This window comes from Chenopodium quinoa, unplaced genomic scaffold (genome assembly GCF_001683475.1).
Source record: "Chenopodium quinoa cultivar QQ74 unplaced genomic scaffold, ASM168347v1, whole genome shotgun sequence".
Classification (NCBI taxonomy): Eukaryota; Viridiplantae; Streptophyta; class Magnoliopsida; order Caryophyllales; family Amaranthaceae; genus Chenopodium; species Chenopodium quinoa.
This window is the reverse complement of record NW_018744092.1, coordinates 1,841,946-1,914,034: the sequence shown is the minus strand read 5'-3', so window position 1 is coordinate 1,914,034 and position 72,089 is coordinate 1,841,946. Positions and strand designations below refer to the sequence as shown.

Sequence of the window (72,089 nt, the reverse complement as noted above, 5' to 3'; positions counted from 1 at the left end):
ACATTGCACCTCATTACTTGGGGGTTATGAAGAATAAAGAGGCGTGAATCAAGGCATTAAAATGGGAGTTACAAAAGCTTGAAGGGCGGCTGTTTTGAGCGTGTGTTTGTGATGCTCTTTGGATGCTATTTTGGCTGGTCATCTTCCCTTGTTTCAAGCCTAGTCTTTAGGTCTTTTAATTAGTTTAATCATGTTTGTAATAGGGTTAAGTGGGACGTGTATTCTCCACTCATTCCCTTAGTTAATTTCCTTTTGTCTATTTCATTTTGTTAATTAAAGTAGGCAAGTGAAAAGGTTGTATTGATGCTATAAATAGCATACTTTGAATGAATGAAAATCATCCAAGATTATTTGCCTAAAACGTGTGTTTTGTTAATTGAAGTGACTTGTTTAGTTCACTTTGTTTTCCAAATTTGAGTATCCGAATTTGAAGAGTGTTAGTTTTGGTGAGAGTTCCAAGATTAGGACTTATAGTTTATGATTTGGTGAGAGTTCCCTCATCTAGACTATCCAAGCAAACGAGTGAGAGTTCCTCTTTGCTATATCCTTAGCTTAGGGTGAGAGTTCCCCTAACTAAACTGATCACTTGATAATTGAATCTTGAAATCCTTTGAATCTTTTAACTTATCATTTTTGTAACAAGGTTTCTCATCTTGTTTACACATCATTTGGCGCGTCAGGTAGGGGGAAATTTTCTTAAATTTTCCAGAGGGGTCGAATACCTACATACCATGGGAGAAAATCAAGATTTGAGGACAGCTTTGGAAGCTCTTAATCGATCCATTGCTAGTCAGGAAAGGTTGGCCGAAACCAATGCCAATCTACAAGGGAACCTTGCTGCCTTGATGGCAAGGCTCATGAACGAGCAAGATAGGAGAGATCAAGGTGAAGACCCTCCACCTAGGAGGGAGGATAGGAGTCTCAAAGTGGACGTTCCTGCCTTTGATGGGACACTTGATCCGGAGAAGTACTTGGAGTGGGAGAAATCCTTGGAAAGGTACTTTGAGTACAAGGACATCCATGAGACGGTTCAACAGTACAAGATAGCCAAAGTCAAACTGAAGGGCTATGGTGACAGTTGGTTGCAAGGAGAACAAAGGGGCGTACCCTTAGGGGTAAGGCTCACATTTCCACTTGGGAAAAGCTGAAGAAAAGAATGAGAGATCGTTTCATTCCTCACAATTACAAGCAAAATCAGTATGTGAAATGGAGTACTCTCCAACAAAATGGTGATTCGGTGGAAGACTATATCAAAGAATTTGATAGGCTTGCCATTGTATGTGAAGTGACTGAAAATGAAGAGCTGAAGTTGGGACGTTTTGTAGCTGGGTTGGAACAAGAGTTACAAGACAAACTTGACGGTTACACTAACCTCACGTTTGTGGAAGCTTGCAAACTTGTGACAAAGTTTGATGCTAAAAGGAAAAGGAAGAAAACGCCTACTACTACTCCAGTGGTACGTAAACCACCCTTCACCTCGAAGGAGGGTTCTTCTTTTAGCAAGCCTAATGAGCCACCTAAGAGGAACACGAAAGACTTCAAACTTAGTGACATTGTATGTTACAAGTGTGGAGGTAGAGGACATTATAAAAAAGATTGTCCTAATTCAAGAGCCTTAACCATGCAAGAGGTTAAACTCATAGCCACCCAAAGCATCAATTGGGAGGAATTTGAGTCTGAAGAAGAGAAGGAGGTGACCCCGCATGAAAAGGATGAGGAGGAGGACCATTGCTATCCTGAAATGGAGGGCAAAACAAACTTGGTGGTTAGGAGAGCTTTGCAAGCTCGTGTGGAGGAACCTTTGGCGCCACAAAGACAACACATTTTCATCACCAAATGTAAAGTTGGTGACGGTATGTGATTTAATTATTGATGGGGGCAGTGAGGCTAATACTGTGTCGAAAACTTTAGTATCTAAACTAGGTCTTACCACCACTAATCATCCACATCCTTACAAATTGAGTTGGTTAGATTCTAATGCTAGCACTGGGGTTAGAAAACAATGTATGGTGAATTTTTCGATTGGTTCATATCATGATAGTCAATTGTGTGATGTTGTTTTAATGGATGCTTGTCATATTCTTCTTGGTAGACCGTGGCAATCTGATAAAAAATCTATCCATGATGGGTACCATAACACCTACACTATCACTCACCAAGGGAAACAAAAGAAATTGCACCCTTTACCACCCCCACGGTTTTCACAACCACAAAAATCACAAAATTTCTTTGTTATCTTGTAAAGAGTTTGAGAGGGAGTTTGAGGGTGAGGAAGAAATATTCATGTTGTACTCTAAAGAAATCCATGAAAAATTTGTGAGTCAAAATCCTAAACTTGCAAAACTGATTAAAGAGTTTGAGGATGTTTTTCCTGATGAGTTACCTAAGGATTACCACCCTTGAGAGGAATTGAGCATCAAATTGATCTCATTCCAGGCGCACCTCTACCAAATAAACCTGCCTATAGATGTAACCCTTTAGAAACTAAGGAGTTGCAAAGACAAATTGAAGAATTGATGGGTATGGGCTATGTGCGTGAATCTATGAGTCCATGTGCGGTTCCTGCTTTGTTGGTTCCTAAAAAGGATGGTACTTGGCGTATGTGCATTGATAGTAGAGCTGTTAACAATATACTATCAAGTACAGGTTCCCAATTCCAAGACTGGATGATATGTTGACGAATTGAGTGGTTCAAATGTATTCTCAAAAAGTTGATTTGAGAAGTGGTTACCATCAAATTCGTATGAGGAAGGTGATGAATGGAAGACTGCGTTCAAGACAAAAGCATGGTTGTATGAATGGCTCGTGATGCCATTTGGATTGACCAATGCACCTAGCACGTTCATGAGATTAATGAACGAGGTGTTGAGGCCATTTCTTGGCAAGTTCGTGGTGGTGTACCTTGATGATATCCTTATTTACTCTAAAAATGAGGATGAGCATTTAGATCATTTGTTTCAAGTTTTTTCTGTTTTAAGAACGCAAAAATTGTATGGAAAACTTGAAAAATGTGATTTTATGTTATATGAGGTCACTTTTCTTGGTTACATAGTTTCAGGTGATGGCGTGAAGGTGGATCCTTGCAAGGTTGAAGCAATTCAATCATGGCCTAGTCCGAAAACACTCACGGAGGTCCGTTCTTTCCATGGCCTAGCTTCTTTCTATAGAAGATTTATCAAGAATTTTAGCACACTCATGGCTCCTATAACTGAGTGTACTAAAAAAGGGGACGTTTGAATGGACTACACAAGCTCAAAGGCCTTTGAAGAAGTCAAGGAGAAAATGTGCAACACTCCTATTCTTGCACTCCCTGATTTTTCCAAGCCATTTGAAGTTGAGTGTGACGCAAGTGGGAAGGGGATTGGAGCAGTTTTGATTCAAGAAGGGCGTCCAATTGCTTATTTCAGTGAAAAGTTGAGTCAAGGCAAGTTGAATTATTCCACCTATGATAAAGAGTTCTATGCTATGGTACGAGCTCTAGATCATTGGTCACACTACTTGAGACCACAACCGTTCATATTACATTCGGACCATGAATCTTTAAGGTTCATCCATGGTCAAAAGAAGTTGAATTCAAGACATGCTAAATGGGTTGAATTCTTGCAAACCTTTAACTTTTCCTCTAAATACAAGAGTGGAAAGGCTAATGTTGTTGCGGATGCCTTATCTAGGAGACACAATTTGCTTGGAGTTGTCGAAGCAAAGGTTCTTGGGTTTGATTTGATCAAAGCATACTACAAGGAGGATGGAGATTTCAATGGAATAATACAGAAATGTGTCCATGGAGTATAATGACTTATTTTCCTTACATGATGGCTTTCTTTTTAAGGGAAATCGGTTATGCATTCCTAAGTGTCCAATTAGAAGCTTGTTGATTCATGAGGCTCATGGAGGAGGTCTAGCTGGTCACGTGGGAATTCAAAAAACAATGGAGCTTCTTCAAGCTCACTTTTATTGGCCGAAAATGTTAGCCACGTTCATCATGTGGTTAGTCGTTGTTCTACTTGTCAAAGGGCCAAGATGGTGTTTCACAAAGGTCTCTACAAGCCTTTGCCAGTTCCGGAAAGACTTGGGAGGATGTGAGCATGGATTTCATTGTGGCTTTACCTAGAACTCAAGGGTAAAGACTCAATCATGGTGGTTGTTGATCGGTTTTTCGAAAATGGCTCATTTCATTCCTTGTCACAAAACCGAAGATGCTATGAAAGTGGCTAAGTTATACTTTGAAGAAGTGGTTCGTTTTCATGGGGTGCCACGCACCATTGTGTCCGATCGTGATACAAATTTCTTAGTCATTTTTGGAAATCAATATGGCGCCTAATGGGAACAAAGCTGCTGTTTCTACTTCACACCATCCACAAACCGATGGGCAAACTGAAGTGGTGAATAGAATTCTGGGTTCGTTGCTTAGGACCTTGGTTAGTAAGAGTGCTAAGGATTGGGATGTCAAGCTAGCTCATGCCGAGTTTGCTTACAATCGGACTCCTAGTGCTACTACAAGTACTCTCCTTTTGAAGTGGTCTATGGTGTCAATCCTTATGTTCCTATTGATTCATAGCTTTGCCACAAGACAAGTTCGTTCATGGTGGAGCTAAGGAACAAGCCGAGTTCATGTTGAAGGTCCACAAGGAAGTTAGGAAGAACATTGAGAAAGCAAATGAAGTCTACAAGAAACAAGCCAACAAGAGGGTGAAAAACGTGAAGCAATTTGAAGTTGGTGACTTAGTGTGGATTTACATGAGGAAAGAGAGGTTTCCTAGCAAAAGAAAGAACAAACTTATGCCAAGAGCCGAAGGACCATTTGAAATCGTGGGAAAGATCAATGACAATGCATACAAGGTTGATTTGGGGGGCCAATTTGGTGTCTCAAGCACATTCAACGTTGGGGACCTTGCTCCATACTTTGATGATGACGAATTGAGGGCAATTCCTTTTGAAGAAGAGGAGGATGACCAATATGGTCCAAGTTTCTAATATTTGTCAAGGTGAGGTCCAAGTTCAAAGCAATGCAAAGGAATTGTTTCTGTCCAAATCATTCCTCAATCCTTTGCACGGTTTTGGTTCGAATGTTTTTTACAAGGGGTTGCACTTCACTTAGTGTAATTAACCTTGTAGAAGGTATCTAGCAAGTGACGGTTTTCCAAGCTCCAAATACATGTTTAAAGGCGTCGGTTACAAGCTGAATTGGAGCAGTTTGGGCGTGTTTCATGCTAGCCGTTTGTAGGTTACTTGGACTGATTGAAGAGGAGTGATTCATGCACTTGATGGCGTGAATTATGGAGTTTGTTGGCTGAACATTGCACCTCATTACTTGGGGGTTATGAAGAATAAAGAGGCGTGAATCAAGGCATTAAAATGGGAGTTACAAAAGCTTGAAGGGCGGCTGTTTTGAGCGTGTGTTTGTGATGCTCTTTGGATGCTATTTTGGCTGGTCATCTTCCTTGTTTCAAGCCTAGTCTTTAGGTCTTTTAATTAGTTTAATCATGTTTGTAATAGGGTTAAGTGGGACGTGTATTCTCCACTCATTCCCTTAGTTAATTTCCTTTGTCTATTTCATTTTGTTAATTAAAGTAGGCAAGTGAAAAGGTTGTATTGATGCTATAAATAGCATACTTTGAATGAATGAAAATCATCCAAGATTATTTGCCTAAAACGTGTGTTTTGTTAATTGAAGTGACTTGAGTTTAGTTCACTTTGTTTTCCAAATTTGAGTATCCGAATTTGAAGAGTGTTAGTTTTGGTGAGAGTTCCCAAGATTAGGACTTATAGTTTATGATTTGGTGAGAGTTCCCTCATCTAGACTATCCCAAGCAAACGAGTGAGAGTTCCTCTTTGCTATATCCTTAGCTTAGGGTGAGAGTTCCCCTAACTAAAACTGATCACTTGATAATTGAATCTTGAAATCCTTTGAATCTTTTAACTTATCATTTTTGTAACAAGGTTTCTCATCTTGTTTACACATCATGTATGAACTCTGTTTCCTTTACTCCCGTTCACCTAGAGAAGCAATCTAGTTATGATTATATATATATATATATATAATTGATTTTGCGTTTTCATGTAGTATACAATAGGGATTAATACTCTTTATATTCATTTTTATATACATATTGTTACATTTTAAATTAGTTTTTGCTCACATCCAATAACTGTCATGTTCTTTTTTATTAGGAAACAATGTTACAATGACCTTGGACAATGAGTAATTTCTGGCAGCAATTACAAACAAGAAAGTTTGCAGAAGAAGAAAATCAAGTTAACGTTCGTTACATCAAGATTTAATCACTAGTTTAGTTGTACTTGGCCGTCAACCAAACTAGACGGCTAGATGAATCAATTTTTATGCATAGAGTTGTTGTAATTAGTTATGAATATAAGCTAAGTGTGACACTTAATGTATAGAATTTATCACTACCACTACATTTTTAATCTTGCACGTTTGGCTGAAAATTAAAATACTCGTTTTCAAAGAGTTTGTGTACTCTAATTAGTGCAAACAATTTCGTGATAACATATTATTAGTTGTATACATCATAAAAACTGTAAATTAAATAATTAATTAATGAATAAATACGATATTTAAACTTGATATTCATGGGAAGATTATTGTGTATATATGTTCATTTAGCAAAGTTACTATGTTCAGAATTATTATAATTATACATAATTGATAATACTTCTTTTCAATTTGATATAATGTTCATATCAAGATTTGATGAGTTCATTTTATGTGAACTTATGCTCATATGTAGAATGTAGAGTTTTCAAATTTACTGAGTAATTTATTTGATCAGAGATAGATGACTTATTATTGATTTGATGTTCATATTTAGATATTATATGTTCATATGCTGGTTATAGATTGTTCAAATATACCAAGTTTGGGTAGGTTAAAAAAAATTGAATCTAGCATCACATTGTCTTAACATCCCTAAATTATCTTCCTATTACAATCTTGATTCTTCATACAAAGTATGCAAGCTGGAATTCTGGAAATTATACCTAACACAAAAATTCAACCTTTGCTCACAGGTTGAACATAAAATTCATACTTGTAGAATGTAGATGATTTGGTCAGGGTCGCCATTGCCCATTAGTGAGAAACTAATAAGCTCGGATTGCTTATTGTTTCACAGCACCTCCCCAACTACGTATTAAAAATTTTACGCTTTTATTTTTAAGTCATGGCAGAAACGTTTAAAATTATTAACAAATTGTGTGAGAAAAAGAGCGAATTGAAAAGTTTAGGATTTTTTTTTATTTTTTATTTATTTGTTTTTTTTAATGCAATTGGGCTCTGAAATAAATTGGGCCCTATAAAAATATGAGGTCCAGCGCTAAGGGTCTGTTTGCACAGGCCCTTAACTAGCCCTGGTTATGAGCTTTAAATAAGGGAAATAGTACAACTTTCTCCTAAAATAACTTTTCAAGTATAGTGTGCTGCAAGGATTGTGACGTTTCCATTTTAGAAACGTGTTGCAATAAAAAAAAATTAAAAAATTAAAAAAGGGAAATATGTTTTAAAATATTTTTTAAAAAATTTAGTCCTTAAATGCTTTCAATTTATTTAGATTAAAGTTAGTTATTCTCTTACAATTAAATCCTTGATTGTTATCACGGTGGTAATAGCATAATAATAGTACTAGTTTTCTTATAAAGAAAAGAGTTAACCAAACGTAAAATAATAGGTAAAAAACTATTGAAAATTTAGCAACAAAATAAGATAAACAAATTTCAAAATATACAATTTAAAAAAGTTATTTCATCAAACGTCAAAATAAATAATACCCTTTTATTAGTGTCCACTTAAACAATTTAGGGGTGTTATGCTTTTTCCAATTTAATTATATGATCAAAACATATCGAAACCTACCAATTTATACGGATTATTTTTAATTAAATTTATAGGCATTAATTAATTGTGTTTATATCATATCTTCGAAGCCTCTTTTGAATTTGTTTGCTTGCAAATCCCATAGTCAATCCTGCATTAAAAAATTTTCACTTCATATTCGCCATTTTTAATTTTTTTTCACTACTTCGTTTCAAAATCTGAACTACTCTTTTTTTTTTTCTTTCTCCAATTACAAAAAAATTTATTTTGTACATAAACTGCATTCTCATGAATAAACGTTATATAGACTTATCTTGAGTTTCCTTTATTAAATAGGATTGGGGTATATTATGCTTTATAATTACATTGACGAGAAATAGAAATATATTGCAAAACCCTTTCAAAATTCACTCTATTTAAAAGTTTGATCTGAGTCGGAAACGACTATTACTATTTGTATAATTACATGAGTTATATTCAAACTAACTACCATTTAAAGTTTTAAATCAAATACTTAATTTTCAAGCAATTACCATTTTTTGTGGATAAATTTGTTTTTGAAACTAATTTTGTTTCTTTTAAAAAAAATGTAAACCAGTCGAGTGAATAAATTGTATTAAAAAAATGTAAAAAGAAATTGGGTGTTCATTCAATCATCTACTCCATATTCTCTATTGGTGAAATCTCTCCCTAGGTTTTTAGTTCTAAATGATAGAAATAAAAAGGATAATGTTTTAATTTTTCATTTCCATTTGATTATGCAGTCAAATTTTATGAGTCAAATTATCAAGATTGGATCCTTGGTATAAGCTATTGGAGAACCGATGAACCTTGACTAAAGGAGTTTTGATGAAGAGAAACAATGCTTGGAAAAGAAGGTTGAGCTTGTAGGAAGAATGTTGGTAGAGAGCATAATTTTTTTTTAGAAATTAAAGATTGCTTGCATTTAACTTTATGGTTTGTACAAATGAGCCTCATGGCTAATTTATAGGATTCTTAGGTCCCTAACCTAGAATCTTAATAATTTTTTACTCCGTAGAATATTCTTACTTTTTAATTAGAGGAGAATTCTACACAACATTCTAAATACTAAATACATATATAGTTTTAAGTATTGGAAGGATATTAATTCAAGCTCTTGATACCCCATAATTGTTTTGGAGCCGGCCCAGGTTAATCTTTGAGAGAAACCCGAGCTGTTTATCTCGTGTTTAAAAGTAAGGGTGATAATGTCCAAAGCAAATGGACGGATTTCTGCAGTTAAATTGCCGCCAATTTCTAATAACTAACCATGGTTAGTTGCTCTGGGTGTATGTTAGTTTCTCTGCAGATGTTTTGTCTTTGTGGGGGCCTAGCTTTTGATTTGTTAATTGTAGTTTCTTTATTAGTAGCAGTAGGACTTTTTTGCTCCTTGGCTCAAACAAACATATACTCTATGGTATGTTGTCTGCTTTTCCAGACTTTGCTTGGAGCATGGTTAGCAGGATGTATTTGAACTTTAATTAATTATTAATGTTATTTCCCTTTTCTATTAAAAAAAAAAAAAAAAAAAAAAGGTTAAATGTCAAACCTTGATACCTGAATATTAATTTTAATACACACTATGACACTTGTGGAAAAAAAGGTCTAGTGTTGTGGTTTTTATGGGCCTTTTGTAGGCGTTGTAGGAGTCAGCCTACTTTTTGTCCTGAAATACATGCTTGGAAGTTGGAACACTTTCACATATAATTTCTTGCTATACGCCTATAATTAATAAAAACAATATTACCCCTTTTTAAAATACCGGTAGCCCTTATCATTGAATTTTATATCTTGTCTTATATGTATATATGTATAGGGTTGGGATCCGGTGAGAAACATGCTTTTTGTGAGAAGGTGAGAAGTAGAGATACATCAAAAGTATATTATAGATACATTAAATGTAGAATATAGATACATAAAAAATACACTATAGATATATTATAGATACTTTGAAAATACATTATTATAGGTACATAAAAAATAATTCATAGATACATTGAATTATATTATAGATACATTCCAAGTTTATTATAGATACATTGAATAAATCAAAGGGAGTTAAAAATCAATTGTATTTATCTTCTGTTGGTTGCGATAAATTGTCATATGAAATTACAACATCATTAGTTGGACTGTAGGAGTCTTTTGCTCCAATCAACATGCTCATCTACTCTCCACTATCCACTTCATCCATAATCTCCACCTCAATACGAACTTCTAATAAATAAACCAAATATTATAAACAAAATCAAAACAATAGGTACATTAATTAATTTCTACAGTTACATTAATAACCAATATCATATACATTACAAAAATGATTATTATAAGTGTGACTAATTAAATCAAATCAAATAATTATACAACCTATATCATAACTGTATATGAAATAATTTGGTGAGTTAGTCTTAGAAAACAATATTAGATACAATATAAATAAACAACATTGATTTGGAGATATATCAAAAATCATAATTAAGCAAATGAGGGAAAATCAAAACCTAGATTGACTACAGCGATTTACAACAATAAATCGATTATCCATACCAAAATTCAGCAATCAAACTAAGTTCATCATGAATTTAACAATCTCAAAATATTACTTGTACTACTCTATCAATTTATCATTATTATAAAATTAATAAAAAAATAAATAAACTGAAATTATGATTTCAAAACTTTTACCTTTAATATAGTCTGTGTAATTCACAATTAACGAAAATATGCAGAATCTTGCATGCAGATTCTTAAGCTAATGTAATTTGATTGAAGATTTGAGAGAAATTTGAAGTACAATTACAGTGATGGAACTTTGAACAAGAGAGAGAAAGGAATGAAGTAGATAGAGAAAGTTATGGATAAAGGCAATAAAAAGGTCGAAGATCGCGCGTTTTTTTCCCCTAATCTCCACCGTCCATACCTTGATCCAATGGTTGAGGTTACTTCTCACCTTTCTCACCTTAAGGGAGCTTCTCACATGAACCTAAATCAATCAATTACATACTACTAAAGGTGAAACTTAGAGGGACAATTGTCAGCATATTATTAAAAATTTTCCCTCCAAAATTACTTGCTTAGTATAATAAAAATTCATTGTTACATAAAAAGAAGATTTGTATAATGGCCTAAATTATGACTTTTATTTTGTACAAAATCTAAAATAAACCTCCTTAAATATCAATAACCCATTATAAATAATACATGCGTTTAATTATATTCTTTTGCATATTTATAATTTTGAAAAATATATTTCATACTTTTTAATATTTGGTGGATCTATTCATAATTTTTATGTAACATTATTTTTGTGTATATATATATATATATATATATATATATATATATATATATATATATATATGTATGTATGTATGTATGTATGTATGTATGTATGTATGTATGTATGTATGTATGTATGTATGTATGTATGTATAGGGTCGGGATCCGGTGAGAACCACCCTCTATGTGAGAACTTATCCCTTATGTGAGGACAAATCTCAGCCATTAGATTATAATAAATCCAACAGCTGAGATTAATGATATAAACCTTCCCTAACAACCACGCTTAACTGTTTCTCAGCTTCAATTTCTGCTCTGCTCTCTCTCCACCACGAAGCTTCAAGGTTTTATCAATGGCGTCTAATTAAAATTTTAAACTCGACAATTTCTCTCTCCTCTTCTTGTACACGAGTATCAATTTCCATAAATTATTGAGGTTTGTAATTCTCTTAGTTTTGTGAATTTTGTAAATTCAATGGTCTTAGTTTAATCTTAGCATCAAAATTTACAAAATATTTTTCAATTGCATGTTAATTTTAGTGTTTGAGAATTTCAAATTGTCCAGTTCTGATTATTACCGAATTACATAAATTATTTTCGTTAAAATTTTGGATAATTTTTGTTAAAATACTCGATTATATTCGTTAAAATTCAATGAGAAATTTTCGATTTGAGTATTTAAGAACTATTAAATTTCCTGTTAATCTTATTATGTTCAGTTGAATGAGCTCAATTTTCGATTTGAGTATTTCAATTGAAGGTATGTAAATTGAGCATATATAATTAAAATGAGCAAAAAGAATTAAAATGAGCAAATACAAAAAAAAAATGAGCAACTATAAAATGAGCAAAATAAGCTGTGTTGCTGTGGTACAATCGTTCTTGTGGTATTATTTAAAATTTGAGTATCATTGTTACGTTCTTGTTGTTGCTGCTAGGATAGTTAGTTTTGTTAGTGGTTGTGCTTCCTAGATTGAGCTCTTGTGTGTGTTCTGATTTCATAAACTGATTTCAGTTCTAATTTTAGATTCTGAAATTACTCTGCGCGCGCGCGCGTGTGTGTGTGTGTTTGTAAGAGAGAGAGAGTGTGTGTGTGTGTGTGTTTGTAAGAGAGAGAGAGAGAGTGTGTGTGTGTGTGTGAGTGACTATAAGAGTGTATGTCATACTTTGTAGATCATAGTCCACCTTCTGCTATTCAACCCCTTATTCTGCCCCCCTACTACTGCTCCCTAACTGCCGCCACCCTTCTACTGCTCCCCCTCTTCTCTTATTATGTTTTCTATTTTACTGTGTTATTGACTTGTTATATGGTTGCCCTTCTCTCTTTGAACTTCATGCCATGGAGCATTGGAGATGGTGTTACGGTACCCTTAGTTCCTTTTGGTGCTAGTTTTCTATTTTGTGAGATTGTAGAGAGGATATCTATCTGTGGCTTTATGTGCTCTTCTATTTGTGTCTTCTAATGTGTTTTGACATTAGATCTGATGCATAGAGCAAATATTAAGATATGTGTAGGCATAAAGTGAAGACTGAGCAAAATAAACTTAAAATGAGCAAATACAAAAAAAAAGAGCAAATATAAAAATGAGCAAATGAGCAAAATAAGTTGTGTTCCATGTTCATGTTTAGTCTTGAATTTACTTTTGATTTATTATCGAATTCCAAAGCTATGTTGTTGTAGTATGATCGTTCTTGTGTTCTTATTTTAAATTTGAGTATCATTGTTGCGTTCTTGTTGTTGTTGCTAGGATAGTTGTTTTACTGGGATTGTGCTTCCTAAATACTTATTTGCTCATTTGTCAAATGAGCATTGAGTTATTTGCTCATTTGACAAATGAGCATTCAATTATTTGCTCATGTGACAAAAAATCAAAGAACTGTTTGCTTATTTCACAAATGAGCATTGAGTTCCTTGGTCTGCTTGCCTACACACAAGCCCCACCCCATTCTTCTTGGTATGTTTCCTGCACACCAACCACACTCCCTTCTTCCACTTCCATGCACAAACTTATCCCCCCTGCCCCCTCATTTTTCTGCTTGTAGTTCTGATTTTTGAAACTGATTTCAGATCTAATTTTAGATTCTGAAATTATTGTGTGAGTGTGTGTGTGTGTGTGTGTGTGTGTGTGTGAGAGAGAGAGAGAGAGAGAGAGAGAGAGAGAGAGAGTGAGTAAGTAAGTGAGTGTAAGAGTGTATGTATAAGTGTGTGTTTGCTTGGCCGTGTACATTCTTATTTAAGAATCTGATTTCAGTTCTAATTATTGAGAGTGTGTGTGTGTAAGTGTGTTTAAGGGGGTGCATATTCACTTGTTACTATTTTGTGGAATTGTTGATGACTTGTTATTTCTATTATGTTTAATGACAGAAATGATGAGGAACAACGAACAACTTGACAGTCATTCTAGTACCATCACAACTGTGCCAACTACTCCTACAATAGTAGTTTCTCCTAAAGTAGCACCTTTGCTCACTCCTAAAGTAACAAAAGAATGGCTTCCAATATGCCCCAATGATTTGAAACCAGCTATAGGGATGAAGTTTAATAATCTTGAAGAGGGCCTTGAATTTTATAAAAGTTACGTTTTTGCTGCTGGATTCAACACAAGAAAGTGTACAACTAAAAGACAAAGAAGAAGCAAAGAATTGAAATCACAGTATATCTTATGCAATAAGGAAGGATACAAAGAGAAAAGAAAGGCTACTGTTGAAAAAGATTTAAAAAATAACAAGGAAGGAGAAATCAATGAAGAAAAAGCTTCAATCAAACGGAAGAGACTCGTTACTCGTGTTGGGTGCAAGACACATATTGTCATAAAGCATTATGATGATAACAAATTCATAGTGTCACAATTTCATGAGGGACATACTCATGCACTTTATACACCTAGTTGCAATCTCTTCCAAAAAGAAGGAAGGAAAATGAACATATTGCACAAAAAAATAATTGTGAATAATTCTAAGGTAACATTTTCAAAGTCTCTTATGTTTCATGAATTCTCTATATGTTCTAATAAAAGCTGTTTGCTCATTTGACAAATGAGCAAATAATTACTTGCTCATTTAAAAAATGAGCATTGAATTGTTTGTTCATTTGAAAAATGAGCATTAAATTGTTTGTTCATTTGAAAAATGAGCATTAATTGTTGAAATGAGCAACCAAATAATTAAATGAGCATTGAATTTTTCGCTCATTTTAAAAATGAGCATTGAATTATTTGCTCATTTGACAAACTGTTTTGTTCTTTAAATAGGTGAATATTGGTCCCGTTACAACTTTTCGCATGATGAAGGAAATTGTTGGAGGATATGATAACATTGGTGCATCTAAGTAAGATTTCAAAAAATTTCATAGAGATTTAAAAGCATACATTCAAGGAAGTGATGCTCAAATGTTCGTGGATAATTTACCAACAAAAAGCTAATGTGGAGCGCTTTTTTCTTTGATTTTGAGATGGATAAAGATTATTGCCTTTGTAGAGCATTTTAGGCAGACCCCCTTTGTAAAAGAGTTATGCTGTATTTGGTGATATGGTATCCTTTGATACCACATACCAAACCAATAGTAATACATAATAATCACAATTCATTTCTATGTTATAACTATGGCTTAACTTAATGACTTTGTTTTAAATGAACTTAGTATAATTGTTTGCTTACTTCAATGTAAAAAGTGAATATCCCCATAAGTCTAATTTTCTTTGATAAGAGTATGTATGTGGGCATTGAATTGCATGTTCATTTGACAAATGAGCATTGAATTATTTGCTCATTTGACAAATGAGCAAAGAATTGTTTGCTTATTTCACAAATGAGCATTGAGTTATTTGCTTATTTGACAAATGAGCAAAGAATTGTTTGCTTATTTCACAAATGAGCATTGAGTTATTTGCTCATTTGACAAATGAGCATTCAATTATTTGCTCATTTGACAAAAGAGCAAAGAATTGTTTGCTTATTTCACAAATGAGCATTGAGTTATTTGCTCATTTGACAAATGAGCAATCAATTATTTGCTCATTTGTCAAATGAGCATTGAATTATTTGCTCATTTAAAATTTAATCTGTATGTGTAAACAAGTACAACATGGTGTTTACTCCATTTACAGGGGTTGACCATCATAGGAGCTGCATTACTTTTGCTGCAAATTTCATAGCAAAGGAAGATATTGTGTCATTTGAGTGGTTGTTCAGATCATTTCTCAAGGCAATGGGTGGGAATGAACCTAATTGTATGATCACGGATCAGGGATCCAGCAATGAAAATTGCTGTTACAAGCGTGTTTAAGAAGACTCAACATCGTTCTGTATGTGGCACATAATGAAAAAGTTGCCAGATAAGGTGGAGAAATCAATCATGCAAGAAGAAACTGGTTTCCTAAAAAAAAAATATGTGCTTGCGTTTGACATCTTGAAATTGAACCCGCTGAGTTTGAAGAAAGGTGGAACAAGGTGATGGTTGAATACCACTTGGAAGAACATGAGTGGTTAGGTTATATGTACAAGATAAGGGACAAGTGGATTTCGGCGTATTTAAGAGATGTGTTCCTTGGAGAAATAATGCGTACAACATCAAGATCCGAAAAAAACAACTTTTTTTGCTCCTTTATTAATCCTTATGTGTCACTTGTTGAGTTTTACTTGAGATATGAAGCTGCAATTGATGCCCAAAGACACACTCAAGGTCAGAATGATAATGATTCAAAGCACAAATATCCTGAGTGCAAAACACCACTAGGGATAGAAAAGTATGCCTCACATTTATATACTAACTCTGTCTTTTATGAATTTCAATATGAGATTGAAATTGCTTGTTTTTCTTGTGGTGTTGATGAATTGAAGAAAGAAAATGGATTGGAAGTTGCAAAAGTAAGTGAAGGAAATCGGACTAGAAAATTTGATGTTGTGTTTAATCCAACTAACTATGACATCACATGTTCTTGCAAGCTATTTTATTGACAAAGAATTCCATGTAGACATATGATTTGGGTTTGGAAAGCAAAAAGGTTTGAAACCATTCCTGAGCAGTATATGCTACACAGATGGACTACTATGGCACTAAAGAAACCAATTTTTGACTTGGGAGGAAATTTGTTGGAGCAATGTGCTAATATAATTGACAAGAAAAAATTGTTAAATGATTTATGGTCAGAGATACACACTTGTGTAAGTTTGGCATAAGGAAAAGATGAGGATATTCAAGACCTTGTGATAAATCTTCAAGGAATAAGAAAGGATTTGGAGGCTAAGAGGATTGCAAGAAATAATGAAACAATAGCTGGAAGTACAAACAACAAAGAACAAGACATTGAGCTATTAATTGGAGCTAGTGTGCCAATTGAATAATTGTCAAACCTCCAAAAATTTCAAAGAATAAAGGGGCTGCAGTTCATGTATCAAATGAAGAGACTTCAAAAAAGAAAGGGGCTGAGATTGATGTGTCAAATGTTGAAATAAGAGCAAGAAGTGCAAAAAGGCTGAAGAGAGAAAAAGAAAAGGCTGTAGAACAAAACCAGAAAAAGAAGAGATTATGTAGAGGTTGTGGTGAATTGAGTCATCATGATATTAGAAATTGTCCAAAAAATGTGTAATGATACTTTTATATAAATATAAGATTGCTTTAGCAGAGGAAGGTAAAATTGCTTTAACTTTATTCAGATCGAACATACTTTGAGCTGTACTTTATTTTTGTTGATTGGGATCTCATCAGATTTTGAAGGGCATATATCATACTCTCTGTATATAGGTCTTAATGAACTTGTATAAACCAGGTAATAAATCATGCTAGTCTGATCATTTTCACTTTCACATTCATATTAGTTCTAGGAACCAGTGACATTGCTCCTCTTTCATTCTTATTGGCAGAGCAACAGAAGTAATAGTCCAACAGTCATATATGAGGATACTTTGTGGAAATATCACCATCCGTAATGGTGACATTGTCTCTAGGGCAATAGTCACTAACGACTGCAGTACTTATTCTCGAAGAAACTTATACTTTTATATAAATATAAGATTTAATATTTTTAGCACTCCCCTCATTAATTATCGAACATTTAGAAATTTTGTGTTTTTAATTTTGTTGAAATGAGCAAATAGTTAGTTGCTCATTTGTCAAATGAGCAAATATTTCTTTAATCATAAATTAAATCAACAAGCATTTCTTTGCTCATTTATGAAATGAGCAAGCATTAGTTTGTTCATTTGTCAAATGAGCAAATAATTAGTTACTCATTTAAGCAAACATTTCTTTGATCATTTAGGAAATGAGCAATCACTTTTTTGCTCATTTAACAAATGAGCAAATAGTTAGCTGCTCATTTGTCAAATCAGCAAGCATGTCTTTGTCCATTAGTGAAATGAGCAATCAATTATTCGCTCACTTGACAAAGAATGTATATAAACGCTAGGTATTAATGACAAAGTATTTCAAGTAAAAAATAAAAAAAGAAAGGTTATAAGAACAAGATTAACACAAACACATTTGTCAAATTTGATCATTTGTCCCATTGAGACCATCATAAAAACTAATAATTCTATTGTTCTATACAAATCCTAAGAACATCATAACAATTGCCTAACCTCTTAATATGCCCTCCTTCCCCTATATACAATAATTACCAAAATGTGATTCTTCCTAAAGTCAACTTGTCTTATCAACTTTAGTCTTCGATTCTCTCCCTTGAATGCTCTTGGATTGCTGCCCCTAGCTTTCTTCAGTTGTAACACTAGCTTCCTCAGCCTTTTTTTTTCTTTTGAACAATTTGTTTAACAGATTTAATAGTATTTACTTCACTTTAAATAATTGAGAAGCTATACTTCAAACGAAGTTTTTCAATGATTATGACCTGCAAAGAGAAAAAAATGAAGCAATAGTTCAGGGTAAGGGTCTATTAAATTATAAATAGATAGGTAAGTATAGGGAAGCAATAGTTCAGATTATTCAGAAGTTGCAGAAGGTCATCTTAGAAAGCAAAATTTGATTCAGCTAGTAGCAAAATAGAATTAAAATGAGCAAAATAGAATTAAAATGAGCAAAAAGCTGGTTTTTATGGTCTCCCTTTGTATAAAATAATCTCTTAGTCTTCCCTTCCTAGAAGATGAGGCTCATTGAGATACTCAGATGAGATGAAAATGACCTGTAAGTTGACAAATGAGCAAATAATTGTTTGATTATTTGACAAATGAGCAAGAATTATTTGCTCATTTGAAAAATGAGCAAAGAATTATTTGTTCATTTGACAAATTAGCAAAGAATTATTGTTCATTTCGAAAGATTTGAAGTACCGACAACAAGCATGAAATGTGAAAGACTTACATTATTTTTCTTGAAACCTGGATTCCACTTTTGCAAACCCATATATGTTTCCATATGCCTCATCATTGCAACTTCACAATGCAAATGATCATCATCTGAACACTTCCAGGGTAAATCAATCACTACATACTCCATATACTTGATCTCTTTCGACAAAACAACACTTGTATAGTTCCTTCACCATCCATGAAATATAAAAATGCGCTTTTCTGAAAATGAACAAATAAATTAAAATAAGAACAAAAACAGGCAGAACAAATATAGGCAGAACAAGACCAAGATAAACAACTAAACTCTAATCATTTTTCTGAAATAATCTGACAAAATCTTAAGCCATACCATATTTTTAAGAAATTTCTTGTTTGCTCTATAATCAATAACCTCCATTGTACCACGCTCTGTGGTGGTGTTAAAACATACTAAAAAATAATGATCTTTTTCAAATACTGGGAAAAAGAAAAGCTCAATATCTTTCTTCGGGATGACTGTTTTGCTGAATTCCGGCTCCACTATATCACAAAACATTTTATTCCTTTGTAGAGCACGATCACTTTCGTATTGAAAAAGGCATTCCTAAAAAATACATAAAGAAAAATACATAAATAAGATGAATATAAATGAAAAGAGTAAATATGAAATGAGAAAAGTGAATATGAAATGAGCAAAGTCATATAAAATGAGTAAATTGAAATTTATTTGACAAATGAGCACTGAAGGTTTTGCTCATATGACAAATGAGCAAAAAATTAACTACTCATTTGACAAATGAGCAAAAAATAAATATTTATTTTCAATGAATGAGCAAGAATAGTTTGACAAATGAGCATTGAATAGTTTGCTCATTTGACAAATGAGCAAAGAACTATATTAGTTTTTGGAAATACAAACTAGATCTACATTTAAATATTAAAAATCATATGAAATGAGCAAAGTGAATATGAACAAAATAAAACAAAATAAAATGAACAAGTTGAACTTACACTTGCAGTAAGACTGAAAAAGAAACGTCCATAAGAATTGATATCTCTATATTGCTCATTATAATTCAGAATAGTAGACCATGCATTAATGATTTTGCAATGAATTTTATTCTGATTTTTTAGCATTTCAAGTTGAAATATCATTACTTCAATATCAGCCTCACCCTTGCTTGAAAACACTGGATCACTACATATAAGATTTAGGGAAGTTAATATAATTTCAATCGAAGGTATGTAAAATGAGAATACATAGCTGGACTCGTTTTAAGAAAGAAACATAAGGTCAACTGCCAATTTCCAGAGGGGTACTTCAAAATGCAAGAGGCTACCGAAATTTCCATCACCCTTTACTCTGAAATGTATTTCTTAAAATAGGTCTAGCGTAGTATTTTTAAAAAAGAAAATATTGCTCATTTTGAAAATGAGCAAAATTTAGATAAGTCAAGATAAACAATTATGTGACTTAAATAAATACTTACAAATGATTTTTCTTCTCATGAAAAACTGAATCCATAACACCTTTCTGAACTGCTGTTAATGGTGTGTAAATGTTGATAATCCGAGATTTAAAAGGAGATCTAATCTGCAACGATGGTTGCACTTTACGCTTCTTCTTCGGAATAGAACTCTCCTTTTCAGTATCTCCTTTTCTCTTAAGCACAATTGCATTCAGAGCATCAGCAATAGCTGATATAGAAGCTATTGCAGAAGCACCAACTTGTGCACTGACAGGAGAAACTACAGGTTCATCAGTAGGTGCACTGCTAGGGGACTTCTCCTGAGAATCAGTTTCTGGAGAAGAGATTCCTAAATTGAATGTAGGAGTTCCAGATCCTTTGGCAAGTGAACTTCTTAAACCATATTTGATACTTGAGTTTCCAAGTTTTTTAAACACATGTTCAGCAGCCCTAGGCTCTATGACAACGGACAGACATTCAATATCAGCGATACCACTTGCTATGTGAACACATTCAGCAACAATCTTAGTAACATCAATGGGTTCTGATTCATTTAGATGAAAAACCCTTGCATTTATTATAGATTCAGCATGCTTGTCGTTGCCTGAAATCTTAGAAAACCTATCCCAAGCTTCAATTACTGCCGGATCTTGCCAATACTGTTCATCTTGGCTAAATGAAAGAGTATTATCTTCAGTGAAAGTTTTGGAGCTCATCTTATGCTCATCACAAATGCTCATGGCATCTTCGTTCAACTTTTGTATCTTCTCGTTGTTTGGAAAATACTTGACGGCAACTTCATGTTTTTGACTGAAATCCATGTATGCCAAGACTAGGTTTGTAGATGCTGTTGTAAGCTCCATAAGGCATTTCTGTAAAATAAAAAAAATAAATAAATAAAAAAAAATAAAAAATAAAAAAAATACATAATAAGATGAATATAAATGAAAAGAGTAAATATGAAATGAGCAAAGTGAATATTAAATGAGCAAAGTCATATTTGGACCTACAATAGTGCACTTTTGTAATTTTTTTTATAACAAATATCACTTATATTTATATAATAGTGCACTTTTGTAATTTTTTTTATTAAATAGGTATCTATGTTATTTTGAATTGAAATTTTTATTATTGAACTAAAATTATTTTTATTGAAGTGAAAATATTTTTATCAAACTAAAACTAGATTAAAACTTATTTTTACTGATTCTCTATTATTTTTTTAAATAAATTAAATATATTATAAATGTATCTTATTTTGAATAAATTTTTGAAACAAATTTTATGATTGAAATAGAAGCGAGTTATAGGATATTTATTAATAATCTTTATTAATTTTGTATATATGAAATATTAGAAGTATGTCGATAATAAAACACTATACAACATTTTTATCTTAAAAAATCTATCCGAAATTCACCTACTTAGCATCCTATGTGTCACAATAATACATATTTGTCGCTTACATGACTTGACACTTGACGTTTTTGTGCCCGGGCGATGCCTAGATGGTTGATAAAAGTTTTGGATAAACCTTTTGGATTGAATGATAAATATACGATCATATAATCCCTTATAATAATGCAGGATATTTAGACATACTGAAATTAAATTATATATTATTGAACTGAAAGTATTTTACCAAAACAAAAATTATTTTTCCTGCTTAAAACTTATTTTCACTGATTCTCTATTAATTTTGTGCCCTGGGCGATGTCTAGATTGTTTATTGAATTTTAGGATAAACCTTTTCTCTTATATGTTAAATACGGTCATATAATCACTTTGATAATGCAGGATATCTAGACATGCGATATCGTACTTAAATTATTTTTACTAAACTAAAAGTATTTTTACCGATTAAAAATTATTTTTACTAATTCTCTATTATTTTAAATATATTATAAATGGATCTCATTTTAAAGAGCTTTTTAAAACAAATTTTATAGTCGAAATAATAATGAGTTACAATATATTTATTAAAAGTTATTATTAATTTTTTATATATGAAATATTAGAAGTATATCGATAATAAAACACTATACAACATTTTTATCTTAAAAAAATCTATCCAAAATTCGCCTACTTAGCATCTTATGTGTCACAATAATACATATTTGTCGCCTACATGGCTCGACACTTGGCGAAAAACTGGAATGTCAAGTGTCGATGTCTCGTGGCTTGGCTGCGAGACCGACTTTATATATTAGTGATATGATATAAGAGTATTCTTATATTGAGGAGGGTCCTTACAAGAGCCTTCCTCTATATATATATACTAGTACGTGTTTCGGGCGTTGCCTCATATACCTATTTAAGAGAGTGTAATTATTTGTTGGCATGTTTTGTATAATAATAATAATTTAAGTATTAAATTTAGTAGTACCTTTTACCATTTACCGCTTCCATTCTTATTAAAATAAGCTGTGAAAAATAATAATATGATTAGCAAAAAAATTAAAAAAATTGAAACTCTTTTTAAGTGAAAACCCGTAAAGTTCTAATTAGACCTTGCTAACATTGATCTAAAGTCACTTCAAGATTCCCTTGTATTGTACAGTTTCTATTGTGTCTTAATTTTAGTAGTTTTAGACGTCAATAATGTCATCAACAAAATCACAAACATACACAAAAAATTATTACAACCGAATATGAAGAAACCTGATTTTAAAGCTTTGATGGTAAATCAATATCAACTGTAGACTAAAAAAAATAAATGATACATGGCCATATTTATAACTATAATTACATGGTTATTCGTATAAGAGTAAAATTCTATTATTAATTGGATATTTATATGTGGTGTGTTGTATAAGTAAAATTCTATTGTAAAATAAAAAGATAATTTTTTTTAAAAAGAATTATAAATTATTTTATATACTTTTTTATCCTAAACAAATCTATCCAACCCAATTAATCTAATGTGGCATCTAATCTAATCACAATAATATTATCTATTTGTCGTCTAGGTGGCTCGACACTTGGCGAAAAAACTGAAATGCCAAGTGTCGTTGTCTCGTGTATATATATATATATATATATATATATATATATATATATATATATATATATATATATATATATATATATATATATATACACACACACATATACATGTGTCTATATACACACACATATATATACATACACATATATATATATATGTATTGTGGAGTCTTCTCAAAAGAACTTCCATACATAAGATAAAAAGATATGGTGATAAGGGATCACCTTGTCTGAGCCATACTCTGGGTCGGTATGAAATCCTATGAAGGTTCTCCATTCACCAGAATAGAGTACGTAGGAGACTGTTGTCATGCATTGAGAAATCCAGTTCACCTATGTTTCTAGGAATCCCATCTTCCTAATCAATCTTAGTATGATAAAGTTCTATTTTACTTTGTCATATGCTTTGTTCAAGTCAATCTTCATTACTATTGCAAAACTTTTTCCCCTTTTTTTGTTTCTTGATCTAGTGTATTAGTTCATGGCCAATTAGGGCATTATCCACCATTACTTTTCCTCGCACAATATTGATGGGTTGTCGTACACCTGTCAAAAATAAAATCCTAACAAAACCTCCTAACGATGTAGTAGGGTCGATCCACAGGGAGATGGTTATTCAATCTAACTTCTAAGGATTTGGAGAAACTAAATTATGTCACGAAATTGAGATAGAAAGGTAGTCTAAATTAAAATAAAAACACAATTAATAAAAAGGCCTGAGTTATGGTTCACAATGTTTATAATTCTAAATCTATAAAAATGGCAATAACAATTCAATTAATCAAGTATTTAGAGCAATTGCTAAGCCTGCGGTCAGGTCTTAACGCTCTCAATTCAACATATGTAGTTTGATCGCTAACATAATTGGAATTGCTAATTGTAGGTAAGCCTCTAATTTTACAATAATCTTTTGATTCAAACTCTTATTAACAATAATTAATTAAACAATTGATCCAGTTGCAAGATTAACAATAAAACACTATCAATTAGAGAACTAATAATCAAAACATCAATAATATCAATAAAGATTTATTGTATAAAACTCTATAAATAAAACTACTCAAGAATTAAGTAAGTAATTAAGATTAAATCTAACAAATAAACGATAGTTAAAAGAGAGAAATAAAATACCGTATTGAATAAAATCAAGAACAATCCATGGAGAATCTTTTGAGATGTCCATGAGAAACTAGGGCTAAGAGAAATTGAAACGAACGTATAAAATAATGAAAATCATAAGGAAAAATAATAATCCCCTGGAGTATTTATAATACGCTAAATTCTAATCTAAAAAATAATTAAATAAATGAAATAAGCATATATAAATTACATAAATTGCAATACTATTGGATGATATACGATGATGTGGCACAAGACTTGTTACGATCGTGGAACGACAAGGTTGCTCCAGGCTTCAAGAGCACATGACCAGCCCTGCAGGTGCAGGCCTAGCTGCAGCCTCGAAGTAGCACTGGCTGGTGTCGAGTGGGCGCAGGATAGGAGCGCAGCTAACCCGGTGTTGTGTACTTCATCGATGATGTCATTGCTCGGATTGAAATGGCAATCTCTTCTGTTCTAGGAGTTTTCTTAGGGTGTATGACCTATAGTTGGAAAGACCTTCAAGTCTAGTTTCCAAAGCAACTTGAATCACTTCAATCCAATCTGTAGAACTCAAGCTATGATCAAAAGAGTGAACAGAGGTCTATTTTGCCAGTTCGTAGATCATTATTTAACTTTGTTTCTAACTAAAATTCAATTCTGAAAGGTGCTTAGCGACCATTATGGATGCTATTTTCATTCTTTGTGTATAAAATCCTCAAATTCAACATCCACAAACATAAACTCTTCGATCAACAAACTGATCGAATAATCGACCTTTGATCCAAATGTCACCCATCATTTCTAAATACACTTCAAAAACATCCAAATGATACTAAAATCACTTGAAACATTAAGAAAACACAAAAGAAGTGTAATAGCGTGATATATGAAAGCTTATGCAAACACGATTCTAAAATTGACCAAAAAGACTAAGAATAAGACATAAAACTAGAGTAAACGTTCCTTACAATCCTATATAATTTATGATTCATCAAGTATCACGTTTTGGAATTCCCACATTATGTCTTTTAGGATGATTTTGAGTCGTTGAGCCATACACTTGAATTGGAAACGATCTTGTAGATTGTGTTACAAAATCCAATAGGCCCGAACTGTTGGACTTTATTAGCATTGTCTTCTTCTAGTATAAGGCATATGAAGGCCCTGTTCCGTTCCTTTAGAAGATGTTCACTGGAGAAAAAGCTTTGGATTGCAGCACATATATCCTTTTTCATCACTTGTTAGTTCTTTTGAATGATAATTGGATTCATTCCTTTCATATCATACACAATCTTGATAATGTCTTCTTCGATTAATTCCTTGCTCAAGATTCTCAATTGATCAGGGGTGTGTTTAGGTAGAACTTCTAGCTATTCATCCAAAAGGTTCCCCTATCTTGGGCTTCCGTGACTTCTGGAGGGCAATAGATGCTTTTAAAGTAGTCCACAAAGCTTCTGCTAATCTCTTTGTGGTCAGCTATCCAAGAATTATCTTCTTGTAGTAATGCTCTGATTTCACATTTGCTCTTTCTTTCTTATGTTGCCCTGAAGAAGAAACTAGAGCTTCAATCCCCCAAAGTTTCCATTTGACTTTCGCTCACTGCTTCTAATAGGTCTTTTTCAATTTTACCTCTTCTTTTAATTTTTCTACTCTTGTTCTTTATTCTTCATTTGAGTTCTTCATTTCCATCAAATCCAGGCCATCCGAAGGCTCTAGAGAGTGTGCTAGATCTTGTCTCATTAAATAAAGTGTTTATCCTTGTAGTCCATGTACCTCTTCTTCAGTTGTAATTTGATCAATTTTATCTTCTCTTATAACCTGGTACAACATACTCAACCCTTTTACTATGCGCTTCCATGTCTTTTCAATTAAATCCAGGGCCTCCTGAAAGTGGAGACCCGTGCTTCCATTCTATATGGTTAATTTTTATGTTGTTAAGTGGAGGGGAGAAGGTCTAGGAAGATTGTGACATGATCAAAAATGAAAATTAGGAGGTTCCAAAGGGCACCAGGGAACAATGATGTAATACCCCGTATTTTTATATGGTTTATAAACTAATTATTATTTTATAAACATATTTAAGTAATTTGAAATGAATTATTCATTGTATTTTAATATTTTAAAAGGTGCATTTAAATAAAAAAAAAACCATCAATTATTTATTAATATGGTTTTTGGAAATATTTTATTTCTATATTTACAAACTTTGGGGTATATTTAATTTATAAAGGAGTTTTATAGTCAAAAGGATTTAAAAATAGAGACAACACCTACTTTGAGTGGGAGTAGAATTCATAAATAGCCTTTAAGAACCTTCAGAAGAAACATCCAATTTACGTGGTCATAGGCCTTTGACATATCAATTTTTAAGGCTGCAAGCATAGTTGTTCTTTGAATGTTTATAGAATGCAGTAGCTCATGACATAATTGTACATTATCTTCCATATACCTTCCTGGTATAAAGGCGTGTTGATAGTATGATATCAAAGTAGGAAGTGTCATCTTTATTCTATTTACCAAACACTTTGAAATGCATTTGTATACTGTGTTACACAGGCTTATTGGCCTAAATTGAGTAGCATACTCCGGTGAGCTCAACTTTGGGATCATAACCAGAAGGGATTGATTCCAATTTCTTAAAAGGAACCTTGTTTCAAAAAAATCCTTCACACTCTTCACCATACTATCCCATACCTTATCCCAATGTCCTTGAAAAAATTCTGCAATAAAGTCATCCGGTCCCAACGACTTAGAAGCCTTGATTGAAAACATTGCACTACCACAATGTTGTCAATAGACTACGATCCAAAATAGCAATAGACAACGGTCAACAACCGTTATAGATGAAATCGTTAATGTAGAGGGGGGTATCATATAACAACGGTTACTCTAACCACAAGTTTTACAGAAACGAAAAACTCCATACCACAGATAAACCCATATTACCCTATCCCCTTCAATTGGGATAAAACATCCCGGGATTAGGGGGAAGGAAATATAAATGAGCAATTATGCTCTCAATCCTGAAGAGAATGGTAAACCATTCCAATCATGATCTATACGAATCATATAACCCACGCGCTGAAAAATTTGACGCCTCCACGCAGGGGTTAACATGGCTAGTGGTAAGCCAAAAATCCTAACCCACAGCCTTGTGACAGGCTAAAGTCGTATCATATAATCAAAAGTAATTCCTAAAACCACTAACTAAAATAGATAGGGAAGTAGGGTCGAATCCACAGGGAAACAACGATCTTCTATTCCTAATTAATTATTATAATCTAAATTATTAGGGAACAAGTAAGATTGTGGGAATTATACTATGACAATATTTAAATAAGGGAACAATCAAAATAAAAGGCCTAGGGTCACAGGTTCACCAATAATTAAAACTCCAGGATAAAACATAATAATCAAGATTAATAATGCAAACATAACATGATTAACTGGCTCTTGAAATTTATTAATTAACGTAGATCTAACAGGCTCTCGCAATTTACTAGATCTAAGTTCCTCTTGAAAATAGCCTTTAATATCAAATTAACATCTGCTCGATTCATCAATTCAATATTGCTATATTTTTACAATCAAATCAAATCTGCTCGATTCATAATCCAATTGTAAAGAATTAAAACAATCCAATAAGAAATTATTATGCAATATGAATAATCAACCAACACAATTTATCCCTTCATATTAATTATGGATCCCCCAAGAACCCTAGAAATTAACTACTCACGCATAATTAAATTTAAACTAATCAAAGCATATATAAAAGGCGTGATTGAAATCAAAGCACAAAAATAGCAAAGTAGTAAAAATCAAAGCGATAAACAAAGCAATAAAAGAGACGAGAAATAATTTCGAATGAAGGAAACATGAAATTGCACTAAAAGGGGAAAAGTTGAGTTCAACAATAACCTCTTACTAAAATCTGTCTTAAAAGCTTAAGAATGAAAATTGTAATCTAAAAACGTAGCTAATAAAGCTTACAAAAGAGTTTAAATACTCAACCCAAAATTAACTCAAAACATGATTCTTAAACGCCCCTGGAAAAACACGCGCCCGATCAGGCGAAGGGCCGCCTGATCGGGCTTACCTTTTTCTTCACACTGCCTTTCTAGGCATCCGCCCGATCGGGCCCGGTCTTTTTCTTAGGCAGAGTATTTTTTTCTTTTCTTCTTTTAGGCTTCAATTACTTGTGGCCCAAATCCTCTTCCTTGGACCATTACTTGGACCAATTCCACGAACCAAGCCCTTAGTCACAGAAATAATCGATCTTGGGCTACAAACGACGGTCATGAATGTGATCATAGATTCGATATCTCGTAGTGGCCGGAAAACCATAGAAATCACCAATAAATCAGGGAAATTCCTATAAAACAAATGCCAACTCTACAAAACACTCGAAACCACACATTAGTACTAAAAATAGCCCCGAAGAGCTCAAATATGCATAAAAATGACCGTGGAACGGAGGATAAAATAGTATATAAAACACATATATCACCTCGTTGTAGTGAAGCTGATTTAGTTTGGAATATACGAGACATGATATGTAACACTCTAGAAATTCCTTCCCTTTAAAATACCTGTTTTGCCCTTTTTAAAATACAAAATAGGAAATTATAAGATATTACCGCCACCGTGACAACGGCTAAGGCAACTATCAAATACACACAGCAGAAGACTTATTTCAAAAACCATTCTAAACAAACCAACTTACAAAGTCAAACCAAACAAAAGTAAATTCAAACCAAAGTCAAACGAAGTTAACCTACAATTTGGAACCATTGTAGGCCTTTTCAAAACCCAAATCAAATATTTAAAACATTGCGTTAGTCTCACAAGCAAATATATAATAATTAAAGCAAATAAAACATATCATATCCTTATAGAAACTAATTAAGATTCGCTCTTCACTCATGCCCCAACATGAATATGATTCATCACCTGAAAAAATTCTCTTTACTTTGTCCCCACTATTCGCCATTAGAAATGGGTCATAGTAGGGCCAAGATAAAGACAAGGCCAAACAAATATACAAACACACAATCAGTAATGCTGAGTACATAAGCGTAAATGAAACACACTAGCATGCTTACGTCCTATCATCACACAACTTACCTTGTTGCACTTGTTTACATGCATACAACATACAACTCAACAATATAATTAAATTGCTTATTTATTGATTATGCATCGAACGAGTTTCCCACCAAATCCCTTCCCCAATGAATTGGGGTAAACTACTCTGGGAACTAACCGGGTAGGCATAGATGTCACATGAAAGTGACAGACGTCCTGCGCATAATAAAAGGAAAATACATCGTCCTTTACTCTCAGTAGAAGCTATGGTTAAGCATAAAACCCCATAAACTCCCCCCATATGTTCATACTCGAGGTATATACGTTCCTAGAGTTTTGGTGCGTAATCTCTTTCACCTTACGTTGATTACATATTTTAGACTTGGTGATGACTCTCAATCCACAATACAATCAATCAACATAAATCATTCGAATAATCAAACATTCCAATTCAATTCTTGAATACTTAGTGATCACATATAATTTAATGCTGAACCCTTTTTAAAATTACCTCGGTGTTGAAACACCTTAAGCACATAAAGCACCGTAAATCCTATCCCTGGGTGTTTAGTACACCTTAAGTGCACCTAGGCACCGCATTCCACTTTATTCTTGTGTACTTTAAGACACTTATTAATAGCTCCAATCCCATGCTTAGAGGTGGGCATGGGTCGTGCTGGCACGCGAGCGGCATGAGCACGACACGGTGGTGGCACGGCCCGGCACGAGCTCGCCAGAGGCACAGCACGACACAGTGACCGAGGAGTGGGCCGTGGGCTGTGCCGTGAACACAATTTTGGAAAATCGGCACGAGCACGGCACGGGCACAGTGGGCGGCACGGTTATTTGGCCCGTAGGTCGGCCCGCGAGCACGGCACGCGGCACGGCCAGGCACTGCCCAGCATGGAACGCGGCCCGCAAGGTACGACACGACCCGTGCAAACGGCTAGTTTCTGCTGCTTCAAACAACCATAAACGGCTATATTCCAATAGCCATTAACGACTATAATTTTAGATTTCTCTAACGGCTAATTCATCAATTTTCCTATAAATACTTCACTTCTTCATCCATTTTTTTCCACAATTCATCAACTCATCAATTCTCATATCTCTTATTCTGTAATTCTCTTATTCTCTAATTCCTACTCTCTTATAATCTCTACTTCTCAAAAAAAAAAAAAAAAATCTCATATAATCTTTAATTCTCTCAATTATAAAATTAATAAAAAAATAATAATAAGTTCGGGAAATTAATTAGTGGAAAGCAATCGAAGCATCGTTGTAAGATCTAACTCATCTTTAATGTTGTTATTATTAATTTATTATTATTATTATTATTTATTATTATTATTATTGTTGATGTTGATGTTGATGTTGTTGTTGTTGTTGTTGTTGTTGTTGTTGTTCGTTGTTATAATTTTGTTATTGTCACTATTATTATTGTTACTATTGTTGTTATTAATATTGTTATTATTATTATTTGTATTATTATTATTATTTATTGATGTTATTATTATTTGTATTATTATTATTGTTGATATGATTATTGCTATTATTATTAATCATGGCATCAAACCCGAACCCTTCTTCCTCCTCTAGGAAAGCCAAGTCAAAACGTACTAGTACTAGTAGGGAATCACCAAATCCAAACACTTCAATGCTCCCCCTAACATGCCCATTCTGAACACTTCCACCCCCTTCTTCCATCCCCAAACCATGGGAGGATTCGAACAATTTGACAATATGTCTCCTTGGAATATGTCTAGTTCGGGATTTCAATTAAACCAACTCTCACCTCATTTATAAAGCTCACAACATGAATTTTCTTATCAAACTACCCAAGGTAGCCAAACAAATGCCACCGGGTCAAGTGAACTATCCACCCAAATTCCAAACACATTAGAATGGTGTACCGAAGAGGAACTTGCCAATACCAACCAAAAGAGTAATGTTTGGGGATATTTTCAATTAAGTAGAGATGGAACCAAAGACAAGTGTAAGGCAAGTAACAAAATTTACTCGGCCGAAACCAAGGGAAAGACGGGACACCTTAGTAGACATGTAAAAATATGTGGCGGTCCATCTAGTGATCCAACTCAACCCAAAATTTCTCAATTCCATCCACATGGCTTCACTTACAATTACGAGAGAGATAGAGATGAACTTGGGAGAATGTTAGTACATGCCGAACAACCTTTTCTTTTTCCAAAAATGATCCCTTTAACAATTACATTAACCGAGCACTACGACCCCAACACAAAAAATCTCTAGAAAAATTGTCCGTTCAGCTGCCATGAAATCTTTTCTAGAGTACAAATTGAAGTTATATGATGAATTAAGTAATCTTACTTGTAGAGTTTCTTTGACTGTTGATGCATGGGATAGTGGTTACGGATATCACTATTTGTGTGTGACTTGTCATTGGTTGGATACTGATTGGTTATAACAAAAACGCATTATCCATTTCAAAATGCTTGAATACCCTCACACCGATCTTAATATTGCTCATCATTTAATGCAAGCTATTGATGCATATAATCTTAGGCCTAAAATCATGTCTATGACTTTTGATAATGCAACTTCTATGACATTTAGTGCAAATTTAGTTAAAGCACAATTGACCGATGTAATATTAGATGGAGATGCACTTCATATTAAATGCATTTGTCATGTTCTTAACTTGTGTGTGAAGGATGGAATACAAGCATTTGGTCCATTTTATCACAAAATTAGAAATGCTATTATGTCTATTAACAGCTCTAACATGAGATTTCAGGAATGGAAAGCTTTTCGCAGGTAACAAAAGATAAAGGCTATTAAAATATCAACGAATTGTGCAACTAGGTGGAACTCCACCTATGAAATGCTGAGTAGGGCAATCGAGTACAAGGCTCCATTAACAATTTTTTATAATAAAAATTTCCACAATTTGCTTTACTAGATGATAATTAGTCTAATTGTGAAAAATATATGTAATTTTTACAATAATTATATAGTATGACACATTGTTTTTCTTCTGTTTATAATCCTTGTGCTCATTCTTTTCTTAGCAATGAATGTTTATTTGCACAACTTTTCGATGAACACCGATTACAACATGATTATGATGGATATTTTCCATCAGTGGAGGAAAATGGCGTAAATATTACACTACTATTCCTATGATTTATATTTTTGCTTCTATATTAGATCCAAGGAAAAAGTATGATAGCACATTTTTATTAATTGATATTTATTTTCAATGCATGAATTTTGAAGATGATGTTGAATCTTATAAAACTACTGTGACCAATCAATTTTTTGCCTTATATAGAGTTTATGAATCTAAATATGGAACCGTGACTCGATTTGCTCCTTCTCAATCATCCAAAAATGTAAGTAAAAGGGCCAAAGGTTTATTTGCACAAGCTGCTAACATGATGTCTAAGTTTTCAGGTAGTGAATCATTGTCTAGGAGAACACAAAGCGATGTTTCGGAGTTACAAATGTACTTAAGTTACGACTTCATGAAAGGCATGGATGACGAAGAGAAGTTGGCCTCGACATCCTTGATTGGTGGAAAGCACAAAGCACGAAACATCCAATTTTGGCGGCAATGGCTCGTGATATTTTTGTTATTCAAGTCTCCTTCGTTGCCTCCAAAAGAGCTTTTAGTGCGTCAGGAAGGGTTTTAGACGATAGAAGAATAAGACTAAAACCCGAAAACACTTGAAATGTGTGTTTGTTTCAAGGATTGGTTGGATACCGAAACTCCCTGCCAAGATCGTACTTATATAGAAAATGACGACGATGAAGGAACGTCAGGTTCTACTAGTTCTCAATCAATTCAATTGGCCGATGAACGTGAACAAGAAGAAGACGAAGATGAAGACGAAGAAGAACAAGAAGAATAATTAGATTATTACATACTATTAATTATAGTTAATTTTTGTATTATTGAACCCCGTATAATAAAATAAGCTACAAAGTTAAGTTATTCATCAATTATTGTACGATTTTTATCATTATAAATTATTGTATTATTGATTTATCGTACCGGCGTATAATAAAATTAAATAACTTATTCATCAATTTTTGTGTTACCGCACTAGTAAATTTTTTAATTATATGCATTGTTGCTTTTTGCTAAATAATAATAAATATGTATAATAATAAAAAAAAATTAATTATAATAAATTAATAATAAAAATAACATAAATAATAAAGAGTAAAAGAACTATAATAATAAAAAGAACAATAATAATATAATAATACAAAAACATAAATATAAGTTAATAAAATTATTTAAATATACTCATTTTAAAAGTTGTACAAAACAAATATATATTAATTTTTAAAAAAAATAATAAAAAAATAAATATGGGGCGGCCCGCTTCCTGGCATGGCACGGCATGCCTGGCGTGCCATGCGGTGGGTTGGGGTGTGCCAAATGGTGGCCCGAAACGGCACGACCCGTGAAGTTGCAGGCACGGCCCGCGGTGGCTCGGCACGGCATGGTGCCCACCTCTACCCATGCTTAAAGCACCAATAAAAATTTATATGAACCATAATAAATTCTCTTTTTATGTTCCAAACCAAATTAAACCTTTAGTTTAATCAAACAAGCCTTTAAACATGGCAATAATAAAAGTGTGGTCCATATACATCATTCCAACATCATAAAATCTAACAATAATTCATTTCAAATCAACCATGCCTCACAAACCAATCCAATCCAACAATTCCAACCAATTCCTAGCATGATATTAACTTGGAATTAATTTTAAAAATCCTAGCATGCTTCTACACGCTTTAATGAATACCGAGTATGCAAACGTTCCTCGAATATGATCTTAAAATCACCACGACTACATGAAATCACTAACTTGGAAGTCTCTTACAACCCACAAATGCCAAGAGACATTAATATCCATTCATATAAAATTTCCAGCAATATAAACACTCTTTAAAACACTATTAAACCTTCTAAAACATGCTAAAAATTATTTAGAACCACTTTTATTCCCAATTAATGGGTGCTTTAAATCCTTTCAAGAAAACTTTGATCAAGCCTCTATATAAAAGTTCCAGCAATACTAAAACACTTAAACTTGCTATAATTTAGTTTGAAAACATTAATTTTAATAGTATTAATCAACCAGCACAATTAATTTCCTTTAATAATCATCAATTTAGAAACCTAGGGTTTAACAATTTGGGGCTTTTCATACAAAAACCAAATTTAAAAATTATATATATTAAACATCATTGAAAGCATCATAAAATCATCACACAACACCCAAATCAATAATTAATCAAAGCTAAATTAATTTAAAACAAGAAGAAGTGTTTTTTAATAACAACCGCACGTACACACGCACGGGGGAGGGGGCTGATGTCGCCATCCACGTCGGCGGCTGCTGCTGCTGCCGGTTGATGCTGGTGGCGGTGGCCAGTCGATGGGTGGCAGTGGTGGTGGTCGTCGGCCATCGTGTGGTGTGTGTGGGTGGCGTCTGTGAGGTGAGGGAGAGGGAATTAAGGAGGAAAATAAGAGAAGGAAAGAGAGAGTTACCTCTTTGGAATTATCACCTTGGGCAAAAATCTGAAATTTACTTTAGGGTGAGTATTTATACTCCTCTCTAAACCCTCTTCCTACATGAATTTCCTTATTTGCCCTTAATGATTCTCACTTCCACTCAAATTGGTCTTTTGACTTTATTTAAAATTATTTTGACTTAATACTCTTTTATAATTAAAAAGTGCCCCAAAGTTTACAAATATAAAAATAAAATATTTCCAAAACCATATAAATAAATGATAAATGGGTTTCTAATTTAAATATACCTAAAATTTATGATACGGCCATCAAAGAAACAAGTATAGAATCTGATTATTCCTTCCATATCAAACTCATTTCTGCATTCGAACAAAAAGTATGCACCCGTTCTGTGCACTTGAATGTGATCCCTTCTCACCCATCTAGCGTTAACCATGTGTTATACATATGTCACTGGAGGAGCGTTGTCCCCCACAAACATTCCAATAACAGATCTATTGAAATTAATTGAGGTTCAACCAAAAGAGTTTGGTGGAGGGTTAATAAGAACTCCCATTCTATAGGGAGGGGCATATCTTTCTGCATCTCTCCTGCTAGGAGAGTCAGAACTATTCTAAGGGCCATTTGGACTAAGAGAATGAGAGTAAATGAAGAAACAAAAGCAAAGAGAATTAGAAAGTGATGGATGAACAAGAATTAGCTGAAGATACCTCTTAAATAGAGGTTGAGCTCTTCTGCATGTAATACACTTGGCACTCAACTTTGCAAGACCTTTTAAATCCTTTCTGAGTTAAGTGGATATGGAAAGATTTTTTATCAAAAGCTAAAACCTAACACCCGCTAGGGATTAAGCTCGGCTAAACAAGTTAATGGTGTTTTTGGGAAGGTAAACCTTGCGCATGCAAGGAAAAAAACAGGGATTAATGTAAAGGTAGTCCCCTTTAAAACTCGAGATAATCAAAGGGCTGCTCAAGACGGGATATTAATGCAATCTTTTCATATTCCGAGGAAAGGTAGAGTAGCTTTTGGAAGAACACACGCTAGATCCTTTAATACAATCTTTACCCTAGAAAAGGTACCAATCCGATGAAGAGAAGCGAAGAACACACCTAGAACATAGGAGCAAGTAGCACCCTAGCTATTTGCATGTAACACTAACCTCCCTTTTTAGGATTTTGACTGCTCACTTAGTGAGAGAAGCTCTCAGATTTTAGAGGGAGAAAAAAAATATTTTGCTGGAAATTTAATAAGAGTGAGTATTAATGTCTTTTGGTGTTTGTGGGTTGTAGGAAACTTCCAAGTGAGAGTATTTTGGTAAGTCGTGGCGATTTTAAGATCGTATTTTGGTAAGTACGCGTACTCGATATTTATTAAAGCGTGTAGAAGCATGCTAGAATTTATTTTAATTAGTTCCAAGTTATTATCATGCTAGGAATTGGTTGGAATTGTTGGATGGAATTGGTTTTATGGAATTGGATTGGATTGGATAATTGGTTTATGAAGCATGATTGATTGAAATGAATTATTGATTGAAATTAATGATGTTGACATGTTGTATATGGACCACACTTTTATTATTGGCATGATTAAGGACATGTTTAACTAAACTAAATGTTTAATTTGGTTTGAGATATTAAAAAGGAATTTTATTATGGTTCATATAATTTTTATTGATGCTATAAGCTTGGAAATTGAGCTATTAAGTGTCTTAGTACACAGGGATAAAATATATTGTGGTGACTAAGTGCACTTAAGGTGTTTCTACACCGAGGGATAGGATTTGCAGCGCTTTATATGCTTAAGGTGTTTTCCACATGCACCAAGGTAGTTTTAAAAAGGGTTCAACATTAAAGTAATGTGATCACTAATTATTCAAGAATTGAAATGGAATGTTTGATTACTTGAATGATTCATGTTGGTTGATTGTGCTGTGGATTGACAGTCATCACCAAGTCTAAAATATGTAAACAACGTAACGTGAAACAGATTACGCACCAAAACTCTTGGAACATATATAACTCGTGTATGGACATATGGGGAAAGTTATTTGGTTTTATATTTAACCATATCTTCTATTGGGAGCACAGGACGCTGTATTTTCCTTTTTATTATTATTATGCGCAGGATGTCCGTCATTCACAAGTGACATATATGCCTACTCGATTAGCTCCCGGAGTAGTTTACCTCAATTCTTGGGGCAAGGATTTGGTTGAAAACCCGTTCAACGAGTAATCAAATGAACAAGCAATTAAATTGTCTATTGTATGAGTTGTTTGTTGTGTGCTAAACAGGTGTAAGAAGTTATGTTGAGTGATCCTAGGTTGAAAGCATGTAGTGTGTTTCATTTACGCTTACGTACTCAGCATTGCTTATTGTGTGTTTGTGTGTTTGTTGGCCTTGTCTTTATCTTGGCCCTACGACGACCCATTTCTTATGGTGAGTAGCGGGGACAAAGTAAAGAAAAGCTTTTCAGGCGATGCAGCATATTCATGTTGGGACATGAGTGAAGAGTGAATCTTGCATTGTTTAGTTCTTATAAGGATAGAATTGTTTAATTAATAACATAATACTAAAACAGACACTAGAAATGACACGTGTCACTTCATGGTGTTGTTTTTTCCCTCCAAATCTCCCCCTCCCTTTTTAGCAAAAATCTTTTATTTTTGGAATATTTGTATAGTACAACTATAACCATATGTTATTCATAATCTTATATATTATCTTTACAATAATTGTGTTCTTTTTTATTTCATATTTTTATTTACTTAAAATAGTTACACAAGATTTGAGACCCTTTTAATTAAGGGAGAATAAGCTATAATTTAGAAGTTACCATTATATAGTTGTACAATAGTGGGGTCTATGGGATAAAAAATATTTCTATTCATGGTGTTGATTTGAAATCTTTTGAAATAATAATAATTGAGTTAGTTTTTTGTTAAATATTTCTCCAATAATTTAACTAACTTCTAAATTATTATTTTTTTCCTTTAAAAAATCTATTAACTATTACTAAAACAGATCATTCTTACATCGATTGTTTCGGACAAATGTAAGCTATCATTAAAAAAAAAAATCCCACCAATATAATATATGATGTCAGCTTATTTAGCTTATTTTTTGGAAGTACATTGTATATATAGTATTTTTTTTTTTACTAAACCCCGTAAAAAAAAAAAAAAAAAAAAAAAAACATATGACAACTACACTGTATAGTTTTATTGGGAATAACATGCATCATTAATGTGATTTTTACCTTATTATTTCATCTTTCTTATATTCATTGCATTTGTTTATTCCACATGAGTTGCCTCATTTTTATATTATATCACAAATTAATTATGGGAAAAAAATTATTACTACCATGTATCGCACGGGCATTAATCTAGTTATTATTTATTTGCTTGATTGGACTAACGCATTGTTTTAAATATTGGTTTGGGTTTTTAAAAGGCCTACAATGATTCCAAGTTGTAGGTTGACTTAGTTTGACTTTGATTTGAATTTACTTTCATTTGGTTTGACTATTGAAGTTAGTTTTATTTTGATTGGTTTTGAAAAGAGTCTTCCGCTGTGTGTCTTTGATAAATGCCTTAACCGTTATCATGGTGACGGTAACATCTTAGATTTTCCTGATTCGTATTTGAAAAAGGACAAAGCAGGTATTTTAAAGGAAAAGAATTTCTAGGGTGTTACAAATGATTATTACATAAATTTTGTGCAAATATTGGTGATAAATCGAGAAACACTACAAGAATTGAGCCAAATACCGATGGTCAAAATTCATCAATAAATATATCAAAAACCATCGGTATCACAATTTACTGATGGCTGCTATCGGTATTTGGCCAACAGTGATTAATTCGTCGGTAAACGTTATACAGACGGATTTACCGATGGCCATAAACCCCCTCGATAAAAGAATTATTGCCGATGGTTTAGGCCATTGGTATACATACTAATGGCCATTGGTAAACTTTTTTTTTTTTAAACAAAAGCACCCCCTTACCATGCCACTGTCCCCTTCCTATCACCACCCTAAACCACCACCGCCATCCAAAAAGAAAATAAAAATCCCCTTACTCAGCCACAGCCCCCCACACCACTAACACCACCACTACCTACATCACTCACACCACGCCACCCACACCACTAATTCACCCACTAACCCAACCCACCCATTAACCGACCACTAACCCACCCATATACCTACTGCCACCCACACCACTAACCACCACCAAAATGAACCACAGTACTAACACACCAAAATTAACCATTAACCCACACCACCAAAATTAACCACTAACCCACCGCCACCCACACCACTAACCACCACCTAAATTATCATTAACCAAAAAAAAAAAAAAAAAAAGAAAAAAAAGAAACACAAAGAAACAAAAATTAACCAAAACATAAAAAAAACTCAACCAAAATAAACATACCTTTCGGATTATTTCTTCAACAATCTGGAGTTTTCATGGTCTAATTTGACCAAGGATATCGTAACACCGTCGGGCGCCGCCTTGCACTGGTCCCAATGACCGTTATTCTCGTATGAGAGAAAGAGAAGAGGGGGAGAGAAAGAAAGGATAGAGGAAAGCCCGGAGGAGAAGGAGGAGAGAGAGAGGAGGCGTGAGAGAAGAGAGAGAGAGAGAAAGAAAGAATAAAGAGAATAAGGGGGCGGCTAGGGTTTGTGGATATTTCCCTATTTTAATATTTTTGTAAAATATTTACTGATAGCCATCGGTAAAAGCCATTGGTATTTAATATTTACCGTATTTTTTTACAAAAAATTTTACCGATGAACGAAAGGAAAAAATATACTGACAACCTAACCATTGGCATTTTTAAAAATATCGATGGCTTTACAAAACCATCAGTAAATTATATTTTTACCGATGGATTTTAGTGGCCTTCGGTATTTCCCATCAGTAAATGCGTGTATTCTTGTCGTGGAAGAACTCTAGAAGAGTAACTATTGCGTATTTTTGACGGATTTTTATAGATTGAAGGATTGTAGTGATTTTAATGGTAGAATATTAAAGGATAGTCTTAGAAGGCAACGACTTCTAAGTTTGATCTTAGGAGCAGCAATCCCAAAACCCTAGTTAACAACACCTTAACAAAATTCTCTTAAGCAAAAGCTCATAAATTTTAACTTAAATTTATAAAAAAATCCTGTACATCAAAATAATTGACAATTTGACATACGAGTAATAAATATAGGAAAAATAGTTTTTTACTGCTTGTTCGACAAGCAAACTAAATTAAAAGCCCTAATAATTAATTAATGAACCAAGATATAGTCTAATACTAACTAATTAGCATAACTTTGGAAGCCCAAGGCCCTATAACTATTACTAAGACAATAATAAAAACATTATTAAAAACTTACTTATTGTAAAACTCCCACTTTAAGAGTAAGGTAAAACCAAGGGAATACCTAAATAAAACTATAAAGGTTGTTGTGAGAGAGGGTTATTTGATTCACATCAATAACATCTAACTAGTTTTTCATTTTGGCAAAAGGAAAAAAAAAATTTGTTTTTTTAGTAAAATAAACCATCCACTTATCAGACACTTATATTAAGCCACATTAGAAACACAATGAAAAAGTATAATATTTTAACACCCAAAAAAAAAAAAAAAAAACCCTATACGAAGTAGTATTTACCAGACAATCTCTTTGGCTTTTGAATTTCGCAATTAATAGGCAAGATAAGATTGTTTGCAAGGCGAAAGGCAGATATGTCACATACGATTCCCACCATATCCATATCTCTGAGTAACAAGTACTGTATCCTTTTTTTTTTTTTTTAAGATTGATGGACTGATGGTCCTTCAAATTATAACTTGAAACACTTTCTGCAACTTAACATAAAATGGCAGCCAAAATTGCTTTGTCTTCCTCTTATATCACTACCAAAATTCGTCTCTTACCGAAATTACCCTCAACTTCAGCTCCCCTTTTTCATTATCTACCAAGAACTAGCAGCAATTTACATTTCAGAATTAATGCAAAATTAGGTACTTTTTCTCATGTTTAATTTTCCCACTTTACAAATAATACATCTGTTTTAGTTTAACACAATCTAAGAAATGATAAATTTGTGTTGTTAGGTGGAGATGATGCAGAAGCAGAACCAAAGAAGAGTGGGAAGAGGAAATTTATCACCAAAGAGCAAGAACCAGAACAGTGAGTCTCTTACCCAATTACAATTATTTACTCCTTCCGTCCAGAATTAATCGTCATTTATTTACATGTTTCAATTTTTGGAAAAAAAGATGTTATGTTTGTTAAAAGAGTACACAGTATGATTAATAAATAGTGATCGTCTTAAACATTACTCGTATGTCATTACTTAAAGAATACTGAGTATTACATTTGTACTCTGTAAATCATTAATTTAGCTCGTATGAAAGCAGATGTAAGCCTTTAATCAATTGATAAACTACAATAGCATTGATATGGATAATTATGGCCTGGATCTATTTGTATTGGTGTAATGCAATTATTCACAACTTCTTTACATTGTTTTGCTAAAGATATTAAGTAGTTTGCTTTGTGATATTAGATTTTAACTTTCAAATAATCATGAATAACATGCAATTTCAGTTCCTTAAAGTAACATATGTAAGCAAAGAAGACTCATATGCTACAAAGTTTTTGATTATTAAGCTATAAATCTAAGATTAAAACTGAATAAGGGAACTAGACCTATGTAGTTAAGATAGAAAATACACTATACAAACTATTGATCAATTATTAATGGTCCATCTATTCAATCCAAATAATAATAAAAGTACTCCCTCCTTCCTATAATGTTATTTCCTTTTCTATTATCACGGTCTTTGAGATGAACCTGACAATATTCCACATGACTATATTTTTTGTATAATCAATGAGCATTATTGGACAAGATTTTCAAAGTTTAACCATAAAAATAAAAATGGGAAAAACATTTTGGGACAGAGGGAGTATATGCTCAATACTCATCAAACCATGAATGAAACGCAGCCAGCGTGGTGAGAAGATATAATTAAGGGTTGCGTGAATGAATTAAACTTGTTGGACAATGGTCCGTGAGATATCATATATGACATACAAAGTATGCACCAATGCACTTGGACATTTGAGCAAGATTGAAAACCTTCTATACATACATGAGGTATGTACCAATGCACTTGGGCATGTGATGAGCCAGATTGAAAACCTTCTAAATCCATTTAACATTGGCACAATACAAATGTATATGAATTTCATAGCTAGTATCCTTGACATATATACCATCATATTACGATCAAGCTAACAAAAATACATGTGTTAACAACAAATGTAGGTATTGGCAAACGGCAGGAGAAAGAGAAGGCGAAAATCCAATGGCATCTCCTCTTCCTTATTTTTTCATATTCGGCATGTCCACACCTTTTATCATTCTAGCCATTGCCTTTGCTAATGGATGGATAAAAGCTCCCATTAGATAAAAATAAATACTGTATCATATTGTTCAAAACTGTAGTATACCAGGCTGTTTAACTAGCACTGAGAGCTTCTATATACAGATACAATGACATACTGTTGGATGTTATACTTACACACCCCTTTTGTATTGTGTATATGCCAAAATCCGAGCTTTGCTTTTCATCTCTAACGCTTTAGACTCGCTAATATATGGATTATTCCAAATTGCTAGCGTGCTGTAATGCTGTATAATCTGTAATATGTGTGTCTCGAATGCTCCACTTTGATGCGTGTTCAGTTTTATAGTGTTAGAGCTTGAAGTTTATGGAGCCACATTAGCCATACAGGTGTGAAATTTGGGTTTTTCCGTTTGAGAATGTTGATGTAGTCTGCCCAAAGAGTATGCACCGATGCACTGAGTCAAATACTGGATGCAACAATGGGAGCTGCCTTTAATAAACTTGTTACACACATATAGTTATTGGAACAATATATACAAGACTTTTCCTATGTCTTTATGTCAAAATCCGAGTTTTCCATACACAATGATTCTACCCTTAATTCTTTTTATAAAGTCCACAAAAACCTTGGCTACATGGAATATATGTTTTATCCACTTAATTCATGTGATGTTGACTATATGGCTATATCGAAGTTGGTTGGATCCACCGGTGACCGGAATTCCAACGGTGGTGGGTGGTGGTGTAGGAGGAGAAGGTTCTGACATGGTGGTTATTCATGTGATGTTGACTATATTTCTATGTGAGTCATTTTACTTAAAAAGTACTTTGTATCTTTTATCAATATAGTCTTACTTTTTACTTATTTATCCACCTTACTGATGCAAGTCTAAGCATGGAGAACTTCGAAGATTTGCTTATCATGCATCAAGATAGCTTGTCTCTAAACATTGATTCAAGTCAAGCATTGCATGGACACTTTCTTGGATATCAAAGCAAAGCTACGGTTTGCTTGGTGGCGTTTCTTGGAGTCTAAGCTAGTTTCTTTAATTTTCTTACTTAGATTTTGCTTACAAGTTTTTACCTTTCACTTGAAAGGGTTTTTCTTGGTTCAAGCATTAGGATCTTTAATCTTTTTATTAGTTTCTTTAATTAGTTAGTGTTAACTGATTTTAGGCGTGTGGTCTTGCTTGGTGAGCAAGCTTGTTCAGGTTGTTGAAATCTTATCCAAGGGTTTGTTAGAGTTCTAGTTGGGTTAGGTAACTAATCAAATTCTATCTTATGTGATTAGTTACCAAAACCGTGTGCTTGCTTGCAACTCCAAGTCGGTTTAGTTGTCTAGTTTGATTAGAATTGAATTAGGGATTTGTCCTAATCTTCCTAGGAGAGTCTAGCTTATAAATAGGCTGGGTAAACACACGAAATAATCAGATTATTATGCATTGTTTTGAGTTTAAACACTTAAGTTTTAATTGATGGAGATCAATTGCTATTTTGCTTGTTTTAGTTAAAACATTCGTTCAGGTTGATTAATTAAGTGGATCTTAGTTAATTAATCTTGTTTCTTGTTTAATTCTTGGTGGATTTCTTGTATAGAATTAGGCTTGATTCAACTATCTTTGTGTGTTTTAATTTTCGAATTAAAATTCACATCACTTACTGAATAACTTAATATACTTGAGCGAGTATAGAGGGGATGCATTTACATTATTCAATCTGTATCAAAAGATATCATTTCCATGAAATTACAACCTTAGTTTAAACTTGCTAAGTTTTCCAAATTAATATCTTAATCAATTTGTACCAACCGGCCACTTTGCTCGAATACGACAAAATCCATGAAATATGGATTAAATTGCATTTCTTACGATTAACATTTTTAAATTGTTGTTTTGAACGGTAACAGTAGTACAAGAAAATGCGAAATCGTAAAAGTAACCTCGAAAACTATCCATTTAAAAAAAAAAACAAAATTACTAAAAAGTATAGTGATTAGTGAAGCAGTCCAACCTTCAAAAGCAGCATCAGATCGTCGCAACAGACAAAATATGGAGTGCCAATTACCAAACTTTGAGGGCAGGTACAAAGTACGTACAATTTCATCCTCATGCTCCCTCCACTTTTAAATTCTTTCAAAATTAAGTTTTTATACTTAAAAAAAATACCTATTTAACAATATTTTGCATGATACAAAGTACTTCGTAGTATATATTTGAGAATAAATGAGTAAAAGTTAGGCCCAAAGTTAATATAATAGTAGTGTACAAAGTTAAATTGTATCAAATATAATAGAAGGTTTAATATTTATTATGTATTTCTAGTTAATGAGGGTAAATATAAATGCAAATAATGAGTAGTAGCATAAATTTACACCTCACTAACTATACTTTATAAAATTACTTCATATAAAGAGTAGCTACATTGTAAAACGCTCTGTTTTACTTGCAACATAGTTTCAGAGTACACAATTTTAGGATGTGATTTAAAGAAGGTAAATGAACAATTTTATTAAAATAATTTTAACTCTATGATAAGAAAGCTATATGTATTAATAATTTTGATTTGTTCGTCTGTTTACATTATTAAATCTCTTCCTTAAAATGTGTGTTATTAAACTATGCTGAAACAAAACAAGTATTACGAAACATAAATATGAAAATGAGGAGTATATTTAAAAAGGCAAGATAATCGATTTAAAAAATGGAAGACTTCCACTCTTCATCAAAAGTCACAAGTCCTAATAGGCAACAAATTACAATGAAACATTCATCAAAAAAGAGGCATGGTCCCCAACCTAGTAAATGAATAGGAAATCACACCCTAAGACATTCCTTAGCCTAATTACTCTCCCCAAAAACATTAGCATAATATTAATAATGGTCACACGTGATCTAATTACATCTACCAAAGTTAGCAACTTTCAACGAAAAATTTCCAAACTTAAAAGGCTAAAACCCTTTTGTTTATTTGCACAAGCTACGTTTTGTAGCTAGAACTCAGGGCAAACACTAAAGACGTCTCTAAATTGCTGGATTTCCATGTGGCATTGCTTCATTGTTACAGCTAGCGTTCGTATCTAGTTGACATTCGACAAGTGGCTGCATCTCTTTCGGCATGTACCTTAGCTACCATTTGCTCCTTGAAGACAGTCGACAAGTGGCTGTATTTGTCTTGCCATAGTTTTCATCAATGTTAGCTATGGGATCCTCACTTGTTTCTTGTAGGAAGACCTTCACTACTGTACTTGATTTGGTATGAAACCTAGCAACCTGCAGTTCTTTTTAAAAATCCATTTGGTAATAATCGACGTTAATAAGGTTGGCAATAAGTTGTGAGGCTTAAACCAGGTTAAGCCTCGGCCTCATACTGTGCCATCGTGTTGCTAGGGCTACTTGGTACAACCAAGCCGCAGTAGCTAGCTTAGTTAATACGAAGTATCACGTAGGAATGATATATATGACAAACTGGCCTTGAACTATTTCACATTCATAATTAATAGCTTGTTTGTTAATGAACAATTCTATTGGCCTTTTCTTGGCTTTTGATTGTTGACATCTTAGGTGTTCAAAATGCTAAACATGTGTAATATAGTATATAACTTTGAAGTTATTAAGTAATATAGTAAGCCAATTTTGTTCATGATTTAAAATGTAATTTTGGAAGGAACGTCTGTTGTAACATAAGAAACTAGCATGAGTTGTGCTGATTATATGCCTTTACATTAGCATGAGTTGTGCTGAGTTGTAATTTAAATTAGCACTAAGTTTTTCATATAGCATATACAAGTATATGATGAATGTCTATGTCTTAACAATAGCTTGAAGATGAAGAGCAATTAAAGTCTTCTAAATAATTTTTGATGTTTGACAGTAACTTACTTAATTCAGGAATGATCCATAGTGTTTTAGATCTAGCTGGCATAATTTTGGCAAGTTGCAAAATCAAAAGTGATCATGCTTTCCTCATTATGTGCAATACATACCCTTTTTAGAAAAAAGGGTTTGGGGTTGTATCCAAAACTAATTTATGAATTTACCAAGCAAAACCACCAACTTGCTCTAATTAATACAAAGTATGAACATCGTTAAAATGCACTTTGCAATAAGAATAAACAATTCAAGCTCTTATTAGTTATTGAGCTTAAAAGCAAGCACATCAAAGGATTATGAGAAATATTTTAAGGTTGTTTTTAATTTGGTTTAGAGAAATCCATTTTGAAATGAATTTTATTTTATGAAAAGAAACTTGAGGGGGGGGGGCATTGAGTCGTGAATATGATAAACGAGTGTGAGGCACACCCGCTACAAATGTTGTCCACTTTATAAGTCCAAAGAGGTTTAACCTCAAAAGCATATTACAATGAGGAGAGTAGCAATTTAGCCAAGTGGACACAATTTTCTTTTTTTCGTTAATGTGAGATACACATTTCAATATTCACTTTTACATTTACAATTTTTTAACTAGCCTTATGCCCACTGCAATGCACAGGTTGTTTATAGGTATACAATACAAAGTATAATTTATTTTATTTTTTTTATAATATGGTTTTATTGGAAAATGAATAGTTTTTAAAGGAGAAGAAGGGGTGAAAATTAAATGTGATTGTAGAAGATATTAAGTTGGGGGAAAGTGAACCAAACAACATTCATACCTTGTATTGAATTAAAGCTTTTTTTTTTTTTAATATGAGAAAGGGGATTTTAAAAAGAAAAAGGTTAAATGAAGTGAAATGTAGTATCGGTGAAAATGAAGTTTACATGTGACATGATGGGCATGATGGTTTGTGTTTTTAAATACTAAGTATAAATGTGAGACGATACTTTCACTCACATGTGAGTTTGTTTATGGGCTCATCGCTCACTCTCACAAGTGAGTTGGCCATAATACTGGTCAAAATCACAACTCAACCCAACATCAGATCTAATACCACGATAGATGATCAGCTCAACCAAAAGCTTAAGGGTGCCCATATGTTGACAACACTGAACCACACTCCCTCGGTAGCTTTATTTTAGAAAAAATAGTAATTCACTATGAACATCCAAATAATAGGTCGTTTGATGGCCTAACCGGGTTCTGAATGGGCTGAAACTTTGGGTTTATCTTATTCGAAAAATAAACACTTTTTTTTTTTAATGTATCTATAACACTTTGGTCTTTGTCTTATGCTATAATTTAGGAAATATAAGCTATAATTTAGGGAAAATATAGTCATGTGAATTTTTGTTAATTAAATTTATCTTAATTCATGATACTCTCATAATGTCATATCCTAGAATTTTTATATATTGGTAATTTAAAATATTAGTGATTGAAATAATGTATACATTGACAAGCTTAATTTGAGAAGATTGCAAGGGAAAAAAAAAGTATATAAATAGAGGATTAAGTTTTCACCTAATCTCTCAAAAATCTTAATGGTGTATTATGTATAATCCCTCCAAGTTACTTTTACTAAACACAAATTATTTTTAATAAATATTTTTTTTTAAAGGTAACGAGAACAGGGTCTAAATGTGACTGAAATTCAAGTAGCTCCTTAACTTAATTAGGCATTAGAACAACATATTTCACGATAATATTTTAATTTTTTAAAAATATGTTACTATAGCTATGGTAAAAGTTAGTATATGTAGTGAAAAAAAGTCAAACATGTCAATTATTTTAGGATAGATGGAGTATTTTCTTTTGGTGTAATAAGTGCATAACTTTTGTCGTTTTTAAGGTTTTACGTGTGAAATTACTATCTTATCCTCAAAATAAGTTGTGACCAACTTTCCGCTTTTTTCTTACATTAAATATCTAAAGTTTATCATATGCGGAAATACAGTGCTTTTTCTGTGTGACTGACCACACCGTGTGGGCGGGGTCACATATTCAGAGTTACTATTTAGAGGCTACTCAGTCAGTCAAGGGTTATTTATTCTAGGGTTACTCAGGTGGTTAGCGCGTTTTCGCCAGGGTTACTTATTTAGGGGTTAATTAGTAAGTCAAGGGTTACTTATTCTGGAGTTACTCAGTCGGTTAGCGTGTTTACTATGTGAGAGTAATCCCTGACCAATCTAGTAACCCTTGAATGAGTAACCCCTGACCGAGTAACCCTGACGGACCGAGTAATCCATGAATAAGTAACCCCGACCACACAGTGTGGCCAGCCACGTAAAAAAATTTATGGCGGAAATATGTAAATCACCCCTCTCTCAGACTTATTGGCTATGTCATTTCTCTGCAATGCAAATTGAAAAACAAAGGAAGTAAAAGATTGTGATGTATGACTTTGCGCTTTACAATTTTGGGAAGTAGTAAAAGAATTTTAATGTTGGACAAAATCTCTATAAACTTTTCTTTAATTATCTTCTATGGAGTATATAATAATACAACATATATGTACTCCATAGAAGATATACTCTTCCCTCTAAAAAACAAAAGATTTACTCCAAGAAAAATCGTAACAGTTACAAACTACACGAGCAATTTAAATAACCCCACTTTTTTATGATTAAGTATGAGACAATAGATAGCGGGGTTTAACTTTCCTGCAGACAAATTGATGGTCCAAATGCTAAAGCATGCTTAAAAGCCATCATTAAAGGACTAAATATACAAGCAAGCATGGCCTAATCTTGCAAGAAATCACCCTTCCTGGTCCCTCTTGATCTTCTCTACAGATTACAGCGATCCAAATTTAGCTTAACAAGATCCATTCAGTAAACAAAGCAACACTAATCAAGCTCAAAAAATTGGTAACTTTTGTAGGAAACATTATATTACTAGCTAACAAAACTAGCCATATTTGATATTTCTAGTCCTGCTCATATTTTTACATTTGCTCATCTGGCCTCTATAGTTGAGTAACTTGAGTGTAAATGCTGAATAGATCTTCTGAGAGCTCGATTCGTGGATTCGTGCTCTTGGACTTCCAAAGAGCCAGAGAAACATTGTTAATCAAGCAAAAGAAGATCAAAGGGGGTGGTTTCGGTGTGACAGCAGAAGTTTGAAGTAGGGAAATTTCTCAGAAAAACAGAAAGTAGCTTAGTTTACATAATTAGTAATAGTACTAAACTACTAATTTTGGTGTGTCAAGAGTTGATTTAAAATGCAAGTTGGAGGGAAAAGTGCCATGTGGTAAGCTCAGAAGACTTCACATGGTTTCTCTTACTCCAAAGTTATCTCTCTATTAAATGCTACAAAAACTAGGTACCTGAAAAACCAGTTTATGGGTTTTTCAAGAGAGAATCCTCTGTTATTTACTCTGAATTTATAGCCTAGTTTATTCTTTAAGTACTTTCTGATAGTGAGTTCAAAGGGTCTCATTTTCTCTCTTCATATATGATACTGATTTTGATTTTCTCTTTTCGGATATAATGTTCGTTTTCGTGTCGAACATATTCCACTTGATATCATTGAAGAAACTATCCAACTCCCAAAGAGCTTAAACTCGAGTGTTTTTGGTAGTACTGTGTTTGTTCTTGGACTAAACATTTCGTTGTTTCGTCGTAGCCAGACATCAGTTTGTTTATCACATTTTTAGATCCAAAACACCATCAACCCAATTGAGTGTTCTTCTATTCAAAGAAGAAGAAATGGCAGCTTGTTCATGTTTAGTCAGAAATCCACTTCCTTGGCTTGCTGCCCTTGGATGTTTATTTGTCTGTTCTCAATCTCTAGGCTTCGGGTTTCTTACTATCTTCCTTACATCATCAGCTATTATTCTATGTCCTGTAATTCTTTGTCGCTTAAAGCTATACGAGCAGAAATCAACACGGAGAGAGTCATGTACGCGTTCCATTGAAGAGTTTGTTTCCGAATCAAGTCATCAACAGACAGTCAGCCCGGTGAATGAGTCTTTGGAAGAAGAAGAAGAAGCAGCTGAGAGTAAAATTCATGAAACAATACAGGAAAATGTTTCTAGATTGGAAGAAGAGGAAGTATCAAAGCACAAAATACAGCAGAATGAAAATCACAGGTCACCAGAAATACTGCTGTCTGACAGTGAAAGTGTTGATCACACAACTTCGAGTGAGGATTCAGAAAACGATTCTATGTTCAGAGAAAATCTGAGTCACAGCACAAACTATTCAGACGGGTCAATCTCAGACGAAGAGAGTCTAATAGAAATTGCGCTTCCAACAGGCCACTATGTTGACTCAAAGATATCACAAGAACCATCCTGGTATGGATTTCAGCATCAGAAATGGTCAGACTGCTCATTAAAATCCCATTTCAGACAGAAAAATTGGATGGAGATGCTAAACGAGATGAATGAAGAAAACTTCATCGAAATCGATCTCTGCATGGGATCCATCAAGTGTTCAAGGTTTGAAATTCAAGCATAATCATCAAAAATTCATACACAAAAATTTTACTCCCAATCGCGGTTGGGAATTAATTCACTAGTACTTCTTGTTCATTAGCCCTTAATTTTTTATCCGGTCACGGATTTTTCCTCCCCTTGTTGGGGGTATAGCGTATTAAGATTTCGAAGCATGCTTGTGTTACATCGTTAAACTTTAGTGCTTGTTTCGCATTCACCTCGGATGCCATTTGAAGCACAAAGTATATTTCTTTTTGCTAAATCTTACTGTGATTAAAGTAATTAAAACTCTGACAGCCATTTCTGTTTTATATTGCATACTCTAATTCTTGATCTTTGAAAAACATATTGTTATTTGATTCATATGTCAGATCTTTTGTTTGTTTTCGCCTTGATTTCGCTGACAGATTCCTGTTCAACGCTTAGTTGCGAATTCCAGTGATTAGTTTAACTTACTTCTATGAATCCACATATCACAAGTATATTCCAACAATGTTAAGGTTAGATTGTAAAAGGTCACACATATGACATATGAAAACAATGTACTGATAATAAGGCGCATTTTGTTCACTGCCTGCTCGCATTAAACTTAAGAAGATCAGGGTAATTTAGTAGCCAAACACGAAAAAAAGAAGAAATACAGGCACGGAGAAGGGTAATTAGATCTTAAATGTATATGTAATCCATTTAATTTCGAACAAGATCTTGGCCATGATGAATAGCTGGGATCATGAAATTTGTTTTGAACAATTGGATAAGACTCATAAGAGAGACATTATTGCACCAACATAGTCAATATATTTACTCAATTGTTTAATTACTTTTGGCATAGAAAGAGGCATAAACATTGTCATTAGATATATTTAGATCATTAGATGAGAGTTGGAACTAAATTAGTCACTAGTACAACTACCAGGATAGCTAAGCAGCTAAGTCAACTCCCAAATTTATGTAAAACTATATCATATTCTTAAATTAGCAAGTTGATGAAGATTATTTTTAATGAGACAAAGTTATGATGCATCCTTTGCCTAATCTACCATGTCATTGACAACACAGCTTCAGAAAAAATAAGAAGGTATAAAGTCATCAACTTATTAACAGGACTACAAGAGCAGAAACAAAGTCATGAATATGCCTAAGATCAGGTTAGTACTTCACTTGGCAGTTCATAAGCGTGTTAGGCACCTAACATGTTAGATTATTTAGACAGAATCGAGTATACATTCATGTCAGTTAGGACAAGTGTTACCAAAAAAAAAAAGCTAAGTTGGCCTAACTATCCTTGTAGGCCAAAGTATAGAATTTTAAGATAGATTAGTGAACATATTGCATAACCAGGGCCTAATTAAAGTGTACAACATTAAAATGAACTTAATTAATGTAACATATATGGTTGATAAATGAAATTCTGCATTTTCTAATAGTAGGGCTCACAAATTCATTTGCATATATAGCAATTAGGTGGAGATCTTTACATTAAATTACTATCTGCTTTCGGCTATATTAAGTCTTAAATTCTTAATTAGCTGACTAATTAGATATAAGGGCAGTTGACTGAGACTAATGATTTTCTTGCAAAAACCATGCTTTTTGTAAGCAGCCATGCTATTAGCAAAAGTTCACTTTATTTTGAGAAAGTTAAAGCATTTGTGATTTTTATAACTACAATTTTATGTAAAAGAATCAAGCAAGCTAGGTCCTGGCTGCTGATCCTTTATTCAATCAGCATCTTCATGATTGAAGAACGACATTGTTTAACAAACTCGAAAAGCAATACCATACCTACCTTCTTATCGAATTAAAGACTTACAAAAAAAAAAAACCTTCATTTTAAAAGCTATGTATACTGTATAGTACACCCCTGCATTTCCAGGGAACTTCAAAGTTTAAGAAAGAAATAAAGTTGAGTTTTGAAAAAAAGAGTTATATACTGCTTATTGTCTTCATTATCATACTCTCAAATTTACTTTTCAATATTTCTATGATCAATACAATCTTTTATGTACATGCAAGACTCTACTGTAACATGTTTGTTCGAGCAACTGCAAAACTAGTATGTATCTGGTGGTTTTTAAACAACCTACAATGCAAATACAAGTACTAATGGTACTTAATATTGTAAGGCCAACTGCTAACATCTTCAATTTCAATATCTCCACACTATAAGAGTGAGGGATAGCTCAAGTGGTTAGAGCTTCCCTCCCGGTTTCAGGAGATCCTGGGATCAATTCTCACCCTCGCCCCTTGTGACTCTCTAAACACCGACAAAATAAGGGACGGAGGGAGTACTTAGCTAGCGCAATTCAACTTTGTAACTGACTAATTGAGCTTGTCTCATGGTGGTTTTTAAACTACACGGTAACACAGCACACCTTGTACCCATCTACGCGCTAGGAGAAACAACCATCAGGATGGTCTATGTTTACTCGGCTCTTCCCAGGCTTTCTAAAAGTTAATTAGTGTGCATCTGATAACCCATTTGGTTGTTGGAATATAATTCATTTGCTGCTTGTTTGATCAGTGGTGGAGCCAGAATTTTATAATCAGTGGGATAATACGATTACAAAATAAGTGTTGACTAAGTTAGTTGATTTGTAGGATATACTGATATATGAATGGGATAGGACTATAGGAGTAGCTTTCAACTAGTGGGAGTAGATTTTGTATAGTGTTATTTTTTTCAAGGTAGATTTTGTATAGTTTACTTTTTTCTTCATATTTTTTGGACATATTATACTGTTATAGGAGTAGCTTTTGTGCAAGAAAGATTCGTAGTAACCCTTTTTTTCAAACTACTCCGTATATCAATTTGAGGAGATATGATAAATCTTTACTCCGTAATTTCTCATGGATCACCCCCCCCCCCCCCCCCCAAACAACTCTACTGTTGTAGTGATACTCATGGACCACTATTTTTTAGATATCAGCACAATTGTTAAATGGTTATGAAGTCCAACACAACATGCGTAAATTCTCTTTTCTTTACTCGTTACTTTCTGTATTTGTATCTTCTATAAAACTTTAACAAGTATTTTGAAAGAATTTAGGGGACCCCACCAAGATTGTGGATGATAACTAATTTAAATTATTATTAATAAGTTTATGGCAATTGGTACATAACATAGTTTGTCTTATTGAAGAAATCATCAACTATCTATACTACATTATATTAATTATTTACAACAATTAGACTTGTTTTATATTATTTACAATAATTAGACATTATCTAGTCACACTTTATATCAAATTATTGCAATTATATGAACCGAAGTAATACAAGAGATTATGAATCTATCCTGTTTATTGGGAAACAATTGTAACACCTAAGTCTTCCCATATGATAATACCAAATATTATAAAGATATTCACTAAATCATGTCTTACCCTAAATTATCGTAAAACAAATACTGTATTATTTACTACTCCTTATCAAAATGGAGAATCTATCACACAAAGTTTGTACATAAAAAATTTTTTTGGTAAGAACATCATTTGCTTGCTTTCCTAGTCACCAAACTAAAAAGTAAACTTACAAAATTTGTGCGTAGAGTATAGCCCCATTTACTTCAACTAAAAAAATATACAGCAAAAAATAATTTCAGGTCTTTAAAAATAACTTCAAATCAACAAAAATCAATAATGTCACAAAAAACAGATATTATAGAAAATCATTCAAAATAACTCTAATTCAGCAAAAATAATTTAATTTCAATAAAATAATTTTATTATAACAAAAATAAAATGGAGTGAACAAGACCTAAAATAAATAAATATAAATGTACGTAAATTAATCTTATTCAAATCAAGTCAAGCTAAAAGTGGCATTCTTCATAAATTCTTCATAAAATCATAACCGTGAGAAATTAATCTTATTCACATCAATCCAAAAGTGGCATCCTTCATAAAATCATAGCCGACGTTTTCGATTGAAGTCAAGTCAAATGCCGAAAGGAGACAATTTTTTAAATCAAAGTACATTTTGAAATTCTTAACAAAAAGGGTTACTTTTTCTTTCTTAAACTATGCAACAAATCCTTTGAAAATTGTAGAATTAAATGAATGCACACCTCTATGAAAAGGAGGGCAAGATGAAAATTATTTTGATGAAATAAATCATGTACCTTAATGGCAGGATTTCCAAATTCGGTGATCTGCTTTGTACTTCTGTACCATTTCTCCATAATGTTGACGAAAGTGATGAATAACATCTTTAATATTTACTGATTGATTAATTTGTTCATTGAAAAGGTTTTGATTCTGGTTGGGTTTTTGCAGCGGTGGAGCCAAAAAAATTTTTGTTAGGGAGTCAAATATTATGTATGTACTCATATTGCATACAAAAAAAAGATATATACTTCTTTATAATACTTTGTATAAAATTTAATAATATAAATAAAATAATTTCCAATTCTAATACAATATAAATTAAATGAGTGAGACCCAATTATTTATGAAAGTATTAAAAGTAAAAAATTGAGTTAAGTGAATATATTTTGGACATAGAGAGACAATTTCCCAAAGACCCCAAACCAGATACTATACTCTTACTCAAACTCAAGATAAGGATGACAAAATGAATCATGCTACCAAATTAAACCAACTCTACAACAACGTATCATGTGTAATATACTGCTACTTTTAATACATATACACAGACAACACAGTCATTGAGGAGGCCATGGCCCACGCCAGCCCCCCCGTTGGCTCTGCCAGTGGGTTTTTGGTTTTTTTAGGTTTATATATCTTCAAGCTACGAATCCTAATATTTTCGAGTTGTTTTTTAATTGAGTTATATTTTGCTAGTTCAAATTGGAAAACATCATATTATATTAGATTTTCCCATAATTACTTAGATTAGGTATTTTTGTTTGGAAATTTATAAACTTATACTTAAAGCGAATAATTAAGGACACTTGCCATTACCTTGAGAAAAAATTTCCCGCCTTTTTCTCTTTCCTTTTTTTTTTTTTTTTTTTTCTTCAAAATCTTTATGAAAACTATTTATAACCTAAAATATATTCTTTACTATTTGACAACCATATTTATTACATATACTCAATTGAAATATTTCTACATAATATCTTTTATATATTTTAAATTTTAGATTTTTTAAATGAACATATATTAAATAATTATTAAAATTTCTTCAAAAAAGAAAATAATCTGTAACTTAACTATATACAGTGAAACCAAAGATGACACATGTTTTTAATATTTTATATACGTAATATAATATTTTTCTTCCAATTTGGTCATTGATATAATATTTTCCTTCCAATTTGGTCATTATGTTTCATCCTTACATATTATACTAAATTACAAGTACATTTTAGTCAAATTTTTTCATGGTTTTGTTTTTTTTTTTTTAACAATTTTAAATTTTGTAATTAAAAATTAATTATTGTGTACATATTGATAATTACAAATTATTATGTTACACCAATAATAATTTAAAAATTACCGTGCATGACACAGGAGCTAACCTAGTACTATAATAATCACAAATAAAAATAATAATTTAGAGTGAATAAGGAGAATTAAAATAAATATAAAAAAAAGTTACAGGGTACTAGACCTGGCAAACGGGTTGTTCGGGTCGGGTTCAGATTGGGTCAATTTCGAGTCAGCAAATATTCCAGTCGGGTCGGGTTAGGTTAATTCGGGTTTTGGGTCAACACTTTGGGTTAAATTCAGGTCGGGTCAAATTCTAGTCGGGTCAGTTCGGATCGAGTCAGTTTGGGTCGGGTTCGTGTTGGGTCAATTTCGGGTCAACAAATATACAGATCGAGTCGGCTCGGGTCAATTTAGGTTTCTAGTCAGCACTTCGGGTTAAGTTCGGGTCGAGTCAAGTTCAAGTCGAGTCAGTTCGGGCCAAGTCAATTCGGGTCAAGTCAATTTCGAATCGAGTCAATTCAGGTTGGGTCATCCGGGTCAAGTTAGTTCGGGTTGGGTCAAGTTTGGGTCGGGTCACCAAAATAAATTCACTTAAAAGTTGGAAAAATAAAGTAAAATTGATAAGAAAATAATAAATAAAAAAAAATCGTGAGTACCTATTACTTAGGAATGAAAGAAGCTCTAAAATAAGTAATTCACCATTTTACCCTATTCAGAGTATTCATTTCAGGAATAGGGTCACTTCGGGTCGGGTCAATTCGGGTCGAGCCACTTCGGATTTCAATCGAGTCGAGCCACTTCGGGTTTTGGGTCACTTCGAGTCGAGTCAAGTTCGGGTTTTGGGTCAAGTTCGGGTCGGGTTATTCGGATCGGGTCATTTCGGGCATAAGTCACGTTCGGGTCAACTCCATTTAGGGTCGGGTTAGTTTAGGTTCGGGTCTGTAGGGAATTTTTCATCTCCACCCTACTGTGGGTCATGTTTTAAGCATAGCGGCGCTCCAAAGAAAAAGAAGCTAGAGAAAAAGAGTCGCCAACAAGTTTTAGGAACTTGTAAACCGTTTATGATTATGAAGGTTACACCCCATTCACAATCACAGAGATTGCTAACTCCATAGTGGTCTGGAACCATGACTGGATGTTCGGTGATGATGGTACGAACTTAACCTTAAAGAGGTCAAACCCGCCCTAAATAGGCCTCTGCTTGATTCTAATTATTGATATTTATGTGCACTTTTTGATCAACATACATACATCAAATTAATCCTAAACTTGTTTAATCTACGTTGGTTGATTATTAATGCACAATTAAATCTAAGATTAGTGATCACTTGAATTAAAATCATATTATGTCTAAATTCAATTATTAATTAACTTATTAGGCGTGATTTCAATTACAAATTCCCTTTAAACCTGCAAAAAGGGGCGTGATCAAGCAATAACAATAAATCATTGATAATCAAGCAACATATAATTAACATAATAATCATCATCACCAAAAAAAAAAAAAAAAAAAAAAAAAAAAAAAAAAAAAAACCATCGTTAGTAGTAAGATCCTACGCATGATAGTAAACAGATTAATAACAATCCTAGCATGTTACTAATAACAAATCAATACGTTATTCTAGACATGATACTAGTAATCAAAATCAAATGTTATCCTAAACATGATTTCTATTCCAAAAGCAATTAAATTACTTACTTTGATGCTTCGACTTTCTTGCTATTAAAATAATACGCACGTTAGTAAACTTCAAGAAAGTAAAATCAATAAAGTAAATAATTAACTAAATTAAATAGGAATAGAAATATGATTTGGGACCAAACCCTCAGAAATATCAACCTTTCACGTCGAGGTCGAAGACAACATTGAGTATGGTTTGGAGTATTCGAATAACGCAAAGGAAGTATTGTGAATGATTGGGATGTGTTTAGGCTAAGGCTAAGAACATGAGAATTAGGAATTTCGGGTGTGATGATGATTATGATGATGGTTGTCGATAATTGTTGATGATTGTTGATCTGAAACGGGGAAATCGACCTATATTTATAAGGAAAAAAGAGAGTCGAACAATAGGAAAAAGATCAGAAGTTCCAATTATGACAGAACTCTTCGTCGTGTGGCGACAGGGCTTGACGCATCGTGACACCCTTGTCGCATCGCGTTGCGACGAATTAAAAAAACATAAATTATCCTAGAATTTCGTCGCACCGCGACTCACTCGTCGTTTCGTGACATGGTATGTCGCATCACGATGAACCCATCGTTGTACGATGGTTCATAGGATAGAAATTGTTTGTACGGAGTTTGTTTATGGCGGTTTATCTTTGCAAAATATATCCAAACGTCTTCTAATAAATCAAGGATTAGCATATGAGTTTTATTCAATCTTAAACTCGTGATCTTTATCTTTTTGGAAAGGATAGATTAGAACCTTCTAGATTATCCTAACTGATTTAGGATTAGGAATATGATCATATAGGACCTAAATAAGATATTTGGACTCCACATAATCATTGGGTCGTGCTAAAGGTGGACCTAGACTCGGTTTGGACTTGGTTTAGTATTTTTGCCATAACTCATTCGATTTAAGTCGGATTTGGGCTTACAATATATCGTTGGAAAGCTCTTTTCAAGCCCATCCAGCTAAACAATAATTGGACCGAGAACATGGATAAAAAAATAATCAGATTGGACGTTTCTATAATTTGGGAACGAAATGAATGTTAAGGACACGGCATGAATGATTTTGTAATTTTCTTGAGATACTCAAATATCTATATTATATATAAATCCAAGAAGGGGTTGTGATATCCATTTAAAAAGACCTTAAAACCCCTTTTGGCTTATGCGAGTATTATAATTGTAAAATAAGGGTAAAAAATTAAAGTAGAATGTCATGATTCAATCTATCATTTTTTATTACATCAAATAACTTCCTAAATTAAATAATTTCATTATTTACTACAATTAGTGATTTTAAAATTTTAGTCTTTCATTTCAATCAAATCACAAGTTCCCTAATTACGATAAAAAATTTCCCTCCCTTAATCAATCTTTTCATCCACAAATCAATAATTTACCTAATCAAATCATGTAAAACCTTTCTATAAATCCATTTGTTTAACCCACACTAATTTGATGGGTATAAAAAATAATGATTTACGTAAGTATGGTTCGTTTAAAACTTAATTATTTACCGTTGGCTCTGGTTTAATGCTTATTTACAAATCTGCTGTCCATGTAGGATAGGAGTAATTTTTGTTTTTTTTTTATTTTAGTTAGAGCAAAATCATTATCTGTAGACACCTTATTGTGTCTCCCCAAAAACCAAACCCAGTGATGAGTACATTTCACGTCTTTGATTATCGAGTTAGGTAAAGAGTTGAATAGTCTCGTGAATTCCCTTTAGCCTTAACCATTTCTAACCTTTCCTAAAATGTTTTAATCCAAAATCATTTATTTTGTGTCTTTAAGCCCAAAATCATTTATTTTGTGTCCCTCAAAATCATCCATTTCGTGTCCTCTTTATAAAATCGTCCAAACCAGTCTATTTCGGTCCATGATCTCGGTACAATTATTTTAAAGTTGGATGGGGTTTGGAAAGTGCTTTCCAACGATATATTATAAGCCAAATCCGACCTATAACGAAGAAGTTATGGCCAAAATACTAAACCGAGACCGAACCAAGCCTTAATTACCTACGACCCAATGATTATGTGGAGGGTCCATTAACCTTAATCTCATTCCTAAACCAATTACGATTTATTATGAGCTTCTAAAATTCTCTAGAGGGTTGTTTTCGATCCTAAATCCCTTAGGATTTATTATTATCTTCTAGAATCCTCAAGAAGGTTCTAATTTATCTTGTTTTCGAAAAGATAAAGACTTAAGAATTTTACATCGGATAAAATATCTGTTTTTCAATGATTTTAACTCCGGTTAAATTAGAATCCATACGGAAATTTGATTAACCCAATTTGATTGGAAGTCGGATTCCGTACGAGTTTTATCTTCCAAAAACCATCGCTGAGCGACAGAATTACAGCGCCGCGACAAGGTTGTCGCGCTGCGATAAGTCTGTCGCGCCGCGATGGAACTTGTTTTACTTTGATTTGAATTATGACCCTTCGACCCTCTTTTTCTTATAAATAGAGGTCGTTTCACCCCATTTTCAATCACCAACAATCATCATCTAATCCTCTCTCTAAGCTAAAAGCTTTTTTCTCTCTTTTTTCTTGATTTCTAGCCTTAGCCTAACATCCCAACACATCCAAATACACATCCTTAATACTCCCTTTGATTAAACACCATACCTCCTTCACGAGCCTTGAATACTCCAAGCCAATCTCGAAGTTGCCTTCAACCTTGACGTGAAAGGTTGTTAGTTCTGAGGGTTTGGTCCCAAATCTATATTTATTATTTGGTTTATTTATTTGGTTTAATCTTTCTTGAAGTTGCTAACGTGTGTATTGTTTTGATCGAAAGAGATACGAGGCATCACAGTGAGTAATTCGATTCCTTAATTATTCTTTTGATATAGAAATCATGCTTAGAATATTATTTTGATCCCTAGTATCATGTTTAGGGTGTTAATTAATATTTCTTATATCATGTTGGTTTCTAGTATCATGTTTAGGTGAAAGCTTTGATCTTGATTATTTAGTGACATTCTAGGGTTTGTTATTAATCCGTTTAGTATCATGCCTAGGATCTTGCTAATAATGTTTTGAGGATATTATGATGTTTGATTATTCATGATTTATTGCTATTGCTTGATCACGCGCCTTTTCTGCAAGTTTAAAGAGAATTTGTACTTGAAATCACGTCTAATAAGATAATTAATCATTTGTTTAGGCTAATATGATTTTAATTCAAGTGATCACCAATAATAGGTTTATTAAAATCCGTGATCATGAATGGGGTATAAACTTCACACCCAAGAACGGTTTACAAGTTTCTAAAACTTGTTGGCGACTCTTTTATCTCTAGCTTCTTTCCCTTTGGACGCTACCATGCTTAAAAACATGATCACAGTGGGGCTCAAGGTTGAGTTTGAAAATTTTCCTACGCTATCCTACATAGCAATTATACTTAGTAAATATTTTATACTAATTTTATTGAGTTTAGTAGATGTATCCACTATCTTAAGAGGTAAAACAACTATTTCGGTTGATATCGCTGTGGTTTTCTGTTTTCTGTTTTTTTGGTTTTTTATTTATCAAAATCATATGATTTATATAATTGGTCAAACTTATTAAAATCATGCTAATTTTGAAAAGTGACAACTGAAAAGCGATAACACCTTTTTCAATTCTAATTTTCTTTTTTTGTTTTTTGTTTTCAAAAAAATCAGAAAAATAGAAAACAATGCCAAACACGTCCTCCACTAGCAATTTTGCACTACATATTTAAAAAAAAAATTGAATAATTGTATCCGATCCTACATGGACAACACTTTAGTAATTAAGTTTATTTTGTTCTGACGCAAAGTGTAACAAAGTTTTTAAATGATCAAAGTTTTGTAAATCACCCATAAAAACACATATGCCTTCTTTTTTGTTCTCCAATTCTGTATCTTTTAATTAATTATAAATATTTTTATGTTCATGGTTAAACACTTCCATGATCATCGAGAAACTCCATCAACCATCCCCTTCATCAACCACGAGTCAATGACACCATAGCCTTTGTGTCAACCATGCTCTTGTCACCTAATTCATCATTTTTTATTTATTTATTTATTTTTATTTATTTATTTATTTTTGCATACAAAATTGTTTATAAATTTTACATTTTAAAAGAAATTTGTCTTTTTGATATTTTAATTCAATTGGATCTTTTCTACTCATTAAGTTTAGCTATTTAGGTTGTTGTATAAAACTAATGATGTTAAATTATAAATATTGTTTGATGTACATCGCATGCATATAAAAGCTCAATAACAAAAGTAAAAAATGTAGGACATGTTTTTGCCCAAAAAAAAAAAAAAAAAAAAAGAGCCAAAGCCAAATGAAGTGACCTATGTTATTCATGAACCATGATGTATTTTTTTTTAGTAATCAATCCAAAGACAGATAAGATTAAAAAAAATAAAAAAAAAATAACAAAAAGAAGATAAGCTGACAAAGTAATTAAGTATACAAGATTAATCTCTTAGTTTCACATTATTTAAAAATTTTTTTTTCCCTAAGGTAGTTAAGTTTTGTAATTTTCACCTTATTAAGTGGCTAACGTGTGTGATGTGTGCGCAAAGCTAATCATGTTCGAGAATATCTTTTTATTTGGTTCTATGTCACAACTTTAGTTGTTGGTAATATTAATGAGGGAAAATATGTAAACAAAAAATTTTAGGGTAGAAATATTCGCACACTATTTCTAAGTGTTCAATTAAAATATCCACTAACAAGGATATAATTGTTCAAACACTGTTCATAAAAATTATCTCAAACTTTTTAAAAGGTACTAGGTAAGGGATAAAAAAAATAAAAATAAAAATAAAAAAGCTACTCCACGCATACAGTTATAAAAGAATAGAAAAAATAAATAGGAAAAAACTGAAACACATGTGATTCGCATGCATAAAAATAGGGGTATGTATGTAAATCGACATTTTTAGGGATATAATTGGCATAACACTATTTATAAATGTTTGGTTAAACTTTTAAAAAGTTAAGGAAACTTATTTTTTTTTCTTCTTTCTTTTATTTTTTATTTTATGAAACCATAAAACATGATATTTAGTAACAATCAATTGCAATAATCAAAAATAAGTTTTAATCAATAAAAATAAATTTAATTCTATAGCTACAATAGTGATGTAATAAATAAAAATAAAATATAGCAATCACTTAACAAAAGAACATCAATTTAGGAAAAATCTTCGATAACGATAAATGGTAATGCATTTACTCTTTATAAATTTAGATTGAAAAGTTCAATGCTTATATTACATCCATTTCTTTTTAATTGCAACAAAGGATTGCGAGAGATAAATATTTGATTCTATGTAGTCATGGTAACATTGGTAAGGCCACATTCATAACATCTCCTAAAACCTCTTGCTCATAGTACATACTACAGAGTATAATTTATAGAATATTTAGTTAGAATTTCTCTTGGATTGCATCTATAATGAGGTGCGAATTTCAAATCCTCAAGTTAAATTGAGCGGTTTCTATCACGTTAACATAACATCACCTATCACATTAACGTAACATCAAAGTTGAATCATCAATTTCTATTGTATTCTCGGGTGTAATTTACGAATAGTTCTAAATTACAATCAAATTCACAGCAAAATATTTTTAAGTCAAACATTTTTACACCAAATTGTAAGACGATTGTCCTACAATTTATACGTATATTGATTTTTATTTATTTTTTTATTTTTTATGATTTATAATTTCTTTAATTTGAGGGAAAAGTCAGCTAAAGTCATACAAGTACATTTTTTTTTCTTTTTTATTCTGTTTAATTTATTTTCTTACCCCAAAAAAAAAAAAAAAAAAAAAAAAAAAAAAAAAAAAAAAGAAGTACGGTTGTCAAAATCTGTACCATCAAGAGCACTATGCCCCACGTCACAATCCAACGCCTTATCCTTTATCCACGCTTTCCTCTTCCTTATCATCTAACAAACGGCTCATATTCATCCACGTGGTCGCTTTTGATGCATTATTACTCCACCAATCCAACGGATCCCCTGCACTTCCTTTCTCCCTCTTTTTTCCTTTTTCTCTCTCCTCCTCCCACTCTCTCTCCTCCCAAACCACGCAGCGTTTTCCGATGGCGGATTCCGACAACGAATCCGGCGGTTGCGGAAATCGCGAACTCTCCGCTCGAGAACAAGACCGTTTTCTTCCCATCGCTAACGTCAGCAGAATCATGAAGAAAGCGTTGCCGGCAAACGCTAAAATCTCCAAAGACGCTAAAGAAACCGTTCAAGAGTGTGTGTCGGAGTTTATCAGCTTTATCACCGGAGAAGCCTCCGATAAGTGTCAGAGAGAGAAGAGGAAGACGATTAATGGCGACGATCTTTTGTGGGCGATGACGACGCTTGGATTTGAGGAGTATGTTGAGCCATTGAAGGTTTATCTTCATAAGTATAGGGAGTTGGAGGGTGAGAAAACGACGGTTTCCGGCGGAAGACCCGGTGAGAAAGACGGATCTTCCGGTGGAAATTCGGGTTCCGGTGGTGGTGGTGGTGGCGGTGGTTCTGGCGGGTATGGTGGTGGTTCCGGTGGGAATAGTGGTGGTTCCGGTGGTGGAGGTGGTATGTATGGTGGGATGATGATGATGGGGCATCATCATCAAGGTCAGATGTATGGGTCGGGTTCGTATCATCACCATCAAATGGTGGGAATGTCGGGTTCTACAGGTGGTTCGGATAGCAGCGGTGGAACGACATCCACCGTTGTTAAAATAAGATAGGTGGTGGTGGTTGTGGGTGGAGAAATGTATACAAATAGTGGGGTAACTAATTTAAGGGGGGTTAAAAAGTGGCGGGTTTTTTCTTTTAATTTCTTTTCTCTTTTTTGTTTATTTTTAGATGCCTTTTGATGTGTTAGGTAAAGTGGGAGTAATTTTATATGTGTAATTCTTAGTTTAATAATTAATCCTAATTATTAGATAAATAATTATTAATATTATGATTATTATTGGCTAAAGTATGTAACTTTAGGGAAAAAGGTTTGTGACTGGAGGATAGAGAGATCTAACATGGGAATGAAGAGAGAAAGATATTGGAGGAATGTGTATTTTATGAGGATTCCTCATGCTATATTACTACGTAATATTGTTATTAGTTGAAGTGACTATTGTATTTATTAATCCGTTGAAATGTTACACAAATCTCGTGTGCAACCGTTATAAATGTGCACAAGATTCACTTTGTACAGTTTTTGTTAAACTTAATATTTCTATGATTTAAGATGTACTTTGTATTTTGTTATAAATTACTTAAATAAATAGTTAAATATGTGTTCTTGTTAAATAGTCATTTAAATATACTTTGTATGTATTTTGCATAAAATTAACTTAAGTATGGTATACGAAAAATTTCAAAATTAAAATATACTTTGAACTTTAAATGGAGGATAATGGTATATGTATATTGGTGGTATTACTGTATTAGGTCCATATTTAAAAAAAAAGTTTGATAATAAAATCTGAAAGTATTAATAATATTCTTGTAAGTTAAAAAGTGTTGTAAAATAAGTGTTTCAAAGGCTACAAATAATAGAATGAATAATGTAATTGTTTGAGCAAAAGGAAGATGGTGTGGCGTAACTTCGTCACAGATTTTGAAAACGAATTCCAGCGCAACCGGGTGCACATTATATCTCTGGTACGTTTTCTAAGGTTACACACCACTATCACTCAAAGACACATTTGGATGAGAGGTGAAGTCATATAAACTTATGTCCAAAGAAGAGTATGTGTTTAAGCTTGTGTTTGAAGGTTATGTTCAAGTGTATATATTTCAGAGGATGAACAAGCTATTTATAACCAAGATTGTAAGATCAAAAGAATGAATCTAGACATCAAAAGGGTGGTTAAATAAGAATAAAGAATATGATTTAATCACCTTAAACATCTTCTTTAATGGGGGGTTACAAAGGATCATCAAGAGATCAAAGAAAAATCCAAGGGAAGAAGCCCGTTGGAATTCCAACGGATACTATTGCACCCAATAGGGCAAGGCTTCGACCGACCGGGCGAGCATCCAAGAACAAATTGACGGATTTCGAAGCTCCTCGCGCCCGATCGGGCATGACTCGCCCGATCGGGCGAGCGAAGGTCTGTTTCCAGACTTTCACTCGCGTCCAACCAGGCGGCAGGAATTCCAGCAAGTCCGTTATTCTTTCTCGCGCCCGATCGAGCACAGCTAGCACGATCGGGCGGATGCTCAATGCAATAACTCTTTTTCCTCCCTTTATTCCAACAAAAGGTATTAAAGAATAAAATCCATGGATTAATGGTTTGAAATTTAATCAAATAATTTAAAATTAGCTTTTGGAAAGGATATCTAAATTATTTATTAAGATGTCAGCAATCCTTGATAGAAAAATGAGTATTAAGTTGTGATTTATTTCAATTTTGATATTGAATGAATGACATTGAAGAGGACAATATATTGATTATTCAAAAGTTGATGAAGTTTAGATTGTTTAGCTGGTTCATGTCTTATGCTAAATGAACAATTGGTAGTTTTATTTACTTGTATAATTTTCAGTTTTTGCTCAATTCACTTGATATTGGTTGAATTGAAGTTATTATTAATTGAATAACTTAACTTTAGTCTGTAACGTGATCCTAGTTTGCATTCATGTGAAGCATAAGTTAAACACAAATTCTTTTATGTAGCTGGCCATTATAAGGGTTACTTCGTTAGTGTTAAAGCTGTTACTTTGAGTTAAAGGGATAATTTCGTCAGTGTTATAGGGTTACTTGGTCAGTGTTATAGGGTTTACTCAGTCAATGTTATAGAGATTACCTTGATCTTTAATAAGTGGTCACACACAAGACGAACTGTAAGTTAAATTAATGGAGATATGACAACATCAACAATAACAACAACAAAAATTGTTATTAAAATGAAAGAAAGGAGTCATATGTACTTTTATAAAAACTTTGAAAATTTTGTATTTGCACCCGCATACACATAAAGCTGAGAGTATTACTCCGTTTTTACTCATTCAAAAACCTCAAATGACGAATGAGCAAATATGTACATGACTCCTGTCTCCTGGGTACATATAGAATTGTTGCAAAAACTTGTGTCTAACTTTTAAGTTACTAAATAAAAGTAAAATTCAAAAGCTCTTAAATGATTATATTGTACATAATAATGACTAAAATAATGCGGATTAGCTACTTTGCAAGCCTTGCCTTAAATATATAGTGATGAATATGATTAGTTCCTCAAGTTTAGAGGGTTGAGATAAAATAGTTATAATAGCTAGCTACAATTTTTATGATGCATGAATGATCGCCTAATGCTATATCCATATATGATAAAAAAGTGTACAATATAAAATAAACCTATGGAAATATAGTCGGGTCGGTTCAATTCGGGTAATTTTGTAAAGTAAAATTCTAACAGAAAATGATACTAAATAAGATGATATTTTGATAAAAGCCTGGCCTACAAGTATATATCCACAGTTTACAAACCCAACTCTAGCGTAAAAGTTATCCATATATCCTCACAATTCATAGATAATAACGGTTTCTGTTACTTCAACAGAAAAAGAGGCTGGCAAAAGTATTTTTGTTTGCAAGAAAATAAACTACATTATGGCCCAACTTTAAAACTGACGTTAGAAGGAAAATCAGAAAGTTATTATTGTACTGCAGATAATTTGGCTACCATATTACTATATTAGTACTCTAATCAATAATAAAAACGAAAAGAAAGGACTTAATACATTCCTGCAAAGAGTAATATTCCAGTGATTATAATACATTCTGAAAATTTTGATTTCAATCTAGCAAGAAATATGGATGAGATGGAGTTAGAGTCTAGAAGCCCATCAATTTTGCTTGTAGTATCCAGTTGGACATTATGTTACTTGGACTCGTCGTTTCATTTCAAATACCTGTGACAGACCCTCATCTTTACTTGGACATGTACCAGTACCATGGTACTATCTAGTGTGCACCACGGGTACTACTGTACTAGGTCCATTTAACATACATAGTAGTTCATATTGTATATCATATTCTGCATGTAGAATTTGAATGTGAAATTGTGCATTGATCACCTTCCTAACTAGTTTCATTCGTCATTCAATATATATTCATTAGACAAGAAGATTATTCATTAGAAACTGAGTTTTAAAGCTAGCATTGTATCACTATTTAAGCGACTCTTTAATCTTTCTGAAGTTGATGGAGCAAGGCATCTCCCTTTTAAAATTAAAAAAATACCATAGGCCCATAGTGATGAAATATCATCTCTGCAATACTCTGCATAGAAATTTGTAACAGTCAGTGAATTGGATGGATAATTTGTTATCGCCGCTGATCTAGTGATCATAAAAAGCGCGCAGCTGATGACAGCACACAGCTAGAGGTGGCCATAAACAAATATCCAGTGAGAAAGAGAAAGCATGTGTTAGTTTTTCAATTTTGACAATTGCCCCATAAAAATGTTGGCTGTTTCTGTAACAACTTCAGATACAGTGAGTATATATAGCATGATTTGCAATGAAAGAAACACAGGCAAAACAAGATTTTAACCCATTTAATAGTTTTTAGTACTAATCAAGATTTGGAGATTTGTAAGAATTTCTAACTTTTTTTCTTTGATAATTATGAGTATTTTATGTTTCATTGCTATCTTAATGCTGATCAGATCATGGGCTTAAAAAAGTTTAGAATCTTACAGGTTTAAAATCATACTGTTTTTTTTTTTTCTTTTGTATTCTTTTCAACTCGAGAGTTGGGATTTCCTTACCTATTTAGGTGAATTCAAATTACAATAATACTTCATTACTTAACCATTTAACTAGATATGCATGCTCTTCACTCCCTTTTTAGACAAATAATTCACTATGTTGCTTCAGGTCTCAGCTAAAGACACCGATATGGCAAACATGCTGTTGAACTATGTGCCCGTCTATGCAATGTTACCAGTAAGCCTTCATTAATCAGCATTCAGCACAAGCATTTCCTTAAGTAAGTCACATAACAAATTAAAGCAGCAGTATAATGACTAATTTATTTACTTGTTTTGTGGCAACAGTTGGGGGTAGTTACGCCAGATAACAACTTTCAGAACCAGGATGACATCAAGAGGCAACTATACAAGCTGAAGGAAGCAGAAGTCGATGGAGTCATGGTCGATGTCTGGTGGGGAATAATAGAAGCAAAAGGACCTAAGCAGTATGACTGGAAGGCATACAGGAGCTTATTTCAGGCCATTAAGGATTGCGGCCTGAAAGTACAAGCAATAATGTCATTCCATCAATGTGGTGGTAATGTAGGTGATGGTGTTTACATCCCACTTCCTCAATGGGTACTTCAAGATGGAGATTCAAACCCTGATATCTTCTATACTAACAGACGCGGTACCAGGAACAAAGAGTACCTTACTCTTGGCATTGATAACGAACCTATCCTTGGAGGGCGGACTCCCATTCAGGTAAGTATTTTCAAAATATCAAAAATTTAAGAAAACATTTACACATAACACATTCCTAAAATTGAAACAAGAAAGGGGACTAATTTTTTGTTATATAATAAATTGACAGATATACAGTGATTACATGAAGAGTTTCAGAGAGAATATGTCAGATTTCCTAGATGCTGGCACAATAGTTGACATTGAAGTAGGTCTTGGCCCAGCTGGAGAGCTACGATACCCTTCATATCCACAAAATCAAGGATGGAACTACCCAGGAATTGGAGAATTTCAGGTGATCTTATTACATTCAGATTCAGCCTTTTCGGATAATCAGATATACCAAATGAAGGCGAAGTATTATTACATGCTTTAACACTTCAGTAGTTAACCCAATTTCAAATCATTAATTCTGCAGTGCTATGACAAATATCTAAGAGAAGATTTCAAAAAAGCTGCAACTGATGCTGGCCATCCCGAGTGGGATGTGCCACAGAATGCAGGACAGTACAATGACAGACCAGAATCAACAGAGTTTTTCAGAAACAATGGGACATACGTCACAGAAAGTGGAAAATTCTTCTTGACTTGGTATTCGAACAAGTTATTGATCCATGGTGACCAAATCCTAGAAGAAGCAACTAAAGCATTCTGCGGCTGCAAAGTCAAGATAGCAGCTAAAGTGAGCCATAGGAACAACTATGAATAAGAATTTATTTTTGCAAATGACTACTGATTTTTTTTACTTATGATCTATGAACAGGTTTCTGGAATACATTGGTGGTACAACGAGGAAAGTCATGCAGCTGAGCTGACTGCAGGGTACTACAACTTGTATGAAAGAGATGGCTATCGACCAATAGCAAGGATGCTTTCTAGGCACTATGGTGTTTTAGATTTTACATGTCTTGAGATGAAGGACTCTGAGCAGCCTGGTTATGCTGATAGCGCCCCACAAGAGCTTGTGAAACAGGTGGGGACTTGAGCTTAATGTCAAATGCTCGGAGACTGTTTTTCATGAAATATTGCTTTTATGCATAAGTTTTTGACATATAGTCTGGTCATAAGAAACTTGCAAGTAAATTACTGACTAATGAAATCTTCAATTGAAACATATACAAGTTTAAACCTTCAAAAACATTTTGTTGTTACGAACACATATACATAGCATAAGTGCACAACAATATCAAAGTATGCATAGGCGCAATACGCGACTATTTTCTTTTCATATAATTTTGTAGCAAACCACAATAAAATTTACTGGTTATACATTTTAATGTGAAATTCCATACCTCACATAGTACACTATTGATATAATTCATTGAAATTGCAGGTCTTGAGTGGATGCTGGAGAGAAAACATAGAGGTAGCAGGTGAAAATGCACTTCCAAGATATGATCCCAATGCATATGATCAGATGCTGCTGAATGCTAGGCCAAATGGGGTGAATAGAGACGGTCCACCAAAGCTGAAGATGTATGGCTTGACATATCTTCGTTTGAACAATCAACTACTCGATGGGGGGAATTTTGGATTATTCAAGACGTTTGTGAAGAAAATGCATGCTGATCAGGTAAGTAACCAACTCTACATAAAAATAAACTTCCATGGAAAAAAGCCTGTGACTGTGTCATATTAACAATGTCTGAATCATTTTCAGGAGTACTGTCCAAACCCGGAAAATTATGGAAGGTCTGTCATTCCACTGGAGCAGTCAAAGCCGAAGATACCACTGGAGGAACTTCTAGAAGCAACCAAACCACTAGGACCATTACCCTTCAACAGTGAAACAGATATGAAAGTATAATTTGAGAAGTCTATCTCAGTAATAAAGTGAAGCCTGAGGCAGTTACATTGCCAAACACATTAACTGATGTTTCCCATTATTAAGCTAATAAGGAAACCCCAGAAACCCACTATAGATGGGATCCTCACTGGGCGTTCTTGCTTTATTGTTTTTCGTTGTTTCTGTTTTTTTTCGTTGTTGTTGTTGTCGTCGTTTTCATTGTTGTTGTACTCCTGCTAAGGACACTTCTGCTAATGTGATAAAAATCTAATGTAATGCTAAGGATAAGGCATACAAACAAGTTTCTGCTCAACTGTTACTGAGTTTGTGGTATACATGACTCTCAAGGATCACACATTTAACACTTAACCAAACAAAAAACAGATCTATAAATGATTTTGAAATAATTCAAGTTGGAGGTGATAGCCTATCTCAAGAGCTTCCCAACCGCTGGTCGTAAGCTTGATTTGGACAAGAATCGACGAAGTTATTGCCGTTTTACGAAGATCTGTATGTGTTGACCAGAACAGGGCAACACCTGAATCTTGCACGCCCATGCTGCTCGAGCCCAGGACAGTTGTAGCTATTAGATTTCTTTATCTAGGTTAGCACGCCCATGTCATGTTTAGCACGTCCGTGCTGACGTGATACCTGACCGGATATGTCGAGGGTATAAATACCCAATTAGGTTTTTATGCTTTTACAACTTTCACAAATTGTAACACTTGAAGGAGAGTTTGTGAGGAGCTTTTGAATTCCATACAATTCAAGTTTGTAATTTCATCATCATTAAGGCCATGTTCAGTTCACCTTATTTTAGCTAATTTGATCATCATATTCCATAGTGGATTGTGGGTTTTCTCTTGACACTTGATTCCCACAATAAATTCGTTCTTGTTTCGTTGTTTTACTTGTTTTCGTTCTTCTTCGTTGTTAATTGTCGTTCATCACAAATTAGCTAGCACAATCATTAATCCTTTCAACAGCTTCATCATTTTTCCTTTTTCTCACCTGCATATACATATATAAGTCATTAGGAATACTTAGAAGCTTACTCTATTTAGGATTCCTTTTCGATTATATATCTTGGATAAACTGTTATTTAACGTGTATTTTGCAAAATATTGAAATCAGTCAGATGATCAACTCAACCAAAAGCTTAACCTTATGGTTGACACCCAAGATCGGTTTATATACTCCATTAAAAAATTCATTATATTCCAATATGTTTGCTTTTTACGAGTGATAAAATTGGTGTTACCGATTTTACTCATGTACGACTTTACAACTTAATCAAGAAGCTACTCCCTCTATTCCCTTTTGTCCTTTACGTTTAGAATTATGCGCGGTTATTTAGGAAAATTAATATAGTAAGTACATTCAATCATTTTTGTCATCATAATTCATTGGGAAATGTTAAAGGGGACT

At 33.2% G+C, this 72,089-nt stretch overlaps 4 protein-coding genes across 4 annotated transcripts; all 4 read left to right on the top strand.

Annotated features, from left to right (window-relative positions):
- Nucleotides 1-40,325: 40,325 nt before the first annotated feature.
- On the top strand, nucleotides 40,326-42,263 carry LOC110691805. The gene is made up of 3 exons (XM_021868763.1): nucleotides 40,326-40,645; nucleotides 40,739-40,814; nucleotides 41,959-42,263. The coding sequence occupies exons 1-3, from the start codon at nucleotides 40,501-40,503 to the stop codon at nucleotides 42,101-42,103; spliced, it is 366 nt and encodes a 121-aa protein (XP_021724455.1). The 5' UTR covers nucleotides 40,326-40,500; the 3' UTR covers nucleotides 42,104-42,263.
- Nucleotides 42,264-48,457: 6,194 nt separating this feature from the next.
- Nucleotides 48,458-50,665, top strand: LOC110691804. Its single transcript, XM_021868762.1, has one exon. The coding sequence runs from the start codon at nucleotides 49,624-49,626 to the stop codon at nucleotides 50,374-50,376; it is 753 nt and encodes a 250-aa protein (XP_021724454.1). The 5' UTR covers nucleotides 48,458-49,623; the 3' UTR covers nucleotides 50,377-50,665.
- Nucleotides 50,666-63,388: 12,723 nt separating this feature from the next.
- Nucleotides 63,389-64,680, top strand: LOC110691803 (nuclear transcription factor Y subunit B-3). The gene has a single exon (XM_021868761.1). The coding sequence runs from the start codon at nucleotides 63,535-63,537 to the stop codon at nucleotides 64,177-64,179; it is 645 nt and encodes a 214-aa protein (XP_021724453.1). The 5' UTR covers nucleotides 63,389-63,534; the 3' UTR covers nucleotides 64,180-64,680.
- A 3,394-nt stretch (nucleotides 64,681-68,074) lies between these two features.
- LOC110692055 (beta-amylase-like) lies at nucleotides 68,075-70,975 on the top strand. The gene is made up of 7 exons (XM_021869044.1): nucleotides 68,075-68,387; nucleotides 68,498-68,896; nucleotides 69,006-69,170; nucleotides 69,294-69,557; nucleotides 69,639-69,848; nucleotides 70,209-70,448; nucleotides 70,536-70,975. The coding sequence occupies exons 1-7, from the start codon at nucleotides 68,307-68,309 to the stop codon at nucleotides 70,680-70,682; spliced, it is 1,506 nt and encodes a 501-aa protein (XP_021724736.1). The 5' UTR covers nucleotides 68,075-68,306; the 3' UTR covers nucleotides 70,683-70,975.
- The last annotated feature ends 1,114 nt before the right edge of the window (nucleotides 70,976-72,089 follow it).

Bases quoted from the DNA above. Each gene is read 5' to 3' on its own strand.
- LOC110691805 (XM_021868763.1), top strand. From the start codon at position 40,501: ATGGCAGCCAAAATTGCTTTGTCTTCCTCTTATATCACTACCAAAATT. The intron at 40,646-40,738 runs GTACTTTTTCTC...TTGTGTTGTTAG, and splicing joins CAGAATTAATGCAAAATTAG to GTGGAGATGATGCAGAAGCA. The intron at 40,815-41,958 runs GTGAGTCTCTTA...CAACAAATGTAG, and splicing joins AAAGAGCAAGAACCAGAACA to GTATTGGCAAACGGCAGGAG.
- LOC110691804 (XM_021868762.1), top strand. From the start codon at position 49,624: ATGGCAGCTTGTTCATGTTTAGTCAGAAATCCACTTCCTTGGCTTGCT.
- LOC110691803 (XM_021868761.1), top strand. From the start codon at position 63,535: ATGGCGGATTCCGACAACGAATCCGGCGGTTGCGGAAATCGCGAACTC.
- LOC110692055 (XM_021869044.1), top strand. From the start codon at position 68,307: ATGTTGCTTCAGGTCTCAGCTAAAGACACCGATATGGCAAACATGCTG. The intron at 69,849-70,208 runs GTGGGGACTTGA...TTGAAATTGCAG, and splicing joins CACAAGAGCTTGTGAAACAG to GTCTTGAGTGGATGCTGGAG. The intron at 70,449-70,535 runs GTAAGTAACCAA...AATCATTTTCAG, and splicing joins AGAAAATGCATGCTGATCAG to GAGTACTGTCCAAACCCGGA.